Below are 72,089 nucleotides of genomic sequence, written 5' to 3'. Positions count from 1 at the left end.
GGCTCATGCAGAGTGACATTCACAGGGTAATTAGGCTTGGTGCAGGGAACTCTGCTGTGGGGGCTGGAGGAGAGGATGGAATTGCCCCCCAACCTGTAGTACTCTAGAACCTCTGTTCCAGACCCTGGACAGGAATAGTGGCGACAAGTCCTCTACTGGGATTTTGTGCCACTCGGTCCATATAAATGTGAGCCAAATGGTCCCTCCTCTGAGATATGTCCAGTGGCCTATGCTGGCCTATTTAAACACTCTTTGTGGCCTTTTGGGATGCAAGCGCCCACCCTCCACTCCTGTGCATGGGATGATGCACGGCTTATGTGGTACATGGGAGTCACCAGGAAGCCCCTCATATCTGGATACATTTCATCACCATGCACCAAGGATCCTGCTTATATGTCAACGGAAATTGCTATTGCAGTTACCTCTAAGCTATTATATCTGGGTCTACAATTCGTTACAGAGAAGTCTGGGCAGCGTTATTCATGTTTTGGGTTTCTGCTCTCTCCGCGTCAGCATTCTGCATTTTATTTTGGCTGCCACAGTTATTATTCCAAACAAGTCTTTCTATGTGTTATTTTCCTAGGGTTGTGGTATATGCTCCAGGAACATATACTCTAGCTGCACAAAAGCTACGTACCAACTTCAATACATGTATGTGATTCAGTTGGTATTTAAATAGCCTATGGCGATGGTAGTCAGCCTCCAAGAGCAGGCGTGTTTATGGGAGCGTATAGGGAGCGACAAAATAATCACTTCGTGATGTGGTGGTGGTTATGGGGTAACACTGCAATCGCATGTGATGTTGCACATTCAGGAGCTACCGTCATGTACTGAATCGATGTGATCCCACCGATTCAGGGTAAGTCTACACTGCAGCCAGAGATATGACTGCAGCATGGGTATTCTAGCTCGCTTGAATAACAATGGCCATGAAGCCGTGACAGCATGGGCTAGCTTCTTGAGGACCTACCCAGGTCTAGGGCAGGGCTGTACAGCCTGCATTGCCGGCCATGCTGCCACAGCCTCACTGCTATTTTAACTTGAGCTAGCTAGATCCAAACTAGCTGGGTATGGCTTCCAGCCCTGCAGTCATACCGCTGATTGCAGCCTAGAACATGGGGGGAGGGATAGCTCAGTGGTTTGAGCTTTGGCCTGCTAAACCCAGGGTTGTGAGTTCAATCCTTGAGGGGGCCATTTAGGGATATGGGGCAAAAATTGGGGATTGGTCCTGCTTTGAGCAGGGGGTTGAACTAGATGACCTCCTGAGGTCCCTTCCAACCCTGATATTCTATGATTCTAACATGCTTGCTTCTGTTCCCTTCCCCCCAAAATTGCAAGGTAGAGACTAGTATCAGAGGGGTTAGTCTGGATCTGTAAAAGCAGCAAAGAGTCCTGTGGCACCTTATAGACTAACAGAAGTATTGGAGCATAAGCTTTCATGGGTGAATACCCACTTCTTCAGATTTCAGAGTAGCAGCTGTGTTAGTCTGTATTTGCAAAAAGAAAAGGAGTACTTGTGGCACCTTAGTGACTAACAAATTTATTTGAGCATAAGCTTTCGTGAGCTACAGCTCACTTCATCGGATGCATCCAATACGTCTGTTAGTCTATAAGGTGCCACAGGACTCTTTGCCGCTTTTAAGTAGAGACTTTAAACCTCAAAGTCCTTAAGCACCCCCTTAAATTCTTTGCTGAGTGGGGATGGGATCACTCATGAGCTTAAAATTAATCATGTGCTTAAGCACCTTGATGAATTAGGGCCTTACCTAGCCAATGTATGTATTTAGTTATACGTTATATAAACACACAGCCAAACGTTTCAAAAGTGACTAGAGAACTGGGTGCCTCACTTTTTTGTTGCCCAACTTGAGACCTCAAAGGGGCTTGATTTTCAGAAAGTGCTGAGCATCCACCCTCTGAAAATCAGCATCATTTAAGGTATTTCAGATTGGGCATCCAGACCCACTAGTCATTTTTAAAATCTTGGCCACTGCTCGATAGATCTAAACACGTATTTCATATGTAAACTGGTTTGATCTGGGGGTAACACCACTGAATTCAGTCGAATCCCTCCTGATTTATATTGGTGTAAGTGGGGATCGGGAAAGGTTCATAATTGTTATAAATGTTCGTAACTTATTGCATTCACACAGTACAATAACTGCCTCATTAAATCAAATTAAAAAATGAAATATTTAGGGTAAGCTGTATATATATTAATATCAACAGAAATCACTCGCATGGAAACGCGCTCATCTCACATTCTGAGCAAAGTGACCGAAGGCTGTAAAGTGGGCAAGGCAGGGGTGATTAAAAAATAGATGGAAACTAAATGTACTTTATTACAAAAAGTAAAATGAGAAAGCTGTTACTTTCTGAAGTTCACTCAGCAGCTTCAACCGTCATCAATCCACAACAGCTGTGGACAGCTATTTAAGTCTAAGACCTCAACAGCTTAATTGGGGACTCATGCTAAAAGTTAACAGACCTGTGCCCAACAAGGTTAATACTGAGGTTAACAGTTTAGGATGCAAAGAAAATCACCCTGTGTTCCTTGCCCTGTGCATGAATAGCATAATTGCCTTGCTGCTACCAGAAGGTAGTCAAATCTTCTTAATCTGTGATCTATCCCCATGGAAAGTATAACCTATGGAAACTGGGCTTTCTTTATAAACATACATTTCTGCCTATCTCATTAACCAGCTAAGCAACCATGATGTTAAAGTAGGTGGTTGATAATATCACAACTGCTTCAACTCGTATTGTACTACAATAAGTATTAACATTTACTAGAACTTCAAGAAACAAAATTTGTGTGTTTTCATGCTTTGAAAAATTTTAGTTTCTGCAAATTCTTTGTTCAGAGCTTTTTTAAATCTGTCCATAAAGAAAGTGATGTTTCATAATGTCAGATTCTTTCAGTTTAAACTATTTTTAATTAATAATTCTTGTCTATTTTATTATAACAATAGCATCCAGAGGCCACAATCAAAATCAAGGCCCCATTGTGGAAGGCGATGTACAAACACATCTGAGACAGTTCTGGCTCCAGAGAACTTACAGTCTAAATAAACAAGAAAGACCAAAGGCAGGAGGAGAAAAAGAGATGCTGTGACTTGCCCAAGGTCACATAGAAAGTTGTTAGCAGTGCTGGGAATAGAATCGAAATCTTCCGATTCCCAGTCCAGTGCAGTATGCACTGGGCCATATTGCCTGCATGTAGAGTATGTTTAAGTTATTTAATGAGAATATTTGATATTCAAAATTCAAGATGTGTTAGTTAGTTCTGATTTGACAAACACATCACCTGTTATTGTTTCTGTTTTCTGAGTGGATGAGTTTAATTCCCAAAGTCATATTTCTGGTTCAGATTTACAGGTCAACTAAAATCATTCAATTTTTGCCTTAGATAAACAGATATATTTCTCCATCTGTAAAATGGGCATAATGATACCTGCTTTTGTAAAGTGGTAAAGCTTTCATAAAGTTTTTTGAGATATCCTGGTAAAAAGCCCTCAATAAGGGCTGGTTGCAAAAACTTTGACCAAACCATTTTCCACTGAAATTGGTTGAAGTAGAAATGCTTTGCAAATCTTATTGATTTCACTAGAATATAGTTTTGGAGCATTTTTTTCTGAATACACAACTTTATTTCTGTACTTTATAGGAATAAATCAGTTTCTATGTCTCCCTTTGTGTGGTTAGCAGCTGTGAAACGCTAGCAGTAGATGTTAACGTTCCCTCCAAAGAGGTTTTGGCTTGGCCTCTGGACTTGACTCCAGAGTTATACTTCTAGAGCTATGTCCTCAAAGCCACAAATAGAAAGAAACCACCCAATGAATGAAAAACAGACTTTACTGTGTTCTGTAACCATCTTCTTAGATTAAGGAAGGGAGATATTGTAATAAAACCATGTTTTTGAGACAACAGAAAATTACTAGATAAATTACAAACACACATGCACCTTGGAAATCAGGTCTAGACTTCTGGTCCTTTGCTTCAGAAAACACAGCCCCTAATCAAGCCGAAAGAGAACTCCTAGCTGATCATCTGGGTAAGTCCCTTTATCCTGTCTGTGAATCAACCTTTAGTGGGCAACATTACTCATTCTTACACACAAAGTCAGTACCCTGTAGGGCTGGTTGGGACTTTTCTGTTGAAATGACTTTTCAACAGTAAATGCAGTTTTTTACAAAATCAAAAGAGATTGGTTTGTGGAACTTAATCAAAATGTTTAGTTTCATATAAATTTGACACAAATTTGTGTTTTCCTGAGTTGCCCTAGTGCCTCATGGGAGGCATAGTTCAGATACCTGAGGCCCCTATTATTCTCCATGAGTTCAGCCTCTTTGAGTGAACTACATCTCCCTTGGGGCATAACAGTCTCCCTTGGCTGAATAATACCATGCATCGGAGGAGTCAGACTACCACTGCATCATCAGAGTTCCATGAAAAATTTTGATATTTCATCTTGATATGGGATGCAAACAAATTTCAAAATATCAGAATTTTCCAGGGGACACATATTCCAGTATCTACCAGCGTTAGCACATTACAGCGTACATATGGCAGGGCCTGATCAACCAATGTTGTGCAAAGAAGTGCATGGTGAGCAAAGATGCACCAAAATCTGAAGTGATTCAGAAGGAGCTCACAGAAATGCATCATAGAATGCAGAAAGCATCCCTGTGAGGAAAGGGCATATTCTATGTGTTTCATATACATAGATACTGTTAGATATTACGTACAAATTACATATGTGCACAGATTAATATACGAACATAGGCCATTTTCATATTATTCACTGTAAGAGCTAATATATGGGCCCAGATGTTCAGATGGTGTAAATCAATGTTGCTTCATAGGCTTGAGTCGAGATCCATTGATTTACCCCAGATGAGATTCTGGTCCATGATCTGCCATGACTCTGGTATATAAAACATATGCTACTTATATGGCATTCACATGTAAGTCGCGTATGTGAGTACCTGGCGATACTGACATGGAACCTTTCCCAAGTCCCCTGGCTTTGTTACACCTGGGATGTGTGGGTCACACATATTAGGTATGGGGACCACCCCATGTCACTGTTTACACAAATGCATGCATCATGCTCATTGGCTTCTCTGCCACAGTTCAAAGAAAACGCTCAGGATCCTTTTCCTGAACAGGCCAGGAAAGTATACCCCTGCTGGTATATTCTACATGTATGACTTGGGAATTGTACCCGTACATTCACCTCTTTGTTTTTTCTGGAATATTTTGGTGTAGCGCTACTCTCCCATCTCTATGACCTCATCTGTTCTTGCGGTCATGCTTATAGCCAGGCGTCACAGTATCTCAATGACTTCTGTCATTCCTCCATTATTTAATAAGGTCTATTATGTCAAGATTCTCTTCCTTTGCCAGGCATTGTGATTCACCGGTTCTTGCTTTCAAGCTTCTCGCAGTAGTACATAGACATTTAAGGCCTGATCCAAAGACGTCAGTGAGAGTCAGGTTTTTCCACTGACTTCAGCTGGCTCTGAGAAGGTATCTACAAACATTTGTGTATGAAATTTTGAAATTCGCTTTCTGCTGGATTTCTTGGATGTTTGTGAAAAGCAAACAGAAAAGGTGGGTGAATGAGGCTGAAGGAAACTCATTTAAATGAAAATGTGGGTAATTTTTTGTACATCATCTCTTAGGGTATGTCTTCATTGCAGAGTTAGCCTGGCCTTTCAACTGCTGTTCCCCCAGCCCTTCTCCTGTCCATGCACAAAGGCCTCTTTTCTAATTAAGTGATGCCTTCAACCTGCTACACTTGCTGGAATGGCTGGGGGTGTGGGTAAGAACCCTTGTGCCACTTTCACTCAAGCTTGTTTAGCCTGAGTCCTCACTGCAAAGTTACCACTGGAAACTCCCCCACATTACAGTGAGTACTCAGGCTAAATCACTCACGTGCTGATAGTCTTCCAGTGTTTTCCCACAATTCCCGTCCATGTACCCAAAAGGACAGAATCTCCCACAATTCACTGGGAAAGAGTCATAGAGTATCTCAGCTTATTGCAGCACAAAGAATCATGGGATGTGCCCCCAGAAGTCCTAGTGACACGTACGGAGAAGTGCAGCATTGATGAGGACACTTACTCAGGTAGGGCTTTGCAGAGTGGCTGTTCACAACTTTTAACGCTGGTGCTCAAACCCGGGTGCCAATCACCCAGGTTAACTCTGTGGTGAAGACACACCCTTTGCCTTTCTTCTGTTTCCTTGTCCAACATTTCCCCTTTCCTTTAGCGGAGCAAAGATTTAATGGGCCAAATTCTCAGTTTCACATCTGCAACCCTCTGATTTCCCAGATATAAGTGAGGGTAAAATTTGTCCCCCTTCCTTTACTGCATCAAGTGAGTCTTGCTGTCTCTTGCTTCTATTCTAAGGCCATGTCTGCACTACAAATTTTGCTGATACAAGTTACATCGGCACAAAGCCACTGCAGTTAGTATATCACTTGTGTGCATGCATTCTTGGCTCCTTGTGTCAGCACTGCATGTATTCACCAGGAGTGCTTGTGTTGATCCTCAGTGCACCACGGGAAGGTGTCCTAGTGTGAAACCCACCACTGTCTAGTGGGAAGTTTTGGCATTGCATGGAGGAGCAGAAATGAGCTGTGCAGGGCTGACTGGGAGCAAGGGGTCAACTTCCCAGCATGCAACTTTCTCCATCCCATAATGTCATCTATATCCCATAATTTTTACATCTTTTTAAAAAAATCCCATGAATCCATGTAGCCCTCTTCACTGTCCACCACCTCTGAAAGAAGTGTGGAGCCTCCACAGCTCTGTACTATTGTCATGAGTGTGACAAGCACAGGACACATAATCCTCTGATATTTTCAGAGCTGCATGATGATTTCATGGAGCTGCATGACAATTTCGTGGAGGACAGATTGCTGTGGGACACAGAGAGAACCAATTCATGGTGGTTGGTGGCATTCACGGAGCAGCTGCAGATGGTGGAGCACATTTCCGAGCCCAAGAAACGAGCACTGATTGGTAGGATCACATAGTAATGAGGCTTGGGATGACAAGCTGTGGCTGCAGAACTTTTGGATGTGCGAGGTCACATTCCTGAATCTGAGTGCTGAGCTCGCTCCAGCCCTGCAGCACAGGGACACCAGAATGACAGCTGCACTGACAGTGGAGAAGTGAGTGGCGATCGCACTGTGGAAGCTTGCAGTGCTGGAAAATCATTTTGGAGGGGGAAAAATCCACTGTGGGGGCTGTTGTTATGCAACTGTGCAGGGCCATTGCTAATCTCTTCTTGGCAATGTGCAGGACACAGTGGATGGATTTGCAGCAGCTGGGTTCCTGAACTGCTGAGGAGCAATAGACTGCAAGCATATCCCTATTTTGGCACCAGACCATCTTGCCACAGAGTACATCAACAGAAAGGGCTACTTTTCTATGGTTTTGCAAGCATTGCTGGATCACTGGGGATACTTCACCAGCATTAATATTGGCTGGTCAGGAATGTTGCATGATGCTTGCATCTTTAAGAACACCAAATTGTTCAGAAGCCTACAAGCAGGGACTTTCTTGCCTGAGCAGTAAATTACCATTAGCAATGTTGAAATACCCACAGTGATTCTGGGGGACCCAGCATACTTGTTGCCCCCCTTGCTCACGAAGCCATACACTGGCAAGCTCAATAGCAAGTAAGAGAGTTTCAACTACTGACTCAGCAGTAGCAGAATGACAGTCAAATGTCCTTTTGGTAGACTGAAGGGATGCTGGCGTTGTTTACTCACAAGATTGGATCTCAGTGAAAAAAATCCTAATTGTTATAGCAGCCTGCTGTGTCCTGCATAATATCTATGAAGCAAAGGGTGAAAAGTTGCCTCTGTGGTTGAGGTGGAGCATCTGTCTGCTGAGTTTGAACAGCCAAACACAAGGGCTATTAGAAGAGTTCTTTGCAGAGTTATACAGCTCAGGGAGGCTTTGGAAGAACACTTTAACAGAGAGCCACAGTAATGCACTGTGGTGTACTACACACTATCTGGCCCTGCTGTTTTGTTGCTCATTAGGAATTGTGGGGGCTTCATGTACATCTATGAATGTAACACTGTCAATGCACCTATTAACTTTGTGGTGCTTGCTGTACATTTTTGGTTATTACACTATGTTTGTTGTGTGAGTTGTGTCACACAGTAATAAGTAAGTGGGTGCCTTCAATACCACAAGACATGGTATTCATTCACAATATATGCTTCCAAGATGAATTGTTCCAAATAATATAATTTTATTGAGTAACAAAACCAGTGCAAAGAAAAAGCTGTCCAGTTCAAAAGCAAATATATTAAAAACTTAATAAACAAATGGAACAGAATTTATTTAGGGGAAAGAACATTCATGTCCATTGTAGCTACACATAGAGCGTCCGTGGCTCTCACAGGTCAGTGTATGTGAAGCTGTGGTTGTCCTTAATGTTCCCTGGTGTGGAGTGGTAGGGTAAGTATGCGGCCCCTGATGCCACATGGACTATTGAGGAGGGGAGTAGGAAGGTGCTACAATGGCGTTCTCTGTAGACTGCAAAGGGAGGTGAGCATGAGATTGTTGATCCTGGAGGTCCACAAGAGTTTGCAGCATCTGTGTTTGCTGGCAGAGAAGCCCCATTATGGTCCTGGTGCATCTCCCTCTCCTTTTCCTGCTGGGACTCTTGGGCCTCTCTCCTGTCCACTCTTTCCTTCTCCAGGCTGTCTGCAGTATTCACCTCCAGGCCCTGTGTTCATGGTCTGATGCAGCACTAGCTTTCAGGATCTCCCTGAACATGGCATACCAAGTCCTCTTCTTTCTCCTCTTTATTTGGCTCAGACATTCCATGGGTGTCGAGGGGGAACTCCTCAAGACTGCAATGGCAGCAGCTACAGATAAAACACACTGACAGTATAGTCACAATGGAAAGTGAAAGTTAAGATTCAGATGTCCTTTGCTCCCCTAAAGTTTTAAACAAGACATGCTCATTGATGCTTCGGCTTTGGAGTGCTTGTGCATGGCACCACTCACAGCACCAGCCATGGTGACTATGGCCTGCCAGGGGGGGAAATGAGGAGGGAATTACTTGGCTGCATGAAACTATAAGTGTAGGGCAATGGCAGTGAATACTGGCACCATTTTCAAGAGGCAGTAGATTTTAAGTGTGACAAAGGCACAGAGAGCAGAGCTGCTGCTGGCATCCCAAAGCACTTGGGCCCATATGCCACAAGACTGTTTACAGAAATGGTGCCTGCTGACATTATCACTGACTGGCATGGGAAAGTGTCCTACCACGGATGAAGAACTAAGGCTGCCATCCCTAGAAACCTTCAGGAGAGGACTGAAGTGTGCCTCCATGAAAGTTTCATCAAGATCTCTCAGGAGGATTCAAAGGACATCCCTGTGTACATAAAACAAAGAGCTCCACATGGACCCCCGCCACCTAACTGTACAGGAGAATGAACAGCAGCGATTGCCACCTCTCTTTGTTACACTTCTACCTTTTCCAGTAGAGTAAATTAATGAAAACTTGATAGCTGTGTCCTCTTAAGTTGAGGGTGCCATAACTAATGGGAAATAAATTTACATGCTTACCCAAGATTCCCTCCCCTTCCTTCGGGCTCGCCCATGCTTGACTGACTGGACTGTGGTGGAGTGTCAAACATGACCTGGCTTGCAGCATAGCTGGACCCCGGGTTGCATGTCCCCGATGCTCCAGTATGCATGCCACAGTTCCTTCTCTTTCATGCTGCACTGCTGCTGGTCCCATCCTTACCCATTCTCCTGCATCCCCCATGCAATCTACTCATCGATGCACAGTTCTATGGCTAGTCCGTAACTGTGCCTGCACAGCCTCTTCTCCTCATAGGCCCAGGAGATCCAATATCTGCTGTCTACTCCAGGCCAGAGCTCATCTGGACCATGTAGCTGGCATAGTCAGCTGAGCAGTTGCACACAACAATGGGGAGCTGCTAGATGGGCTCACCAAGATGGACAATCAGGAAAAGGCATTTCAAAAATTCATGGTGTTTTAAAGTGGGGCTGGGGTCTTTCAGTCAACATGACTCCGGGCAGTTGAGTTCACAGCTGTGAGCAGTCAATGTTGGACATTGTGGGACAGCTGCATCGCTTACATCAGTGGGAGACAAATTGAAGTGTGGACACATGCACAACTAGGTCAATGCAAGGCAGCTTATGTTGACTAGGGTGACCAGATGTCCCGATTTTATAGGGGCAGTCCCGATTTTTGGGTCTTTTTCTTATATAGGCTCCTATTACCCTCCCACCACCTGTCCCAATTTTTCACATTTGCTGTTTGGTCACCCCTAATGTTGACCTATCTTTGTACTGTAGCTTAGGCCTAAATCCAGCTCTTTTCTTTCCTTCTGTCTCATTCAGCTTCCGTTTGCTTACTAGTTTCCATTCCAGACTGACCACCATTTTTCATTTCCCACAGAAATACCGTGAGAGGCCCTTATTTGGTTATTTCCACATAAAAGAATGAAAGAAATCAAATTTAGATCAGTAGTTCCGTGGAAAATGTCACACAGGCACTTCCACTGTTTTCAAGTAGGAAAAGAGAGGGAGAAAAAAAACAACCTGATGTCAAAATCTGACCTGATTCACAATCTGCAGTAAATACCCTGTGTAATGGAAAGTCCTAAACTGAATAAGCTTGCATGAAGGGTTTTTGAGGTGTTGATTTGATCGATCCTATGGCCAGGAGCACAACTTTAAGAACCAGATTCTGCTCCCATTTGCAGTTGTGGGACTCTGAAGACAGTTGGAATTTACTCCCATGTACATGAGAGCTCAATTAGTCAAGTTATTTTCTATTCATCTGCTTATAAAATGATGGCAGCCAGAGTTCAATAAAGGATGTTGAAAGCTCATTGAATACTCTGTATGCAATGCTGAGGCTAACTGAAATGGGTGTATGACGTGTTATATCTTAAGCCATATTCCTCATGTTCCTATGATCCAATTATCACATGCAGTACTTGTTCCATAGCAGTGGGAGTTTGCTAGTGGTTAGTTTTTTAAATGAATAATTGCTTTATTGCTTAATTTAATAACTCTGAGTGTACATGCATTCAAATGATTTTGAAGAGGAACAGCAACATATGGACTGAAAACAGAGTAATGAACAGTAATGCATCAGACTGGAAGGAAGTGAGGAACCACAGGGATCTGTGTTAGGTCCAGTCCTATTTAACATCTTCATTAATGATCTGGAAAACAACAGCATGTGAATGAGAACTGCAGATGTAGATAAATGGGGAGGAGTTATGAGCAATAGGGCGTATTTGCAGATAGCGCTTTAAAACCTTGCTTAAAATAAAGCTGGGCTGGCAGCAGGGAAACTTGACTTCTCATTTGAAAACATATGGTATTTTACATCAGCCATGCAGTGCGTTGTGTTTGGTTCTGGCAGTGCTCGTGGTAGCCTGTTACTATCAGGTGAACCCTAGGGGAGATACCAGAATAGCTCTGCAACTCACAGGACCACCTACAGAAAAGCACAAATTACTGATGAACAGTTCTGCTTCAAGGATCAGTAGGTGCAGTCATTTGCTACATCTGTAGCTTCTAGCACTGGAGGGGATTTATCATCATTAGTAGCATTTAGTTATTTATACAGTGCCCAAAGTGTGCAACTTGCTTTAGAGACAAACATGGTCCCTGCCCCAAGGAGCTTACAATCTACAGAGAGACAAGACCACTGAAGACAAACCCAGGGTTGGATTTTCTGCTGTGCCCAGCCCTCTCTTGATGCAAAAGGGCCATCGGACTCTCACGTTCTCTGCCCGACTCCAGCTATAGGTGGGGCAGCCAGTGTGCTGCTGTAGCATGCACTAGCTGGTAAAGGTCATATATGGGTCATCCACCACCTGAGCAAAGCCAAAGTGCAGCGTGCTCCAGCTACACAGCTGATACACCTCCGCTGCCGAAGGCAGATGCAGGAGCCAGTTCTGCAAGCTCCTCACCCACAGGAGATTCCCCCACATCAGGGGAATTCCCAGGCAAGGGAATGTGGCCTGTTTCCATTCCTTTGACTGAACAGTGCAAAGAGAACAAGTGGAGCAGGGAATCTGCCCCATAAAGTGAGAGGGGAAAGGAGGAAAACAGGTTCCAAGTCCAAGAACATGCATTTGCATATGTTGTGCCCACGGCTTGGTGGTGCTCTCTCATCTGAATTTATCTAACGGAAATGAAAGAGTTCCAGGAAGGACTGGAAAGGCTTGGCGTTTACTGCGTTCTTGAGTCTGATTGGGAGAAAATATGGCCTTCTGCACCTCATCTTCAGTGCCTTTGCCATAAGAACCTCATCACCTCAACGCTAGCAGTGGGTGAAGCTCAAAAGGCTTGGAGGCTCTAAAAACTTCATCAAAAGCAGGGATTAGCACCCAGCTACATAGTTCAGATCTGAAAGTAGATCCTTCACCTCCACAAAGTTTGGGGATGTTTGGGTCAGGATTTTATGGTCCATCTCTAATGAGAAACCCTTGAAAAACCAGGAGGGAGATCTAATGAGAAAAGTTTGCCTGGTAAGAGTTCTGGTACTTCCTATTTCATCACTTTTGCATCTGCTCAGAACCAGGAAGTGGAGGGAAACACAGAAATGGAGAATGATACGAGGAGAATACAGCAAACCAAAAATGTCTGAATCCTCAACTCAGTATGGGTTGGGAGGTGGTTTTGCCCAGTTCTTAACATATAGGGAACTGCTTCTCATATCCACACAATCAAAACCCAAAGAAATATTATTCCCAAAATGCAGCCTATTGTTTTGCTGATGGTCAGCTGAAAATGAACCCTCCCTATGCTGGCTTCTTGAGCTAATCTCCCTAGCAAGTGGAGAGTGTCAATAGTTTGAAGCAGAATGGTAACCAGTGGTGTCATTTAAACAATTCTTTTCATCCCCCAAAGAGATTTTTTCCAGTTATGTCACAGCCAAATGAACCTTCTTTGTGTTTCTCCTGGAGCTCCACATGGCATGCCTTGTATGTATCGGAAAGGAGAAGACATTATTTTGATTACCCAGCCCTGTTACTCCTTATGTAAGCATTACAGATATTTTTGACTGTCTTTTTTGATTCCAGCTGAAGTTGCCTCCACAGGCAGCTGGCTTAGTACATTGCTTTTGCAACTTATGCAGGTCTAGAAGAGTCCAAGGATCATTTATCTTCAAAATAGGAGAGATATTAAAGAGTCATGGTAGTAAAATTTCCTGCGGAGCTAGATCTGAGCCTCAAAGGGATGGAGTGTGACATGTCACTGTTTCACTGAAACTAGAAGATGGGAAGCAGTTTTTAATGCTGCAGAATATTTTTACTAGATAATTTGTTTTGTTTTTCAAAAAAGTGTTCAAAAAAGCCAACAGAGAGTATAAATGGACATGGATGGAAATGACTGGGGTACTGTCTAAAAAAAAGACCATGTTTCAAAAGACTAAATCGGTAAAACCCCTGATATGTTTCACTGAAACTAGAAGATGGGAAGCAGTTTTTAATGCTGCAGAATATTTTTACTAGATAATTTGTTTTGTTTTTCAAAAAAGTGTTCAAAAAAGCCAACAGAGAGTATAAATGGACATGGATGGAAATGACTGGGGTACTATCTAAAAAAAAGACCATGTTTTAGAAGACTAAATCAGTAAAACCCCTGATATTGGTCATGTGTTCACAGAATTTATCATGTGATTGGATCTGTTTCCCTGTCTTTTGCTAACTGTTTCTAAAAGCTGCTAGAGTTTTCTTTCTTTCTTTGAGACTACTGGTGCATGAGCATGTATGCAAGCATGACGGTGCCTGGCGTGTGTATGCATGAACGAGCATGTGTGTGAGGGCTCATGGTGTGGGTATGTGCATGTGTGCAGTTCCACATGTTGTCTTTCATGTTTGTTGTGCTCCCTCACTCTGCAGCTAGTGGTTCACTAAGGGCCAGATTGAGAGCGGAGGGAAGTGGTGTAAGTAGGTCGGAGTATTGGTGGGTGTAATTTACAGGGAGTGGAAAGGGCAGGGTGGTGCCTAGAAAAAACACAACCAGCTGGAACCACCAGTTAGAAGGGGTAAAATGAAGCAGGCACCCACCTTCTGCCCCCTTTCCTGCATGGTTCACCCATTTACACCCAGGAGGCTTGATTGCACATCCATGGGCCAATGGGGCCCGTTGCGCCCAAAGAGGGACGCAGGTACCACCCGCAGCCTTACATTGCTCCGCTGGAGGCCCTATGGTAGAGACTGCCTGGAGAATGTGCTGAATTGGTGCATCCCTGGCCATGCCACCTGTCATTTGGGCTGCACTGACCAGTTATGGGCCCTTGTACTGCTGCAACTCCCTCTGCCCCTGGTTGCATTGAGGTAGAGACTGGCAGAACCTCTGGCTGCAGCAAATTCATCCGGGGCGGAAGTAGCAGTGGTGGAAAGTGGCTGTAACCTGAAGTACCTCCCCAAAAGGGGAGTATTGGGGGCAGGAATGGGGGTTCATACCAGGAAATGTGCCCATTCTGTTCATCCCCTCAGCAGCTTCCTCCAGCAGCGCTCCTCGGGGGGTGGGGAGGGGCCCTCAGAGCAATTATATTTAGTCTCCCTCCTTGTGAATTCCCCTCCAGCGCAAGACACTGCACTGCAGGGGCTGGGCAGTGTCACATTTGGCTCCCTATATTCGCCCTGCCCCAGATGCAGTGGCTCTAGCTCAGTGTATTGCCAAAGCTTCCCATGAAGCGTTACTGTCTCTGTAAATCTGGTGTTAGCCTGAGGACTGCTTGGCATACTCTTGATCTGTGAAAAATTAACATTAATGCTTTGAAAAAAAATTAGAGTCAGAGTCAGATTCTGGTCTCAGTTTCTCTGATATAAATCCATTAGGCTGGATTCCTCTCTCCTGCATCCACTGTAATTCTGCTGGCCCAGATCTTCATGGGTGTAAACCAGCATACTCCCTCACTGACTTCAACAGAACTCCACTGATTTACTACAGCTGAGGATCCAGTCCTGATTGAATAGGAGGAGAGATCCTTTTGTCCACTGAATTTTCCATGGAGGTTCAGTAATGTAACAGAAATCTTGGGAAATTCTATGGCATCATTCAAAAAGCTGGAAAGAAACTGAAGAGAGAAGGGGGGTGGGAAAGGCTCTGTTTACATTTGCAGCAGATGCTATCTAGAAGAGGAAAATACTTTTATTTCCCCTGTGGACTGGCAGTTCATTTTGCTGCAGCAAGTTCTAATGGAAAATAATAAAATTCATTTTAGTTGGGCTATATCTAGAACACTTACAGGTCAAGCCTATACTCAGAACAGACTGTTACACAACAGAACACATTAGTTTGCCACTTCCATCTTCTGTGGTCAGGGGAGTTTTACCATTTGAAATTGAATTTTATAGGTCAAAGCCTTTTATGGTTCTTGAAAAACATCAAATCTTTGCAGTATTAGCATGAACACAGAGCCAGTTCCTGGATGTGAAAACACAAAATCTGTATTAGTTAAAATCACAAAAGTATGGATTTAAACTGGGAACTACAATGCAGCCATAAGTCCCAGGACTTGACTCTGTTAATTATTACAGGCTCAAATAACTCAGGATCATAATCATAGAATCATAGAATCATAGAATATCAGGGTTGGAAGGGACCTCAGGAGGTCATCTAGTCCAACCCCCTGCTCAAAGCAGGACCAATCCCCAATTAAATCATCCCAGCCAGGGCTTTGTCAAGCCTGACCTTAAAAACTTCTAAGGAAGGAGATTCTACCACCTCCCTAGGTAACACATTCCAGTGTTTCACCACCCTCCTAGTGAAAAAGTTTTTCCTAATATCCAACCTAAACCTCCCCCACTGCAACTTGAGACCATTACTCCTTGTCCTGTCCTCCTCTACCACTGAGAATAGTCTAGAACCATCCTCTCTGGAACCACCTCTCAGGTAGTTGAAAGCAGCTATCAAATCCTCCCTCATTCTTCTCTTCTGCAGACTAAACAATCCCAGTTCCCTCAGCCTCTCCTCACAAGTCATGTGTTCCAGATCCCTAATCATTTTTGTTACCCAAAATGGACTCTCTCCAATTTATCCACATCCTTCTTGTAGTGTGGGGCCCAAAACTGGACACAGTACTCCAGATGAAGCCTCACCAATGTCGAATAGAGGGGAACGATCACGTCCCTCGATCTGCTCGCTATGCCCCTACTTATACATCCCAAAATGCCATTGGCCTTCTTGGCAACAAGGGCACACTGTTGACTCATATCCAGCTTCTCGTCCACTGTCACCCCTAGGTCCTTTTCCGCAGAACTGCTGCCGAGCCTTTCGGTCCCTAGTCTGTAGCTGTGCATTGGGTTCTTCCGTCCTAAGTGCAGAACCCTGCACTTATCCTTATTGAACCTCATCAGATTTCTTTTGGCCCAATCCTCCAATTTGTCTAGGTCCCTCTGTATCCTATCCCTGCCCTCCAGCGTATCTACCACTCCTCCCAGTTTAGTATCAATCAATCAATCAGTTTAGTATAATCTTGCCGCTAAATCAAATCCTTGGACTGGAGCATCTTTCTTTGAAAACTGGCATCCTTTCAGATTACATTTTTAAACCCACAGATGAATGTGGAGGAAATGGACACATGATCACAAGTCGCTTAGAAGAGAGATCAAAAAGAGTAAAATAAACATATTTTATGGTAAAATAACTTAGTTGAAAATGTAAATGACCTCGCACCCCCTACATATGCTTTTGTCCCTCACAGAGAGAATAAGGTGTGGAGCTGAGTCTGTGCCTAAGACATCAAGAAAGTAAGTTCTCAGATTAACTATTTTCTGGTGCTTGATCTGTACATTCCACCGCGAGGAAGCAGATGTAGTCATTTCCACAGAAAGCTCTCAGAAAGTTCTCTGAGGGTGCCAGAATGCATCACACTGTGACAAATGAAAAGGGTTTATTTTTTTTCCCTCAGCAGAGTCACACAGCTATGATATTCCACTTCCAACATCTGTGTCTTTTCAAGAGAGTCTGATTTCTTGGTGTAAACAAAACAGACCCAGTATAAGCAGGTGGCTTTTCTATCCTACTCCAAACACAGTATCCAGTAGACACACACAAGCTGGATCTGGTTCAAACTTCCTGCTGGTTTGTTTTGTTTGTTATCTTAAATAAGAACTAAAGAAACCTCAGTCTGAGCTTTTCCTGAGCTCGGTTGTTCCTACAGATATTGCTTGCATGATGATAATGTCGCCGTCCTCTATTTCCACCCCATCCCTAATTCCCTCTGCCTCAGAGGGGCAAGCTAAACATTTTTACTCTGGGGTTGGCGCGAATAGGATCCACCTGGTCCGGTTGCCAAGGTGAGTCAGAAGAATTAACTGCATCTCTGCAGGGTCTGGAGCCCGAAATTAGAGTGACTCAGCAGAAGAATGTGTCTCTAAACAGGCTCCTAGAATCTTGCACATCCACCAGTGTAGACACTTGTGCAGGGCTCCTACAAAGAGGCTGCAACCTCAGCTACATCAGGGTTGGGCTATAATATTCAATGTAGCCCAAAAAAAGCAGATGGTGCGGAGCAGGAAGAGAGTAGGTTACTAGGGATGAACTGATTCAGCCCGTCTCCTCAGTAGCCTCCATTGGCCATGCTGCTATGGCATCCTAGCTGTGAACTAAAGCAGCTCTGGCAGTCCTGGCAGAAGCCTTGAGGTAGGAAAGTGACAAGAATCCCTGTGGGGTGAACAGACCCTAGCTGACCCTGGAAGGAGTAGATACCATTCCCTTTCACCAGCATTAGTAAACCCAGCTTTGCCAGTGTAAACTGGAGATGGGCCCACAACATATTGCCTGATCCAAACACCTGCAGGTTTGAGAGGGCTTGAATTCAAGGCACTTAACGGCACTGTATGAAAACATCCAACTTTCTGATCCTCACTCTTGATTTGTGCAGGGCAAGAGGGCTAGTCTGTCTCCAGCATCAATCCCTGCCACAACTGGCCTGGGACTGTGCTATCCAATGGAGGCATCCTGCACCACATTATTGCTAGATAGCTGGTTGGCTCTAATCAGGGCCGGCTCCAGGCACCAGCGTTCCAAGCAGGTGCCTGGGGCAGCAGTCAGAAAGGGGCAGCAGAGTTTCCACGGTGGTGGCAATTCGGCAGCAGCTTCTCTCTCCCCTGCCGTCCGTGGCGGCAATTCGGCGGTGATAGGTTTTTTCACTACTTGGGGTGGCAAAAACAGTAGAGCCGGCCCTGGTGCTAATGGACTTATGATATCAAATACATAGGTTGGTTTTAATGTGCTGTCACTTTAGGTTTCCCAGGCCACAGTCCTAATCCTATAGCGTAGAACAGGCTCCACGGATAAGGGCAGAAGCCCCTTTGCTTGAATCATTTAAAATGAGACAGCTCTTTCCTACCACATCCTAGCAGATTCCAATTGACTCACGTATCCGGTTGACCTGAATAAGAAGTCACATGGCCCCACAATGTGAGTCCCTTCCCTTCATTGCTGAACACTTACTCACACAAGTAATCAGTGGGATTATTTGTATGAGTAAGAGCTCTACAATCTGGTCTTTTGCTCTTATATGCCATATTTCATCCACAGCCCTCAAAATGCTTGATAAAGGAGGCTACGTATCATTATCCCTGTTTTACATAAGGCCTTGGCACCACTCCACAGAAGCTCCCTACAGGCACTGTACACCGTAGCTCAATTTTGTTATTCTTTAGCCCTTATCTGCACCACACTTTGCTTTTCTCTTGATCCCAGTTATATTTGTCTTTTCTCTTCTTATACAATATAGCAACTTCCAGAAGGAGGAGGCAAGGCCGCAGCAGACTCTTGTCAGTGCAAGAGAACTGATCCCATCTTTGCTGAGTCAAACCTGCCCTGATGATCTCTTCCTCAGACTCACGTAACCCAACGCTCAAAGGAATGACCAACTCCTCTATACTTTCCACCTCTGTGACTGGAAGATGCTTAACCAGACCGTTGGTGTGCTGGGACTCTAAGAACAGCTGGCATTGACGATGCAGGCCCCTTTATTTGTAGATCAAACACGTCAGTCAGCTACGGGCAATAATTACTAAGCCGTGCTTTTATTGCATTTTTTATTTATTTAACCCTGAGCACAACACATTGCAAAACTCGTCTAAGAAGTGTGTTGCATCAATGGCAGCTGACTGTAGGTGGGAATTCCATCTGACCACTTTGTTTTGCAGTGAGATTTAGAATGTCTGGATCCCCTGTCCATTCCACAGGTTTTCCTATAATTTACTTAGGTAAAACCCCTCTCTGGGAGGAATTAACATACTGTTACTGTGCAAAATATTGACTGACATTTTCCTCTTTATGTAGCAACCTACACGGGCTAGCAGACAAAAATCTGAAAAATAATGTGTTAAATTTGCTAAAGTTCTGAAAAGAACAAATGACCTCCAGTGCCTCCTGTAGGGATTGTTGGGTTAGCTGAGCAAATTAGACTGAAGACTAAACATTGTTACTTTCCTTTGTTTCTCTTACACTTCTAGATACTGTGGAAAGAAAGAGAGAGTATCAAGGAAAATTCAGGAACGGAAAAAACAAGAGTAAAATTAAATAATGAATGGGCAGAATAAAACTGAAAATACTTATTGTTCGTAATAAGATTCATGGTCATAGGCCAGTTTGTGGTGATTTTACCCTGGTAAGTAGTTACTCATTTCAGTCTAGTCTCTGACTTTAGTGGGACTACTCACTGGAGTAAATGCTTAATGGAATAAGGGCTCTGCAAACTTGTCCTTTGAAATTTGAATGCAATCAGATAACATTGTAATGCCCTTATAGTGAATAATGTTATACTGCATGACTTCAATGGGGTATGTGCAACGTGAGGTGCTACTCAGCATGATGAAGGCTATCAGAACCTGGCCCACAGTTCTTCACACTTTAGGATAACAAAAAGTTGGAGGGAGTGAGATCCCACTGCAGGCTCATCTATCCTATTGTGTAATGGAAAATATGCTCCCTTCAGCCTCAGAGGCTCAGGAAAAAATTCCAAACAATTGTAGCCTATCAGGCTGTAGAATATTCTTCTGCAGGGGTAGGCCCATTGCTTTAGTCATTTTAAACTACTCTGGACAAAGCACTCTAGCAGAGGACCATTTTGCCTTCATAGAGAGGAAGAAGTGGATAACCTGAGGGACAGATTAGAGTGGGAGTTGGTCGTGAAGTGAGCAGTTTGGGGGGAAACATTGTATGGAATGGGGCTGCAGGAGGGAGAGTAGAAGGAATTTAGAGCAGAGGTCAGTTCAGCAGTGGGGTTTTGCGAAGTCATGAAGATAAAGACCAGAAGCTTCAATTTAATGCAAAACAAGTAAAATTCCCTCCTGGGCGGAGACAGCCCAAGGCCTAGCCACCACTTCAGTCCTATATTCCGGGTTTAAATGAGAACTGACCAGCTGTTTATAAACTGGTAGATGGCATCTGGTGCATAACAGGTAAGTGGGAACTGAGTAGGTACGGGGCCAGAAGATACAGCCCCGGGGAATTATGGAAGGACTATCGCAGTCCGAGCTCTGTAACCCAGGCTTCAGCTTCATTCACACTGCAACGTAGGTGGGTTAGAGCCTACTTTAAAGTGAAACCTGGGCTGTAAGCTATAATTCTGGCGAGGCAAGCAAGTGAATGTTCAAAGCACATATAAACCTGGGTAAAAAGTTTGTGTGTTTGGACAGCAGTGGAATTTGGGCTAAAATCTGGATCAGAGCCCTAGTGAAATCTGGAGTGGAGACATACCCTTAGTGGGGTATAAGCCATGTGCTGACTTTCTGCATGGGTGGGGGGACAGGGATTTCAGCCAAGGTAAGGAGAAGCTAGGGCAGGGATCTGACTTCCATGGAAGATTTGCCTGTGAAAAGGCATCAGGATCATTAGTCATTTTTATTTTGCACCTTATTGCTATAACCCTGTTGCATTGGAACCTGACTTCAGTGCTTGATCCTGCAAGGGGCTGAGTGCTCTATTGACCTCCTGCTGGCAATGGAGGAGTCAGCCCCTAGCAGGATCAGGCCCATAGAGTGCATGGCTGTAGATGGCGAGATGGCCAGGCTCTGAGCAGCTAGCGGACATTCACACCCTGAATTGCTTTAACTGATTTTGGCATGGCTCTAATCCTCTCCATGTTTAACTTTTTGTGTGTATGTGTAAAGACTCTAATATTGCTGATTCCACAAAGGTCTCTGAAACATAATGAGAGAACTTTTCTAATGACTCAGAGATTTCTAAATTAAATGCAAAATGTTTATTGCAGAGATGCACAGCCATACATTATGCATTACCATTTCAATACAATAACATCACTCTGGTAGAAATTATCTGGGGGAGCTACAATCAATTTTAGCTACTACTCTTGACAATCTGGTCATTTGGCTGTGGAAAAGTGCTTTTGCTTGACTACTCGCACTGTTGATAGTCATTGTGGCTTTTGGCAGCGCTGGGGCACTATTTCACAGAGACCCACACTGCAAAGGGAATGGGTGTAGCTCTTTACACGCTGCCAAACCAACATTCCTGTGGCTTTACCCGACACCAAGGAATGTACAAACTCAAGCAGAATCCTTAGGAGACTTATTTTAACTGCTTAGGCGTTTGTAGGCTGTGATTGAATCCATGCTGTAGTGCAGGGCAGACAATGTATTCCCCCATTTGGCTTTCCCCATCACTAATGATCCATTGTCATGGCTCTGATTTGGAACAATGACAGTAACCGCTTTATTGACTGCATTTCCGAAACACTTGCTCCCTTTGCAACATGGGGTCTAACATTCGCAGCACAGGCCCTGTGTTGGTTTTGTTCTCTCTAGAAACTGGCTATGCCAGTGTAGCAATATATTGGCATGGGGTGTGTGTCTGTATTGTACAGGGTAAAAAAGGGCTTGTTTTCAATGTGAGTTGGAATAATGCACTGAGGGCAACAGACACCAAATTAGCTGGGACCCATCAGGCAAAGGCAGCAACAGTGGTGTGAAGAATATAATTTGCATAATCCCAGGGGCTCCATTTAGGTAGGTTTTTTACTACATTTCTCGTTCTTGAGTTTTTCAGTCCCAGAGAATAGCACAACCTTCCCTAGACTTTGCCAGTGTGCTAACGTTTGATCCGATCCAGTCTCCCCTGCGAATGAAAGAATTACAGCACTCCACCTGGTTCATCTGGCACATCAGACACCTACAATTTTTATTTATTATTTGTATAGCATTAGCACCTAGGAGCCCAGTCATGGACCAGGGCCCAACTGGGTGAGGCACTGTAGAAACACAGAAGACCATCCCTGCCTCAAGGAGTTTACAATCTAGGGAAATACAGTCCAGAAAGTGGTCAGATTGTAAAACCCATTCTCACATTGAACCTGAACCCGACCTTACTCCAGTATTGGTCTCGCCGAAGTCAGTGGGACCATTCATGAAGTAAAGTTTGCAAGTAACACGTGTAAGGGTGTCTCAGAACCTGGCCCATAGACTAGACTAGAGCATAAGAACTCTTTAATCAAACAGAAATGAGGGATAGGACTGAGCTGCAAACATTATATCTGGTACCAAATCTCAGATCCTCATTGTTTTGTGTTTGGCAGATTTTATATTTGGATTTGTAACAGCAGCAGCTGTTTACACCTCCTAGAGCAGATTACAGGACAACTCTGACTTTCAGTAACACCCACCGCTGAGTGACACCGACAGACCCTTTCAATCATCACCATTTTGTGGGTACAACTCTAGGCCATCACAAACGAGGAAGATCTCTTTCTCCTCCCAGCCCCACTACCTCAATTGCAACATCAGGTGCCCTCTCCAGAGACAGCTGATTCTGTTGGGCCTGGGTTGGAGAGGCCTGGTACCTCTATCATGTGAAGTTCTTGTGCTCAGGTTAGCACCTGAAATACAGAATAGAGGCCTAAATAGAGAAAAAGCTGCCAGCTGTGTAGATGCCTTTTGTGATGTGGGTACCTCCCCAGTAAAGCACTGAACAGTTATCTCATATGGTAAAAGGTTTCAACCACTAGTACTCTGAGCTAAATTTGAACCAGTGACTTCAAAGTCAAAGGTTCTTTGCTTTAGCAGTTTGCTTAGCCATCTGGTCACTTGCAGTGCACTTTCATTGTAGCAAACAGCCTCCAGCTCTATTTGAAGTCAGTATAGTATGTCCAAAGAATGACTAACAATTGTTAGCATTAACTCCATTTAGTAATCTGCCCTCACACCTCGTGTACTGGTTTAAACACTATGGGACAGATCTGTGGCAGGTATTAACTGGCCTGTTGCGGTCAATGGAACTACACCAATTTACATTAGCTGAGAATCTGGCCCTATCTATTTATTTGAAAAAATATTGATACCAAAGTATACAGCCCCTTATGTTAGGAATTGGGAAATCTTAAAATCACCATCAGTAAGAAGTGGGTCAGTGCTGTAAGAAATACGGAATGGGGCCATGCTACTGATTACACACTATATACGTCTCACTCTTGTTTATCACAACAGGGTTTGAGGCTGCTGCCGGACATAAACTGCAGCCACAGTCCGCTAGTACAGTTGGGCATATATATGCTGTACCAAGTTCACAATAAGCAAGCAATGCACATCCAGAGCAGGATCATACCCACAGTGCATGCTTGCTAAATCCACGGGGCCGAGCCGTGGCAGCTGCTTGTTGTTTGACGTTCTAAGAACATGAACTTGCACGTTCCTCCTAACGCCATCATACTCAGACCATAAGGTCATTTCTATCTGGACAAATTACACTGCAGTTGGCTAACCTTGCCAAGATACAGTATGTCGTGAAAACAACCTTTTTGTTACAAACAATAGAGTTTTGCTTTTCTTAGCTTTTCACATGACCCAAGAGTGCTTTACATGGCAAAAGTCCATTAGTTGAATTTACTCGGGGCAGGGAAGGGGAAACACAGTATAATCTTTCTCTGTCTCCTACAGAGACTTCTCATTGTGCCAGGAGCTTGACTCATCCAGATACAGCTGTACTCCGCACTAATGTTGTTAGTTAACATTTCTATGTCTAGGTATTTTGCATAATTGGTTGGTTCCAGTGATTTTCCATTCCACATATCACTAGTTCTCTGAGTTATCCAGATAAACCTATAAACGCATTGCGTTGCTCAATTTGCACCCATAATCTTAGTCAGTCATTGGCCAGGCAAAGAACGCACTTCCCCTTCGGATTTAGTTATTGCGTCACTGTGCTTTGTGAAACAGCTCTTGGTGAGTCTACAGCCATGAATAAAATTGCCATCAGTAAAAAGTGGGTCAGTGTATTTCCTAAGATGTGCTTTAAGAAAGGTCAAAGCGACATGGAGACAATTGACATTCCTGAGGTATATCTACTAGTTGTTGAGCAAATGTGTTCAGATGCCACAATGATGAATAGGCTATAAAAATCTAGACAGACAGGTGGTAGCTATCTCCTGCCTTTTTATAACAACAGACAAAACGAAAGGCTGCTGTTGGTTTTTAGGTAATGTTCAAAGATGCACAGTATATCAAAGTCCTCTTGCAAGCCAAAGGAAACATAATATGTTTTTGTCGGACAAACAGCTATTGAACCAGGTTTCCACAATCACAAATAACTGTTTGACTCATTATGGTTTTGGTTAATATCACAATTAGACTCATGGGGTCAGATCCTCAGCTGGTGTAAAATGTTATAAACTACATTTAGAGATAGTGGAGCTACCAGCTGGATGGCATAAAGTATTTTGTGATATCTTCTTTGTAAGGTGTCACAGAGAGATCACGAATTTGCTTACAAGAGAGTGGTAAATAATTCTAGTAATTACTATTATTTTTATTGTTATGATTCATTTGTATAACTGTAGCACCTAGAGGCCACAACTGGGATCAGGGTCCCATTATACAAGGTTCCATATAAACACAAAGTAAGAGACAGTACCTGCCCCCAAAGAATTTACAATCCGATGAAGTGAGCTGTAGCTCACGAAAGCTTATGCTCAAATAAATTGGTTAGTCTCTAAGGTGCCACAAGTCCTCCTTTTCTTTTTGCAAATACAGACTAACACGGCTGTCACTCTGAAATCTAAATGGAGAAGACAGACAAAGGATGGAAGAAGAAATAGTTGCCTTTTGCTGGATTGCTTTTGTTTTTGGGACTGACGTGGCATAATATTTCAATCATAACCATATTTACATATTTGCCAAACTTGAGAGTGTCTTATGATTTACGTGACTTGCGCTGTAATCTGTTCAGCTGCTAACACTGCAATGAAAATTGTTGTGCACCAGAGTCCTTATTTATATTATGATTCAAGCAGAAAAGTTCACAGTCAGGCTCCCAAAATCATTCCCGCTTACGTGATGTGTCAGTGGCACAAAGCACATTTTTCACCCACCGTAGCACTTCATGTGCTGCGTTGGCGACTCTGCAGTGTTTTTTTTCAGAGTTTCTCGGACTTCAGAATTACTTTCTGGCAAAATTCCTAGTGAATGAAAAGAGGAAGCTGGGATTACTTCACTAACAGTTCTATTTCCAGTTTGTTTCAATGATGGTTTTCCACTGGGTGTTAAACCGGTTTTTGCTGTTGTTTTTAATCTTCGGTTAAAAGCATGTAAGACACGTTGCAAACACTCAGCGATCGCTAGCGACTTCTGTTTCAACTTACCATACAAAATGGCCAGCATCTTTATAAAAGCCTTATCAATTATGTTCAGCATTAGGTTTTTCTGGCTTACTTCAGGCTCCAAATTCAGCTGCTTATTCTCCTCCAACATGGTTTTCATGACAAAAGAAGCAAAACCCAAGCAATCTCATGCTTTGCAGATAGCAAAATCCACACAGTCCAATACTTCAGTGTTGCTGTCGCTATCAGCTGATAAAGAGGTTTTGCTCATTGCATTAAGAGGGGGTTTCATGTTCTAGGGCGCTAAGTACTGAAATGTGCATTTATTTATGAAAATGTTGGGCCAGATTATGTGGCTCCACCATGTGCAGCTGCACAAGAGTGAGCAAAAAGCTTTCCTTAGTTGCCTGGATTTACGAGAGCCACCCACAACAACAATCTATGCACTCCCTGTGCTCTGGGGAACTGCTTAGTTCCTCCCCAGCGGGAGTGAGGTGCCCAAAAAGGGATGAGAAGAGATGGGGCCCTAGTCCCACCCACTCTCTACTCCAGCCCAGTAAACTTTCACCCCACTTGGGCACAAGGAACAGTCCGAGAAGAGGCTGCCAGTGCTCTGCGCTAGGACATGGCTTGAAAAACACGGCATAGTTCGAAGTTAGCCCGAGAGACTCTCTCAGCAAGGCATATGGTAAATTTCATCTGGAAATTCTGTGTGACGATCATAAACAATAAGAAAAGGAATCCCACCTTATCCCCTCACTGAAATCTATACTTAACAGCCAATGAGACAGTCAACCATTTCTAAGTCACAGTCCAGACCCAAAGTGTCCTCACTGATTAAATGACCTGTTCATAAACTGAGGGTTGGTAGAAATCGGTCCGCGTGGAATGTTTTTAAAATGTAGGACAAGAGATTTTTGATGTGCTGGCTCATCTTTTTCTAAGAGAGGACTGGCTACATGATCTTGGAAGGGGTTGGTTTCATATTTAACGTACCTGACAATTGTACGAGATCAATGAGGCAGTCTCACTCTGTTTCAGAAGCTAGTGTGCTGGAGGAGTAAATCTGTGTCACGCACAGCAGGCATGTTTCATGGGGCAGTGTATAAGTAGCTGATATGGTCAACTTTTGGATCACTCTCTTTGGACGCTGCATTCATTTATTAAAAATATTTTCAAAAATGCCTGAGTGCCCACCTGCTTCTTTAAGCACCTAAATACCACTTAAAATGTGGCTCCTGGCCAGTGGACCTTCATATCCTGTGTACAGTACATTTAGCCCAGAACAACAAAAGAAAACATTCAGGGCCAGATCCTCAGCTGGTGTAAATTGACATAGCTCCATCGAAATCTGTGCCGCTACTCTAATTTACATCAGCTAAGGAGCTGGCTCACAGTATCTAGAATTCTAGCTAAGATGTACAGCTGAAGAGGAAAGAATATAAGTATTCTAGGGTAGTGTAACAAGCCATACAGATATTTAGACTTAAGATACAGTTTAATTCTAGTTATTATGGGACCGATCCTGAGCTGATTTCCACCAGCGGAAGACTTAGCCAATAAGATCCAGGTCTACTATCCTATATGCATGCTGACCTCAAGGAAAGCAGAATTAGGCCCACCCTCCATATGTGCTTACAGCTGACTTGTGTGATTTTACTTCTTTGGACCATATTCTGCCATTTTTCTACCTGTAAAACTCCCACTGAAATAAGTAGGAGGGCTATTGGATTTTGGAGCAAACATTGATGGCAAGATAGAAGTCTATGCTAAGAGAGTTCCACCATGATGAGACACCCCGTTGATGTCTCTGGTAGATTACATACCTGGTAGATTACATAAAATCCTCCTAACCTAGCAACCTTTGCCTGTCACTGTTCATTACCCAGCTCATTCACACATCTCACCAATGGCAAAGGACCTCGTGATTTCCTCTGGTGTTTGTACTGTGATGGAACATAGATCATCAATCTCACGCTCTTCAGTCATTTCCCCTCTCCCTCATTCTGCAAGGTAGCTTCAAAATGATTTAAGAGCAATATCAGAGCAGCATTGGCTGCTGAAGTTTGGTAATTAATATCCTGCCGTTAACTATGTCAAAAGCTTTCTTAAGATCAAGCTAAATGGCTCTTCACATTTTCCTTTGATCAAAGGCAGGGAAGATTTTCGTCTGTGAATTCTGATAGTACAGTTGTGGTGAAATGTACAGGAATGGCCTGCAGCCTCAGCGCTTCTCATTCAGGAGTTTATTCACGCACAGGCTGGATTGCAAACTGTTCCATAATTGCATATGAATTATGGGACAATAACTAATAATATTCTGCTGTCATTAGTATCATCAGGTATTATAGGATAAAGAGACTAAGATGATTTCAATTACAGCAACTGCTAATTATTTAGGAAAGTTGAAGATTTTTGTTCTTCCCAGTGAGTAATGAGGTGAGTTAAAGAAAGAAGAAATATCCAAAATTTTGCACGGAGATGATCCAGTCTAGTGGACTTCAGTCTCCTGAAAACAAAGTCCTTTGTCATTTCAGTAAGAGAAAGAGTTCTAAAGACGGTTTAAAGAAGTTCCTGGATGTGACAGGGTGCTGAGTATGGAGGGCTTAATCAGCCTCTTGCCACTGCAGCCCAAATCAAGAGGAATGGATTGAGGCTGGTTGAACAGTCCTGTGCCTGCCTGGCAAGGAGAAACAGCTGCCAGCCTAATTAGCCAGGGGCTATAAAGGCTGGGGGGAAGGAAGCCAAATGAGCGGGGAGGGAGAGAAGAGAAAGGCCCGTCCCATCCCATCCCATCCCAACAACAACCCAATCACCCCCAAATCTATTCATAAGTAAAAATATCTATGCCGGGGGATTTTTGAGTAGTGATGCATCTCAGTTTAGTTGAATGAATTTTAGTGCTAAAATCAGCCACAACCGTTACTCGTCCTGGATCTCTGCTCTTTCTACCCAAGATGTCTAACAAATTCAACTCCTAAAGGCAATCTGTAAAAATCGGAGACTAAACTGTCAGAGAGTCTCACTGGTTTCCTCTGTAGGCCTTGTCACTAATGAGGGATCTGGTTGTGCTGAAAGAGACTAGCTAGCCAGGAAAGATGGAGAAAGAAAGTTGTAGCGATAAACTCTTCAATTTAAAGGGACATTTTCTATGTTTTGCTGCTCGCACTCTGGGAAGTTTTGCATATCAGAGTTGAAAGAGACACAGGGAAAAAAATAACCCCCAATTTTCAGAAGCCCGGTCTATCCCATTTATTTTTAATACTATTGTGACATAGTTTAATGTTCTGTCGATTAAATTAAACTGCCAGAGTAATGTAGACAGATCTTCAATTGAATCTCCAGATGAAAAATGATCTGCTTGTCACAGAATTTTTCCTGGTAACCATCTAGCATTCTGACAGACACAGGGCAACTGTAATTTACAAGGCTTGGAAGGAATCATCATTACCATCAGGAATGGAATGTAATCTTATTCTGGGCTGTGGGCTCCCAACTATGCTGCAGGAAAGAAGCAAAAAACAACTCTGGACCTCAAAGAAGTGTGACAGGAAGCACTGCTTAGTTGATAGGAGGCTTATAGTTCTTTCCCATGTCGTGGAGATGTCATGTTCCCCCTGCATGAAATAAGCAGGGTATGCTGCACATTATGCTTAGGGAGGGAACGCTGCACGTGACCCCCTTCCACATGAATTAAAATGGCTAAGCTTGTAAGTCAGCATCTCTAATGTACCATAAATGCTGTAATATATATAGATTTGATATGCTCTGGGCAGGGAGGTATCTACCAGTCATGTAATGCAGATGCCAGGTCTCTTAGCCAAAGTGGTAGCAGCTCAGCAATCTCTAGGTGGCCTAGTCACCACCAGAGGGGGGTTCAGAGTGCCACACCGTGTGGGCATGGCTTACAGCCATCATCTCATCGGTATATTTATAATGATTTAAAGTTAGCTGTAATCTGACTTAGAATCATAGAAGATTAGGTTTGGAAGAGGCCTCAGGAGGTCGTGTAGTCCAACCGCCTGCTCAAAGCAGGACCAACACCAACTAAATCATCCTAGCCAGGGCTTTGTCAAGACTTTCACCCTGCATCTCCACTGGCTAGAGCATAGGTATCGATAGTAACCCTCGTGGGTAGCCCTGGAAAGATACTCATATTCTATTAATGAGAAATCCTATAAGTATCAGGACTGATTCTGGGCTCACTCACACCAGGGTGAATGATCCTGCTCCCATGGAAGTGAGTAGCAAAACTCTTCATGGGCTTCAGTGGGGGCAGGCTTATGTGCTTACTTTGGTCAGAACCTGGCCTATTATCCATAAAGCTGCTCCTAGATTTTAATAACATGTTTAGTTGAAAGAGATACACAAGAATAGACATATATTCTTGGGAGCAGAATGACACTGGCAAACATATGTAACATTACATTTATCAAAGGCACCCGCATATTAGTTCTGAGTGCATAGGTGATGCCATGTTCAGATAAATACACATCTTGTTGATCGTGATATTCAAAGACTCTCATCAACTTTCAACTAAAGCTGAGTTCAGCCCAGGCTGATCCCTTTGTAAATCCTGCTCTTGATTTTTATGATCTGATCTTTACCTCCAAATTCACAACTAGTTCTAGAAACTTCAGTTCCTCGCACTTTCTTGTTGTAAATCTTTCAGATTTAAATGTCACAAAGTGCATGATCATTGGCACAGAATTGTACATATGTTGTAACCAACCCCACCACATCATGGCACTGAGGTATGCTAGTCCCTTTTAGATAATTGGGAGCGTGTTTTATGAACCATGATCTCAGAGGGAAATTCTACTTGTGTTCCAAGCACTGGGCCTTTGCGAAGGTGTAAGACATGCTATCCCTCTGGGCTCAGGGGCCTGCAGCTGGCTGGGTGACTGATTAGCCCCACCAGCTGCACCTGAGAAAAGAGCTAGACCCTAATTAGCTGCTCCTTATAAAAGAGTGTAGCAGGAAACAGAGGGGAGACTGTAACATCCTCTGGAAAGCTGAGGGGTCAGGGGAAGTGCTCCCAATGTACTGCTCCTGCAGAGAGGAATTGCTTCAGAAGCCAAATGGACAGAAGGGAGACTGGGTGAGGTCCTCCATTACCAAGGCTCTAAGATAAGAGCCAGGAAATTTTGGGCTGCTGAAGTTACTGGTATGAGGGACCGAGTTGGGGAAGGGGACTACTTGGCCTGTACAGACTTTTGAGGGAAGAGTCTGAGATTGTGATTTGTGGTGTTAAGAAGGCTTAAAATGAAACAGCTAACCTTGCTGGAAACTACTTCCCTGGATTCTATGAGAGCGCTCAGACAGAATTACCTCAGGCAGTGACCTGGCTCAGCAAGAGCAAAACCTGCTCTGGTAGACGGAGGGTGCTATAAGATACGCTCTGTAATGCTGTAAAGAATTGGGGCCTATCCCTTACTGGGTCCCCAGTAAACAACCCCCCTCTTTATGAGGGCTGGCAGGAAGGAAAGGATCCAAATACGCTAGGCACAATGGCTTTCCTGAAGGGGAGCCTCAGCGGACGTCTGGGTTCTTCCCCCTTCCCAGACTGACCTTTGGCTCACTCCCCTTTCCTGCAGCTCATGCTAGGGATGTGGGGTATCTAGCAATAAGGCAGCAAGTTCTTTACATTATGAAACGATACTGTAATTCATAGAGACATTTCTTGTGCCCAGGAGCACTCTCTGGAGTTAAAAAAAAATCTCAATTTAAATTTTCAGGGTTAGTTAATTAACCAGGCAAGATGCCTTAGAGCCTGAAGAAGAACACGAGTGGCTGAGAATGTAAAAGTTGCATTTGTTGTTTTGACATCCTGGTTTTCTTGGGAGGAAGAGATGGGAAAGAATGTAACATGATGAGAGGAGAACATCTGGAGTATGCTGAGTGTAAGACTGCATACAGCAGGAATTTAGTAAATATTTCAAGTATTAGTAGAGGCAGATGGTTGGGAAAATAGTTATCAAAAGGTAGCTATTGTACAGATTCATAGATCCATAGGATAAATCTGAACCTCACTGAAGTCAATGGCAACATTGCCATTGACTTCAATAAGGTCAGGATTTCCCCCATAGATTTTGGGCCAGAAGGGACATTATGATCATATAGGCTAACCTCCTGCATAATATAGGCCATAGAATTGTTGCATGAAGCCTGCGTCTTGTGGTTGAGGGAGAGCATATTATTTAGAAAGAGACATCCAGTCTTGATTTAAAGATTTCAAATGATGGAAAATCTACCACTTGTGTCAGGTACATGCAAAAGGAAAACGACGACTTGATTAAACTCCCTAGCAGTTGGTTAGGAATGCTTTGGCATAATGCCGGGCAAGCAACAGAATGAATGGATCTCAGGAAAAACATTAGATTACAGGAAAACTTCATGTACTGAGAACTTAATTCACCTCCACTTGTGTAGTGGGTGTGTGTGTTGTGTATGAAATTTACACCTTGGCTGGAGTGGATTCACCTATTGTGGGAGAAAACAACCCATGTAGTCCTAGTTAATGTGAGCCTATTTTCAGTGTCTAACAAATAATAACTCACCATGGTTAGCTGCAAGGCAACCTGACCCCTCCCCCACGTCCTGTGCTGATACTGCTTCTCATGGGGGGATGACTTTCTACACTATTACCATAGCAAAGGGATAGACCTTCACCTGGTTTCAACTGCCAAAGCCTCAGTCACATTTCCCACGTCCTCCTCTCCACATTCTTTCTGCCTCCGCAAGCATTTATTTGCTGATATTCTCTGGGCCTGCTGCCTCCACCGTCTACTTTCCACTCCCACCATATTCTTCCTTCCCTCTGTGTGCCAGACAAACAACCTGCTCCAACAGTCCTGTAGCTACCCACATGGGGGCTCAGATGGCAGTTTCTATTTGCCCACGCTTTTGAAAAGGGTGGGCATATTGGGTAGATGCTGCCCCTTTGGTGCTGCATGTCCGACTTCTGCAGCCTTTGAGCACGGTCTCGGAAAAGACATTTTAACTAGAGCTGGTTGGAAATTTTCTGGCAAAATGTTTTTTGGTCAGAAAATGTTGACTTGTTGCACATGAAATATGTTGTGGAAATGCGTTTATTTTTGACCCACTTTCATTTTGAAAGAAAAATTGAACAATAAAAAACATTTCACTAAGGTTAGAGCATTCTGCTTCAACCTTTCCAGAATGCAGCCTTTTGATTTTCCATTTAGAAATGCCTTCTCATTTCAATTTTTAAAACTTTTTCTTATACAATATAAATTTGAAAGCCAAAATCAGAACAAAATATTCCACTTTTATTGAAACACAATATTTTAATAGATAAAAATTATCCCCTCTCCCCCAAATTTCATTGCATGGGAAATTTCTAAATTTTTGTTTTCATTCTGTTTCAGAACAGAAAAAAAAACCCTGAAATAGCAGAATGCCCCATGAAACAAAAAAATCTGCATCCCAACCAATTCTAATGTTAAAGTCACTTTGGAAAAAAAGAGTGACCAGTTCTTCCATAGTCTGGGGTATGCTCCAGCAGAGCAGGCCACAAAAGTCTCATGATTGGTTTGCTGAAGTGTCTTGAGTGACCGAGCTGTGGGAAAGTGCTTTAAATCTGGCCCCTAGTGGTCTAGTGTCCACATCTTATAAACCACCATCTGATAGGCAGCCTTATTAGAGAGACCAAGAACTGACTGGCATGGAGACTGACCTATCTTCTTGCTATTACAGTGGCGATCCCACTACATGTGGACATAAATGTAGGATGTGCTCTCCCTATTCTTTGGCTACTGAGAATTTTAGTCTCTAGAGCTGTCAAAACAGCCTCTTTTACAAGCACTACATTCACACACATGAATAAAGTTAATAAATAGCAGGAGTGGATGATTCCTATGAAGATTTTGTAATGCTGCCTTTTCTTCTGGGAACGGATATAGTATAATCATCCAACTCGCAAAGTAATCTGACGAATAGAGTTTTTAAAAATCGAGCACACTGCACAAAAATGATGGATATACAAATAGATAACATTAAAATATAAAAAATTGGGAGGGGGAATTCATTAAGTGCCTGTTAAAAGCATTGGATTCAACTTTGTAGATCTAGCATCACAAGTAAACTCAAATGATAATTATCTGAAAGGCAAGTACCATGATAACTCTGCAAACACATTACATGTCTATCCTTTTCTTTCTTTCTTTCTTTTTTTTTTTCAGAAACCCTTAAAAGTTAGGGAGGGACTTGTGCTTTTTAAAAATGTTCACCATCAATATTTTTTTCTCCGCTATATCTCAAGAAGAAAACGAATGCTGCATAATCTGAACACTACAACATGTGTGTTTATAGAACACAGCATGGGGGGACATCAGTCACATTAGCTAATAAACTCTTTCTTCTATTAAATCATCCTTCATTACCACCCATCCCCCAATTATAGCTATTATTTGTTTAAAATTAACCAATTTATTTGAGCATAAGCTTTCATGAGCTGTAGCTCACGAAAGCTTATGCTCAAATAAATTGGTTAGTCTCTAAGGTGCCACAAGTACTCCTTTTCTTTTTGCGAATACAGACTAACACGACTGTTACTCTGAAACTTGTTTAAAATTGAAGCTGGCATGTGAAAGATTTCCTTTTATAACAGATTCAGCTAATGGTCTGTTTTCTTGTAATTTATACTAATAATGATTGCGGTTAATATATTTCAAAGACTTCAACAACTTTACGCGGTAAGATTGCTATTATATAATCAAGTGACTGGTTTTATGGAAGAACCACAGCTTTCTAATAGTTAGCTTAAATGCTGAAAGAAAGGGAAATAAAATATAACACCAGTTCTCACAGATGGTATTGCTAGCAAACAAATGAAAAGGACAGAAAGGACAAAAGATATATAAAACATTCATACTACAAGCCACTGTCTTTGGACAGTATTATTTTCCAACAGAAATGGTGGAAGCTCCATTGCTTGGGTCATTTATTACTGGAGTGGATAAAATCTTAGAGAATCCACTGTATAGAACAATCCTGGGTTGATTCCTAGGGGATGGAATAGTCGATCCCTTACTTATCTTTTCCATCCCTAATTTCTAGGAGGCCACAGTACATTTAACTCCTTCACTGCAGAAAACAAATGCAACCCCAAGATGTTCAGCAACTGCATATGGCAGCATCTTCTAGGGCCCAATACTGCCAGATGCTTCAGGCTCAATCATAAGCTCCATGCAACATAATATGAATAGCGCCTGAATGGGATGCTACTCCCCATCCCACGGAGATGGATAGAAAGTGGGGGTGACAGGTGAGGCAGGAAGTAGGTGGACCTCACTGACATATCTCCAAAGTACAAGAGCTGGCACGGATCGGGTAGGAGGAATCTGAGTCAGCAAAAGGATTTGCATAGGTTACTTTTCCCCAGAGGAAGGGGGAAGCGGAGCTGAGAGTCACAATCTAGTTCCTGACCTCCTCCTGGAAAGTTTTAACTGAAAAACCGGAACATTAACAACAGGAAAAAATGATTTTTTCCCAATTATTTTTGTTTTGAAAAAAGGCCAATTTTTTGTTGAGAAAAAATTTCAACTGGTTTTAGTGGTTGGTGTGTCTATGGGAGTAAGGTATCACTCCTCCTCAGCAGGGCAACAGAATCTGAACCACTGAATACTGGTACCATTCAAACGGATTCAAATCTGTGTAAATGGACGTCAATGGGAGCTTTAGCTGAGTGGAGGCTGTATGAGGACAGCAGGATGTGGCTCCGGAACGTGGATTTGGCATGAGGCGGCATCTCTCCCTTTCACACACAAATATCAATCCATAACATGGGCTGGATACAGCCTTAGAGTCTCCTCACAGAAACACACTGCAAAGGGGAGTGACAATGCATGCACAGTAGTGGATATTCACAAACCCATATTAATAATCCTGGCTTCATTTGCTATTTAATACAACAAGGCTTTGTTCGTGTTATTAGTGAACGACCTGCAAGACGTTGGAGGAAACACAGGTGGATTTGAGCTCCATGAACAGCTGGAGAAAGGGATTTTGTAAGACAAATGTTGTTAATACCAATGCCACCTTCTGTACCAAACCCACAAAAATCATACTGTATGGAAAGAGTTAGGGGTCTGATCCAAAGACCATTGAAATCCAGGGCCTCAATGACAGGAAATATATTTTAAAAACAGAACCCTATTTTCAACATTCAGGCCTAAAGCTGGAGACCTTTAAAAATATAATTTTATCACATTTGTTAGTTTACAACATGCGTAACCAGATGCCACTATATTATGAAATAATCTATAAACTACTGGCATGTATGTACATGCTTAACTTTACGTACCATAAATCCATTTAAGCCACTTGAGGTACTCCTGGGATATGCCTACACAGGGATGAAAAACCCACAACTGGCCTGGGTCCGTTGACTTGCTTCTGGGGCTGAAAAATTGCTGTGTAGACGTTCAGGCTTGGGCTGAAGCCCAAAGTCTGGGACCCTATGAGAGTTGAGGGTCCCAGAGCTTGGGATCCAGCTTCAGCCTGAATATCTACATAGCAATTCTTAGCCCTGCGAGCTCCAGTCAGCTGACCCAGGCCAGCCGCAGCCATGCTGCAGGTCTTTTATCCCTGTGTAGACATACCCACAATGTGTACAGTTAAGCATACTTAAGTTGGGAGGATCAGGGCCTAAGGTTTTAACCAGATACAATTTAAAATCAAGGGGTCCTGGCTTGCATACTTGAAAAAGCCTCTGAAGTTGAAATTCCAAAGAAACAGGATTCAGCCCAGGTTCAATCGCAGAAACTAGAGATGAGCGAGTAAATTATCTGACGAGTTTAACCTATTTGAAGAATATCTGTAAGCCAACCATGATTCTTTCACATTTATTTGGTATTTGAAATCATTCAACTTTTTATTGCATTTAAAAAAAATCTTCTGGAGTGACTCTCAACAATTCATGGCAAGTATTTGCTATTTCAGTTATTTGTGTTTGGACAGAAGTCACATGGTAGCTTTCTCCTTCCTGCTTAGATGAGTGGGCAAGCACTTATTGCATGCTAAAGAGCTGGAAGAAACTTTTGAATTTTAAAATGTTGACGTTTCAAAATTTGAAACATATATGGGGGAAAAAACTGGACATTTTTTTTTGTAGAATTTCATCTTGTTTGTTTGTTTTTTAAAACCAGCTACAGAGCTAATTGAAATTCTTCACATTTTAAAATGTCAACATTTGGGATAAAATTCAATAGCTACCTCTGCTAAGTAAAAAGTCGCTTTCCCTGAATATTTGTGCCAGTGCAACTCAGTTGCACAAACTTTTGTGTAAAGCAAGCAAAAGGGATGCAAACATGGCTGAAACAAATTTATTTAAAAATTGAGCCAATATTCACAGAACATTGATGGCAACATTTTCTGTGTTGTAATGGAAATACTGGTGGATCCTCAGTTGGAGCAACCCTTTCTGGGTGCTGGATCCTTTCTGAGTACTGCTACAGTTAACACAGAGGGACTGGGGGGAGCCATGATAACATTTCATTTAGTTTTACATCATGTTATTTTTTTAGACACTTCCAAAAATTCCTTTTTCGGTTTTATTTTTGTTTTCTGTTTTCCGAAGTACTAAATCAAATATGAGATGACAACGATTTCAGATTCACAGGTAATCCTGTCATTTTTGCTTGAGAAATTGTAAGATTTGTGCCTTTGGCACACAGTTAATATTCTTATATTAACCATACATTTTACATTTTTTTTAACGACAAGTTTAACATCTTACTTTGAAATTAAGCACTGGACTAAAGTCTTTATAGTAGCTGTGACAATAAAAGAAAATGATTAACAAGTGGTGAAAAGTCTTCCAACACAAAGTTCAGGTCAACACTGACATGCACCAGTTTGAAAAAGGTGCCATTTTAATATTTCTTGGGTACACTACATATCAACTTATCTTATATATGATAAAAAAATCATACTTTTAACTTATAAAGTGAATCCCCATCCTGAAAACACTTAGGCATGTAAGTTTCATGCACTTGAATACTCAGTGCCTCTATTAATATTCGTAATTTCACTCCTGTGTGTAAGGCTTTGCAAGGTTGAGTCTCAAGGTCCCAGTTCTGCATACCTTGACTCACATGAGTAACCCCTTCCCATGTGACTGCTTCCATGATTTTGGCAGAATTAGCTATTGGCGTATGGGTTTGTAGGACAGCACCATGTTTAAATCATCTACTCCCATAATCATTCAAATTTGAGATGAAAACTGACTTACTAGGGTGTTTTATCCATGTCTCTGCAAATGCAGGATTTTTCCCTATAGTATATTCTGAAGCTCTCGGGCCAGATCCAGTTGTAAATAATTCACGCAATAGGGCTTCCACTACTTCTCTAGAGAGACTATTTCAAAATCCAATAAACTTCAGTTAGGAATTGTCCCTTGCTCAATTACATCCACCTTGTTATACCCCTTTGACCACCCTAAATACAGTTTCCCTCCTTGGTGTTTACACCCTTTAAATAGTTACCCATGGTCTTCATGTACCTTCCCCATCTCAGTTATCATTGGGTCAAGCACAAACTTTCCTCATAATTAATCAGTCCTTCTAGTCACTTAATTTTTCTTCCTCTTCTCTAACTTCTCTCCAGTGTGTAAGAACCTTTCCGGTAGAGAGCTGGCCAGAGTTGTATGCATGTGGCTGACATTTGGAAAGCTGCATATGGGATTTGGATGCCTAGTTTGTCGTTAATTTTAATTTAGGTGTTAAAATCTCTTAGGCAGCTTTGAAAATCTCAGCATGCAGGATTTAAGGAATTGAAACCTTAGAGAACAAATGAGACACCATATAAGGAAAAAAGCATAGTTCAGGATTCTTCATAGCTGTATGTGCATGTGAAGAATAGCTGAAAATGAGGCACGGGAAATATTAATCCCCATTAACACTCAGGTTCTTGCACTCTTTTGTAATTAATGCTAGAGAAATAGTGGCTCAATATATTGTAGTTAACTTCTGTAACTGGATTACTGTGAAAGCTACTGTGGAAGCTTGCAGTTAATTTGACCTCTTTCTATCAATAGGTGGCACCACAGAGCAGTTGTGCTCTTAGGTTAATGAAAATGTAATTTATTAAACAATCATCACTCCTGCTCCTACCCTAAAAGCTGCAGTTCTGGCTGAGGGAGAATTCCCTAGGTACAGGCAGTGAGCATGACAGCCATAAAGACTGACTCCTGAGGACACCCTCACAAGACTGATGTGCAGGGTGTGCCAAAGGGCAGGGCTGGGGGTGAGAAGGAGCAAAAATGGACTGTGATGAGTCCACATTTGGTTTCAGGGAATGAAAAACTGATTCTTTCTTGAGGCAGAGAGACTGGAATTGTTGGGACTGCATGTGTATCCACCAGGGGAGTATATGCTCTGGGTAGAAAAGCTGGCCCATTCCAAGGTAAAATACTTTTAATCCATTTCTGAATTTTAACTGGTTGTCTTAACATTCAAACTCTTCCCATTATTAAAGTACATATTTAAGGTGCAGCATTCATTGTGCCCATTTGCTTGAATTAACTAAGGGTCTTCGTGCATTATTAGAAAATCTTAAAACAAAAAGATATAGATTACACAAATTGGTAATGCAGATTACATTTTTTTCATCTAAATACATAGAGAGCCAAAGTCAACCCTGGTGTAAACCGACTGAAGTCAGAAGTTATACAAGGGATGGAACTGACCTGTAACTGGAAATGACCAGAGGACGACAATTTTGTTTTGCAACAATTTTTGAGGTTTCAACATTTTGAAGCCTTTTGAAGATTTTTGCAAACAGAATTGTGTTAAGACATCTTTTCAAATTGAAAAGGTCCGGTTTTGGATTCGGGTCTCTCTCTGATACCTGGACCTCAGAAACTTTCCTGTTGAAAATTTGTCAGAATCAATATGTGACTGCAAAACTTTTTGGCTTGAACAAAAGAGCATGTTTTGAGAAAAAATGTTCCAACCAGCTCTAGCTGTAATGGGCCTTTTAGACTTTCTACAAGGTTTGAATTATGTAGACCCCTTAGGACAACAGGCCTGACTCCCGTAGATTAAGTCAGGACTTCCTCCTTCCTAAGTAAATAAAGTTATCTGCTGTTTAAGACATGTAATGCGTCTTTCATCTGAGAGTTTAAAAACTGATGTCCTTTCTGCTTTGCAGGGACAACAACATTGCCAAGACACATTTGATAACAGTGAGGATTTGCCTTGGCTAACATTACTTCTCCTGTCCCTCTGCAGTGTGTTTCCGACCGTCTCCATGGCTGCTACTCTCCACTGCAGAGCGGGTACATTTCAGTGACACTTTAGTTCATAACATCCTTCGGAATCCTTTGGCTGACAGGGACTATATATAGTTGGATACTTGAGTCCCTAGGAACATAACTGTAGAGATGAAGAGAGATTCTTTTACACTAATAGAAGAACTTGAACTCCCAGGTACTGGCAGTCCTTGACCTCAGAGCAGTTTGAGGAATAATGTATTCCTGCTGTTACATTTGAGGGAAACAGTTTGTGGGGCTAAGTGTAGAAAAGGGAGTTGCTGAAGAATTATAGATTAAAGAGCTGATATCTGCATTAATAATCTGTGCTGATTCCGTGCTCTGCAGGAGAGAATGCCAACACAAGTTTGCCAATTTAACAAGTTCAGATAAGATTTGAAAAAACCTTTGATTCTTTGGGTGCTTATCTGAACCAAGCTGCTACACCATTGGAGGTTTGCCCGGGAGTATTGAATTTGCACCTGCACGTTGAAATCACAGCTGGACATTTATGGGAATGCCTCTGCCTTTCACATCTGGATGTCAGCTGTTCCAACCTCTATCTTATTGCCAGGTCTTCTGAACTCTAGAAAACTTCCATTCTGGCAGTTAATAGCATGAAGCGTTGCTCCTGAAAGATAAGGTTCTTAAAATGGACTTCAGCTTTTGCCTGCCATGCCCTTGTTTGTGCCTTACTATTGCTGATGATTAGTGAGGAACTCTAAAAGGGTGACGATCTAATCTAGAAAAAAGAACAGGAGGACTTGTGGCACCTTAGAGACTAACAGATTTATTTTGAGCATAAGCTTTCGTGAGCTACAGCTCACTTCATCGGATGCTGTAGCTGTAGCTCACGAAAGCTTATGCTCAAATAAATTGGTTAGTCTCTAAGGTGCCACAAGTCCTCCTTTTCTTTTTGCGAATACAGACTAACACGGCTGCTACTCTGAAACAGATCTAATCTAGTTGATATCCCACATCTTAAACTGCTATAACTAAGCAAAATACACTGGGAGCTGCAGTTAGAGATGGAATTTCCTGGGTTTGGAGTTTGAAGACAGGCTCTTAAGCTAATACTAGTATATGGAGGGGAGGTGTGTGTGTGTGTGTGAGATATAATACTGTTGAAATCTAGTATGTGCCCCAAGAATCAACTTCTATTCTGGATGCTTTAGGAAACTCCTTGTGAAGTAGTGGAAAGGTCAGGAACTTTACAATAAAGAATAGAAACAGTTATCCTCTGCCAGGCTTGCCATGATCACATGCTGAACCTCTTTGGCATGCAAAAGGAAATTCAAGAGCTGCCTTTCCCATGCGAGAACACTTGTGTTCATTAATAGAGTCCAAAGTACACAGGAAACAGTGAAGTAGTTGTGCAATTAGGTTTAAATGCTGCTTCCAAATTTTCAGACATCAACTGCTGCAACAGGCAAGGCTGGAGTCTGCCTCAGAACTCTAACCACAGCTTCCTTTCAAGCTACACTAATTTCATACTCGGCAAAAAACAAAATCTAAGCAAAAAGAACAGGAGGACTTGTGGCACCTTAGAGACTAACAAATTTATTTGAGCATAAGCTTTGGTGGGCTACAGCTCACTTCATCAGATGCATAGAATGGAACATATAGTAAGAAGATCTATATATACACACAGAGAACATGAAAAAGTGGAGTAAGAGGCTAATTAATTAAGTTGAGCTATTATCAGCAGGATAAAAAAAAACTGGAGGAAAAAAACTTCTGTAGTGATAATCAAGATGGCCCATTTAGACAGTTGACAAGAAGGTGCGAGGATACTTAACATGAGGAAATAGATTCAATATGTGTAATGACCCAGTCTCTGTTCAAGTTAATGGTACCTAGTTAGCTGACCCAAAAAGTAGCTTCGTCTTCCCCCATCCCAGTGCATACTGCAGGTCTACCCCAGTTTAAGACCATGGCAAAATGATTAAGACCATTACAAATGATTTGACCGAGAGGAGGACTGGGCCCTGTCTGAAGGCTCTCTTCTTACACAGACTATGCTTTAGAAGTGTGTGTAATAACAATGATAATTAATAGGCTTACTCCTGAAGTTCTTTCTCAGGTCTAAATCATGAAGGTGAAATTTTCAAAAGTGCTTTTGAAAATCCCATCTGAAAGTCTCTCAGGGAAAAAAAGCACCTATTCCACAGATTCAAGAAATACCATACACAGCCTATGAAAATTTTCCAAAACAAAAGCAACATTTGGCAACTAGAATCTATTACAGCTGCGATTTTCAAAGTAGTCCAAAGGACTTGGAAGCCCCATTCCATTGGTGACTCTGGGCCAAGCTACTGCTCTTCTACATCTGTGCATGTCTCCCTTCAAAAGGATGTGGTCCAATGTCCAGTAGAAACAATGGAAAGGTTTCCAGGGACTATGATGGGCTTCAGATCAGGCTCAGAATCAGCAGGGGTCCAGCACACACAGCAGGAGGCAGCATTAATTTATTTTTGGCCCTTTGGGTGAGGGATTTTTCCCCCAAAGTTTTTATTTTCGAAGAAAAATGAAACCCAGCGATGGAAGCAAGTAGCAGAGAATTCTCTCTTAGCTGTAAAAAGAGGTGACCCTTAAACCTGGGTATAGCCATGGTTGGGTGACCAGACAGCAAATATGAAAAATTCGGGACAGCGGGTGGGGGGTAATAGGAGGCTATGTAAGAAAAAGACCGAAAAATTGGGACTGTCCCTATAAAATCAGGACATCTGGTCACCCTAAGCCATGGACTCATTGTATCTGTTTATTACAGTACAAAACAAATTTGCAAATGTAAATAAATGCACCCAAAAGCAATTGGCATCATCACACTGTATTTAGAGTAGGAGTTTCAAAAGAGCCTGAGTGAATTAGACACTTATGTGGCTGAATCACTTAGGCTCAACTGAACATTCCATCCTTACTTAATGGGATCCATCCACTGAATCTCCCTTCCACTGAAGTAAAAGGCAAAAATCCCATTAACTTTAGTGGGAGTTTGCCTAAGCTCTGTAGGTATGTCCTAGGACCATTAGACTTACTAACAGAAGCACCCCTGTGTAGAGAATTTTAAAAAGCAGGTTAAAGGTGACTAAAGGAAAGGACTCCTCTCCTTCTCTCTTTTTTGTTCCTGGATGAGCACTTGGTCAGCATTAAACAACAAATGATAGGACAGTTTATGATACCCCTACTCCCACTGAATGATACCCCTACTCCCACAAATAGTCCCACTGAAATCAATGGAGCTACTTTTGGAGTAAGGTATTATTCAGCATGCATAAAGGAATCAGAACCTGGTTCCAAAATGCTACCACATTGGCCATTACAGCAGTGTTCCTGCAACATTTTAGGCCCATTAAGAGAAAATAATTCAGTAGTGTTAGTGAGGAGGGCTGGATTTCTAGCAGACTGAATGCAGTTCTTAGCCCACGCCATATTTAAACAACCTTTTTTTGAATAGCTTTAACACTAGCTACATTTCAAGCAGAAAATAACCTCAGAAGAGAGGAGAAAGAGAGAGGGCATAGGTTTACTGTATGTGTGTGTGTATTGTGACAAAGTTCCTACTCTACCTTGGTGGGTCTTGCGCTTATTGGCGGATTTGCTCGCCTTGGAGCTTCACGGCAGCCCTCAGCTTGGCCGTTTTTCTGAATTCACAGTCCAGGTTGACTCCTCCTGTGTCTGACCAGGAGTTGGGAGGTTTGGGGGGAACCCGGGCCCGCCCTCTACCCCGGGTTCCAGCCCAGGGCCCTGTAGAATGCAGCTGTCTAGAGTGCCTTCTGGTACAGCTGTGCGACAGCTACAACTCCCTGGGCTACTTCCCCGTGGCCTCCTCCCAACACCTTCTTTGCCCTCACCATAGGGCCTTCCTCCTGGTGTTTGATAATGCTTGTACACCTCAGTCCTCCAACAGTCCACGTTCTCACTCTCAGCTCCTAGTGTCTCTTGCTTTCAGCTCCTCACACGCACACCACAAACTGAAGTGAGCTCCTTTTTAAAACCCAGGTGCCCTGATTAGCCTGCCTTAATTGATTCTAGCAGCTTCTTGATTGGCTGTAGGTGTTCTACTCCGCCGTTCTTAATTGTCTCCAGAAGGTTCCTGATTGTTCTGGAACCTTCCCTGTTACCTTACCCAGGGAAAAGGGACCTACTTAGCCTGGGGCTAATATATCTGCCTTCTATTACTCTCCTATAGCACTCCTTGTCCGTGGCCCCACTAAGTCGCCGGCCCTCCTGGTCAGCCTCCTCCTGGCCCTGGCTAAAGTGGCCATCTATAAAACCAGAGAGAGGAGGTTGGCCATGGAGTTTCCTGTGACTGTGGGGCCATTTTCTGATCCTCGGTCCATTCACGTATCTGGGCGGAGTTCCTCTGGGCGGCATCCACCGACTCCCTTGACACCTTCGAGGAGCGGTGGGCGCTGTCCGGGGTTCTCTGCTCGGTGACCCCGTCCGGTTCCCTCCGTCTGACCCTCTGATTGAGGGAAAGAGCGAGAGCCGCCAGTCACAGCCGTTAGTTGCTGTGAATACCATCATTACTGTCTTCTAGGAGGGGTCCTATAATACATGGGTGTACCCCCCTCCCTCCCAACCACCCACCCCGCAGCCGTGCCCATCTTGTCGGGCACTCTCAGGAGAGGGAGGGTCGGTGACCCTGGGCGCGGCACTAGGTAACTCGAGAGGGTGGAAGACCACGAGTGTCGAGGAAGCCCCCCCGCTCTAGGCCACCAGGTAACTCAGGAGGGTGGAAGACCACGAGTGTCGAGGAAGCCCCCCCGCTCTGGGCCTGGGCTAACCTGAACACCTCTCCCTCCTGAAAGCTGTTGTGTTATACCTTTTGATTGCGTTGTTTTGTTGCTAAGTTTTTTTTTATCCCTTTGTATTCTTTGTAACTGTTACAAATAAATTTCCTTTCTGTTTCAAAAAAAAAAACAAAAAAAAAAAAAAACCTTCCCTGTTACCTTACCCAGGGAAAAGGGACCTACTTAGCCTGGGGCTAATATATCTGCCTTCTATTACTCTCCTATAGCACTCCTTGTCCGTGGCCCCACTAAGTCGCCGGCCCTCCTGGTCAGCCTCCTCCTGGCCCTGGCTAAAGTGGCCATCTATAAAACCAGAGAGAGGAGGTTGGCCATGGAGTTTCCTGTGACTGTGGGGCCATTTTCTGATCCTCGGTCCATTCACGTATCTGGGCGGAGTTCCTCTGGGCGGCATCCACCGACTCCCTTGATGCTTTTGAGGAGCGCTGGGCGCTGTCCGAGGTTCTCTGCATGGTGTCCCCGTCTGGGTCCTTTTGTTTGACCCTTTGATTGGAGGAGAGAGTAAGGGACCCCAGCCCCAGCCATTGCTGCTGCGGACACCACCACCTTAGAGGGGTCCTTTCACACGTGGGTGCACGTGCCCCTCCCCCGGATTGTCCACCCACAGCCTGACCCTCTTGTTGGGTGCTTTCAGAGGAGGGAATTGTTGGTGACACTCGGGCGTGGCACCAGGTAACTCGAGGGGGTGGAAGACCACGAGAGTCGATGAAGCCCCCTTGTTCTGGGCCACCAGGTAACTCAGAAGGGTGGAAGACCACGAGAGTAGAGGAAGCCCCCCGCTCTGGGCCCAGGCAAGCTTGAACACTTCCCTCCCCTGAAGCTAATGAGAAAACAATTGTGATTGGTTGCTGTGTTACACATTGCATATGCTGCTGATTTTACTTTGTAAGTGTGTTATGCAAATAAAAAAACATCTTTTGCTTAAAAAAAAAATTAATCTCCTATAGCACCCCCTGTCCGTGGCCCCACTAAGTCGCGGGCCCTCCTGGTCAACCTCCTCCTGGCCCTGTCTAAAGTGGCCATCTATAAAACCAGGGTGAGGAGGTTGGCCGATGGAGTCTCCTGTGACTGTGGGGCCTATTTCTGATCCTCCATCCGTTCACGCCTCTGGGCAGAGTTCCTCTGGGCGGTGTCCACTGACTCCCTTGACGCCTTCGAGGAGCAGTGGGCGCTGTCTGGGGTTCTCTGCTCGGTGTCCCTGTCCGGTTCCCTTCGTTTGACCCTTTGACTGCACTCCTGTCCCTGTTGTTCATTAGTTGTCCCCCGTAATTATTTGGTTTTCCAGGTCCTGTGGACCGCCCTCTTAGGCTGGGGGGCGGGGATCCTTTAGCAGTGCCCACTTCCTGGATCCCAATAAGATTACTCTCCTATAGCCATCTGGCCTGACCCTGTCACAGTATCCTATTGAGTTTGGCATGCCAAATCTTCTTCTCAGCTGCCAGACTGGGCAGGGCATTGTGAAGAGCAGGCATTCTGCCAAACTGGAGAAACAAATTAAAGCAGCTGCTGGTTCAGACAACCCAACACCTCACCGCCTGGGTTCCTTGCCCTGTTTCAGACCATTACTATTTAGGACCAGTATGACTTGATAGAGATGGGAGAGAACCTTTGGCACAGCCTGACACTACCAAGTGTCAGATCTCACTGAGAAGGGTACTTGAGCACAACCTACCCCTTCTTTTCAAGGTCTCACAACAAATGGGACCAGCACAAAGGGCCAAAAAATTGCTGGTGCATTTAAGACATGAGTACAGCCCAGAGCAGTTACAGGAAAAGGATACTGTTGGGAATGACAATACTAAACTGAACTGAATTTTTAAAAGTACCTGTTTGTGAATTGCTTGAAATTCTTTAAAGCATTTGATAGGAAACAAACAAAACATGTAATTATGTATTTTTCTTTAAAAAAAATCCCTTGAAAACAACCAGTGCCTGCAACGCAGTACCCATAAGCAACCCTACAATAATAGATCTGCTCATGCAACAGAATATTCCTGAACAGCTCTACAATAACAAATACATATGTGCTACTTTGTACCCACCCTGAGCAATCCTACCATAATAAACTCTGTGTGCAGCCCAGAATTTGAGCAACCCTACCATAACAAATAAGCACATTCAACCTAGCACTCCTGGGCAACATTACAATAACAAATCAATGTGTTCACAGGAAGGATATGTAAACAGATTTCAGAAGGATATGTCTTCCGTCTCTAACCATCTGAAGGGACATTCTGTGACCTTCAAGCTGTGGTACCTGTTGGAATTGTGGGTAAGTCAACCAGAAACTTCACATTCATTTTGCCTGGTAGCATTTGGTCCATTTATTTTAATTGCAGATAAATGCAAAACAGAAAGAAGAGATCGCTGCTATTGTTGGTGTATCCGAAACAGTTTATGCTAAGTTTGGGCTTGTCTAAAACAGCCTAAATAAAAAACATTCCCTAAGAGATAAAGCTTAAAAGATTGCTAAATTGTTCATGCTGCCGATGCGATTCTCCAGTTTTATCCCACTGGGAATGAAGCTGGATCTTAATAACTGAGCAATGTTTGCTGTCTAATTTATTGGAAGGATCAGCCTCTCAGGGTGTGTCTGCACTGCAATAAAACATCTGTGGCTGGCCTTAGTCAGCTGATTTGGGCTGCAGGGTTTTAAAATTATACTGTGGACATTTGGGCTTGGGCTAAAGCCTGGGGTCATGGTCCCTGTGAGCCCAAATGTCCACGCTGCCATTTTATATCCCTGAGCCTAAGCCCCGTGAACCAGAGTCAGCTGACACAGGCCAGCCACGGAGGTTTTATTTCAGTTTAGACGTATTATCAGAGTGAAGGGAAAATATCAGAACAGTAGCAGCAGCAGCAGCGAGAGGATTTAACATGTTGCACTATTCGTAAATCCTGGTGCAGGTGACATATGGATAATCTAATAGGACACAACACTGATGTAACTGGTCTACGGTCACTAGCAGAAATAGCCCTGAGTCTCCGGGGTTCTCAGTACCCAGCAAGAACTATCTGTCAGCCAGGCACACCTCGGATGGGGGAACAGAACACTTTTCCCTTTACAGTTTGATTCCCAGCCGAGCACGCACTGAGCCCCTTGGGAAGAGTCTGTTTGTCACCCCTCCGTGCGCCAAACAGCTGAACCAAATTTTACAACCTCAAGCTGGTCTGGGGACTGACATGCCTCGTTGGCATGCAGATATTCAAGCTGGTGCCTATTATGTCGCTGATATTAAAATGCTATGAACACAGGCATTCACCACTGAGAGGCTGAGCAAACCTTATTATGCAGTAATTATGCAATCAGTCTATAATCTAATTTTGGTGGCAGCGCTTGGGACAGGATTGGCTTCTAGATGCAAGTCTGGCGGTACAGAGCTGTTAAGCTTTGTAGTACCAGTTTGGTAGTAAATATAATTAATGATAAATATACAGAGCTTAAGCTATGCAGAGAGTGACTTCCACCATAGAAAAGATCAGCACTGCTGGTTAAACTAGGGGAGACTCCCTTACTGTTCAGTTGTTGGATCCTCTGCCTCTGAACTGTACCGTAAAATCCAGACCAGGATGTAGGAAGACACTGCATGATAGCCCTAAACTGCATTGAGTTAGTTTGGTGTTAGAGCCAGAGAGAACGCCATGTTCCTGTCTGAATAAAGAAACCCTGGGGCCAAATTCTGTGGTGGTGTAAATGAGTGAAACTCTATTAAATACAATGAGGTGGTGTCTATTTACACCAGCAGAAGATTTAATCCTTGGTCACATCCTGCTTTTTTCTTTTTTTTCTTAATCGCAAGGGACACAATATAAACCACTGGATGCCAGGTTTGAATCTCAGCTGTGATAACTTCCTGGGCACAGGCAGCTGTTTCAGCCAGCAAACTGGGGGTCCTGCTAGCTGCTTAAGTCTGCTCTGGGGTCTCACTGTCAGTTGGAAAACAGAGCCCGGAATATATTGATAAGCATCAGATTCAGAGAACGATGTTCTTAACGTTTTAATGGCCAGGACCAGCTCCCTGTCTATTTTGATCAAACGGAGAAACTCGCTCTTAATAGTGGGCAAGTGTCAGCATGTCTGGAGACTTGGACAAACACTAAAAAGTTTGAGGGCAGATTTGTCCCTGAGATATGGAATGCAATGGAAGCAACCCCATCGCCTCTGTCTACAGCAGGCCTGAATTTGGCATTAAATATTGAGCAGGAGTTTATCTGAACTTTCTAGAGGGCCAACTTCTGCCATCCCAGCACCCTCTCTGACTGGCTCCGGGTGACGCTTCCTTCTGCACCATCTGCTCAAGCTCCCACTATCTTCCATCTCCCCATGTCTCCAGCTCCTAGAATCCTGTAGTGTCGTCTCTTGTGCATGGACACAAACTGCCAACACACAATAGCTCTCCATCCCTTTCACCTCTCTGGCTCAGCCACTAAAATGTAGCAACCCCACAAAGGGTAGCGGAGGAACTTCTGGGTCCCGGTAGCAGCGGCAGTTCTTTGACTGGACCCCGAAGATTTCTGTAGCTCTGGGGACTCCATGAAAGGCCTCTGCAAAGTCCTCGGGGAAGATAGGGGTGTCATCACAGATGTAGCTGCCTGTGTGGAAGGGACATCCGTGCCTGGAAGGTTCCCCTTAGGGTGCAGATGCTTAACATCTGCTCTGAGCTGGAGTAAAAGCCTCAGGATTTGGCCCTATGTCATACATTTTGGAGAATGCGGTGAAGGCTGGGCATTTTTGTGACTAATGCAAATGCCCTTTGAAAGCAAATAGATTTACACATGTTTTTACAGAGCATTTTAAAATGGCAACTACTGACCCTAAAAAATGAGAGATCATTCAATAAATCATTAAAGCACTGCATCCACAAGCCCAGCCATGACTAATCCTTCAGCTTTCGCATTAGTGGATACATTAAAGACATGGGTTGCCATTGCCAACCATCTAAACATTGCAAACTGTGGCTGCCTTAGGCGAAATGTTGCCCCTTTCAACCAATGCTACAAGGGCTTTCTTTTAACTTCCAGTGTTTTGAAAATATTTTTTTTTGTTTTTTTCATTCACAGACACATAAGAATGTGCTCACCAGCATAGCGGGCCTCTCTTACTGAAGAGAAACATCTGTAGGTGAACTGAGAGGACATTCCAGTTATGCTTCACTGGAAGTGGCAAATGGGGATGTTTTTTAACCACCTACATGGCTTCTGTGGAAGTCTCATGTGGCCCGATTTTGAACATTTCGGTCTAAATATACCTAGCCCCTCCATCCTTCTCATCTCCCCTCAGTATCTGAAGCCTGACAGAAGGAGAAAGGAAGAGATCCTTTTTCATTCCTCTCCTTCTGTCTCCTGAGGTGCAGTGAGTTAATGAATCCCCCGTCCCCCTCAACATCTTAATTGTTATTGTGGAACATCTGCCCTGAATAAATGGATTTAAAATTAGGCCTTCAGATCTGGGGGTTGTTCTTCATTCCTGTTTCAGCGCAATAGTCCTTCAATCGGACAGACCCTGGGTGGAATCCTGACTCCACTGAGATCAATGGGAGTCATATAATTATGTGGCTTCCCATGTCCTCATCTTCATGCATGCAAAGCAACTTTGAAAAAAAATCCCTAAGGCTAAGAAATAACTTAAAAACCTAATACAAATTAAATGGAAAGGAAATAATGTAAATGACACAATTCATCCACAAAGGTCATAACACTATCTGGTGGTTTAATGCATCAGAGTGGATCCTTTGTGTTCTCAGAGGTGGAATCCTGCAGCCTTCAAACTTGTTACATTGAGGGCAAAGCTCTGCTTTCCTCTGTGCACTGAAGCTCTCTATCACAGAGCCCACATTTGAACCTCTGTAAAACTCTGGCTGACATCTCAAGGGGCTATGCCTAGGGACTTAGTACAGAGTGTGCAAATAGCCCTGGGCATCCCAGAGCTCAGTTTCAATTGCAGAGCTCCATCATGCTCTCTGAGGCAGAAGGCAGGTCATCTTGTGAAATTAACTACTAATTTAGTCAAATGTGCACTTGCTGCAAATCCTACTCCTTCCCCCGCAACCCCAGCTATAGGGTTTCCCTAGGTGCAGGATTAGTGAGGTGAGTGGTGGAGGGAAGGGAGGGGAGTTTGGGAGTGGGTGTATAAAGGGTGTGCATCTGCTGCATGGTACACAGTTCAACCCATTGATGGTTTTTTTGTGTGCCTGGGAATAGTGTTGGGGTGGGGCTGGAGGATCTGGCTCTGTGCAGACCACCCCCAACCCATGGAGAACTCTTATTCAAGTCATGGGGACTATAGTAGGATGGCTCATAGCTACTCCATGATTAGGAGAGGCAGGATTCCTTTTCTGTTTCCTTTTGCCCACCTCTCTAGTGCCATCTCTTGCTATTCAGGCAGGGCACTAGGCTTACGATTTGCCCTGTGGACACTAGGTGGAGCTGATTTGTAGGGCAGAAAGAGGGGAGAAACGATGGGTAGTCATTCTTGACCTCTCCATTTCATAGCAGCAAGCTAATTAAGGACCTGCTCATGACAGATGTTGAACATCTTCACCGCCCATTGAAGACAGCTCCTCACAGGATTGATCCCTAACTTCCTCAGCCTCCTTTTGGGTCTGGGTTCCGAATAATGAACAGCCTGGAAGCTAAAGACTGACATTCTCTCTTTATGGAAACAGATGCTGTACTCAAGTGAATGTATTTGGTTCCAATGTTCTCTCAATTTTAACGGCACACAACTCCCAGTCCTATGTTCCTGGACGAGGCCCATTGAAGTAGCTGCTCAGATGCTGTTAAAGTTGAAATAGATATTCCTGGCTTTTTCTCTGTTTTCTGTGGCTGTTTTATGCCTCTTCTGTGCATGCGAAGGCCCACGTGTAGGAGTTGGTGTCAGCATGGGGCTCGCAGAAAGGTTGTTGAGTCAACATTCTGTCTGGATGACTCTCTTTAGTGGGTAATGTCACTTGCCCTTATTAGGTCACAAGCTTTTCAAAGGAAGAGGTTTTTATCCTCTGCTGTTTTTTCCCTCCTGTGAAGCTACCTTTATGAGAACTGATTAAAAGAAAAGCTCAATAACAATTAGAGAAGGACCTCTACACAGTAATCAAATGAAGGAGTGGGCTGGGAGGATATTTGCAAAATTTCAGGGATGCAAGTTAAAGGCGCGGTTACAACTAGCAACTTTCCTTGTTTTACAAGAGTTTGTTTTTTTAAAAATCAAAGTGGGCCAAATTCATCCCAGGTGTAAATCAGGATGGTTTAGACAGCCTAAACTAAATCAGAGGTCTTGGGGACAGATTCTGATCTCAGTTACACCAGCATAAACCTTGAGTATCTCATTGACTTGTCACTGAAATCAGAATCTGAACCTTTGAACCCAGTGCTGACATCAGACGCATGGATGCAACTCCCATGGCATTTAATGTGAGGGCAGATACCGAGTACATACAGTAGTTTCTTATCTAAACAGAGACGATGAGCCTTATTCTCAGGGTCTGTCTACACTGAAGCTGGAAGGTGTAATTTCCAGTTGGAGTAGACCTCCTCGCACTGTCTCTAACCGAGCTAGTGTGCTAAAAACAGAAGTGTAACTGTGGTGGTATGAGCTGCAGGAGGGGCTAGCTGGACGATCCCACCTGAGACCCAAGGCACGTACCCAGGTGGCTAGCTTATCCTACCACTCTTGCTACCATGGCTATACTACCTTGATTGACGCTAGCATGGGTAGTCTTCACAAGCCGGACACCTTCCAGTTCCAGTGCAGACACCCTCAGTTTCACTCAGGCTCCTTTACATCACCCCGGCATCTGTGCTGCAGTGGTGTTTGGAACCAGTTTATTGAAGTAGCAATGAAATGTTGGGTTGTGCCTGAGATGCTACATTTTTGATCTTTTCTGATTCTTTATGGTTAACCTCGCTCTGATGGCTCATGACACAGTCTATTTCTTTCTTCAGTCGGAATCCACCAGTCCGACTTTGGATCAATAAACGATCTAAAGAAAGACCCAGACCCTGTCACTAACAAGCAGCCAGATTACGGTAACACACTCAGAACAGGTTGTCATAAATATAAAGGGAAGGGTAAACCCCTTTGAAATCCCTCCTGGCCAGGGGAAAGCTCCTCTCACCTGTAAAGGGTTAAGAAGCTAAAGGTAACCTCGCTGGCACCTGACCAAAATGACCAATGAGGAGACAAGATACTTTCAAAAGCTGGGAGGAGGGAGAGAAACAAAGGGTCTGTGTCTGTCTGTATGCTGCTCTTGCCAGAGACAGAACAGGAATGGAGTCTTAGAACTTTTAGTAAGTAATCTAGTTAGGTATGTGTTAGATTATGATTTCTTTAAATGGCTGAGAAAAGAATTGTGCTGAATAGAATAACTATTTCTGTCTGTGTATCTTTTTTGTAACTTAAGGTTTTGCCTAGAGGGGTTCTCTATGTTTTTGAATCTAATTACCCTGTAAGATATCTACCATCCTGATTTTACGGGGGGATTTCTTTATTTCTATTTACTTCTATTTTTTATTAAAAGTCTTCTTGTAAAACACTGAATGCTTTTTCATTGTTCTCAGATCCAAGGGTTTGGGTCTGTGGTCACCTATGCAAATTGGTGAGGCTTTTTATCCAACATTTCCCAGGAAAGGGGGGGTGCAAGTGTTGGGAGGATTGTTCATTGTTCTTAAGATCCAAGGGTCTGGGTCTGTGGTCACCTAGGCAAATTGGTGAGGCTTTTTACCAAACCTTGTCCAGGAAGTGGGGTGCAAGGTTTTGGGAAGTATTTTGGGGGGAAGGACGCGTCCAAACAGCTCTTCCCCAGTAACCAGTATTAGTTTGGTGGTGGTAGCGGCCAGTCCAAGGATAACGGGTGTAATATTTTGTACCTTGGGGAAGTTTTGACCTAAGCTGGTAAAGATAAGCTTAGGAGGTTTTTCATGCAGGTCCCCACATCTGTACCCTAGAGTTCAGAGTGGGGGAGGAACCTTGACACAGGTAAAAACCTTTAAAATTCTCGCTATATATACAAAAAAGGATAGTTAACAAAATCATGGAAATCAGAGGTCAGCTGGAGCATCAGCTTAGATTAGCTAGACCAGGGGTCTCAAACACGCAGCCCGTGGGGTTATTTTCTGCGGCCGGCCAGCTCCCCCCACCCCCCGAGCATTTACTTAGAGCGGCTCTGGCCCAGCCCGGCATAAACTTTGCCGGTTTTGGACGTAATGAACCCTGGGGGGTTCCCCTGCCCTGAGCCCCCTGCCGCACCCCACACCCCTCCTGCACCCTAACCCCCTGCCCTGAGCCCCCTGCCACACCCTGCACCCCTCCTGCCCCCCCCAAGGGCAGGGAGGGGGCAGAGTTGGGGTGGGGATTTCGGGGAAGGGGTTGGAATGGGGGCAGGGAAGAGGTGGGGCAGGGGCAGGGCCTCATGGAAGGGGTGGAGTGGGGGCAGGGCCGGGGCAGCGGGGGCGGGGTCAGTGATGCGGCTCTTGGGCCAGTGCACTAGTCCTCATGTGGCCCTCGTGGTCATTTGAGTTTAAGACCCCTGAGCTAGACCAACATCTTTCCATTTAAGATTGTATTTTATAGTATATTTTCTACTCTACTATCCACTACTCAGACCAGTCAGTGTAACAATCCTACCCTTGAGCAGGCATGCGAAAACACTGGACACTTGCATTTCTGGTCTGGTATTTCCATAAGTACAGCAGAGGTAGAAAATACTGCTCTTACCCATAGTACAGGTCATCCATTACTCCACTGTGGGTAGGAAACTCAGAACAGGAGAAGAGCTACATAGAATATCCTTATTTGCTTTTTGATTAGGACTGGAAAAACCTCGTTTTCATGCAAATCCCTACTGTCTATCAGACAGCATCGTTGTCAGAGAGGTCATTAGAAGCCTACTGTGTAAAATGAAGACTACTAATTAGAGCTGAAGAAATAATTGATAACAAATAATGTATTCAACGAATTTACTGTCTTTTTCTCATTGTGAAATCTCCACAAGCAGATTAGCGATTCCTTAGATTTAGTCATTATTTGAACGATTAAAGACCCCTCCCACCCCGCACTCTTTTGGTTGACCGTGAACAATTGTAATTTTTCACCCATTGCTCTTTGAGCTGGGTAGATTAGTTGTGGTTAGTTGTTGTGGCAGAGGGATGGGTTGGAGAGAGTTAAAGGGCTAATTAATGCAGTAGCCTAGAGGGTTAAAAAGGCACAGGAAGGAAGTGTGGATGGAGAAAGAGAGTGAATGGGAGAGGAAGGCAGGCTTGCAGAGTCAGAGCTTTGAGAGATCTCTCTCCTCCTTGCCACAGAAGCTGAAGTCTCCATGTTACTCTTGGGATGAGTAACAAGCCTGTAAAGAAAAGGAGTACTTGTGGCACCTAAGAGACTAACCAATTTATTTGAGCATAAGCTTTCGTGAGCTACAGCTCACTTCATCGGATGCATACTGTGGAAAATACAGAAGATGTTTTTTGCACACAGACCATGAAAAAATGGGTGTTTATCACTACAAAAGGTTTTCTCTCCCCTCACCCCACTCTCCTGCTGGTAATAGCTTATCTAATTTGAAGGTAATATCTTACCTTCAAATCAGCGGCACTGCTATGGGTACCCGCGTGGCCCCACAGTATGACAACATTTTTATGTCTGACTTAGAACAATGCTTCCTCAGCTCTCATCCCCTAACACCCCTACTCTACTTGCGCTATATTGATGACATCTTCATCATCTGGACCCATGGAAAAGAAGCCCTTGAGGAATTCCACCATGATTTCAACAATTTCCATTCCACCATCAACCTCAGCCTGGTCCAGTCCACACAAGAGATCCACTTCCTGGACACTACAGTGCTAATAAACAATGGTCACATAAACACCACCCTATACCGGAAACCTACTGACCGCTATTCCTACCTACATGCCTCCAGCTTTCACCCTGACCACACCACACGATCCATCGTCTACAGCCAACCTCTGCGATAGAACTGCATTTGCTCCAATCCCTCAGACAGAGACAAACACCTACAAGATCTCTATCAAGCATTCTTATAACTACAATACCCACCTGCAGAAGTGAAGAAGCAGATTGATAGAGCCAGAAGAGTTCCCAGAAGTCACCTACTACAGGACAGGCCTAACAAAGAAAACAACAGAACGCCACTAGCCATCACCTTCAGCCCCCAACGAAAACCCCTCCAACGCATTATCAAGGATCTACAACCTATCCTGAAGGATGACCCAACACTCTCAAAAATCTTGGGAGACAGGCCAGTCCTTGCCTACAGACAGCCCCCCAACCTGAAGCGAATACTCACCAGGAACCACATACCACACAACAGAACCACTAAACCAGGAACCTATCCTTGCAACAAAGCCCGTTGCCAACTCTGTCCACATATCTATTCAGGGGACACCATCACAGGGCCTAATAACATCAGCCACACTATCAGAGGCTCGTTCACCTGCACATCTACCAATGTGATATATGCCATCATGTGCCAGCAATGCCCCTCTGCCATGTACATTGGCCAAACTGGACAGTCTCTACGTAAAAGAATAAATGGACACAAATCAAATGTCAAGAATTATAACATTCGTAAACCAGTTGGAGAACACTTCAATCTCTCTGTTCACTTGATTTCTGATCTCAAAATGACTATCCTTCAACAAAAAAACTTCGAAAACAGACTCCAACGAGAGACTGCTGAATTGGAATTAATTTGCAAATTGGATACAATTAACTTAGGCTTGAATAGAGACTGGGAATGGTTGATTCATCATAAAAAGTAACCTATTTCCCCTTGTTTATTCCTTTCTCCCCCCCCCCCCCACACACTGTTCCTCAGACGTTCTTGTTAAACCCTGGATTTGTGCTGGAAATGGCCCACCTTGATTATCATACACATTGTAAAGAGAGCGATCACTTTAGATAAGCTATTACCAATAGGAGAGTGGGGTGTGGGGGCGGGGGAAGAAAACCTGGATTTGTGCTGGAAATGGCCCACCTTGATTATCATACACATTGTAAGGAGAGTGATCACTTTACATAAGCTATTACCAGCAGGAGAGTGGGGTAGGGGGAGAGAAAACCTTTTGTAGTGATAAACACCCATTTTTTCATGGTCTGTGTGTATAAAAACATCTTCTGTATTTTCCACAGTATGCATCCGATGAAGTGAGCTGTAGCTCACGAAAGCTTATGCTCAAATAAATTGGTTAGTCTCTAAGGTGCCACAAGTACTCCTTTTCTTTTTGTGAATACAGACTAACACAGCTGTTACTCTGAAGCTTGTAAAGGTGGTGGGGAAGAACTCTAAATAAAAATGCACCAGGTCTTGTTCCAGAAGAAGGTCTCTGAGCCATTTGTGAGCTAGGAAATAGGTAGGAGCAAGTCTGCCCTGACCCAGTCGTATAAATCACATAATGTTGGTTTTATCTCCTGATTGGAGTGTGTCTGGAATGAATAAACACATGTACAAACTAAAAATTTGGTTTCCAAGAATACTCCCTCGTGTAACTTTGAAAGTCAGTACAGCTGGTCAGGAATTTTCTGTCAGTGTTTTTTTTTTTTTGACAAAATGCAGTTTCTGCACAACTGAATTTTTCCATACCAGAATACATCTCCCAGGATGCACTGTGGTCTCCATTCTGACCAAGCCATGTGTGGCCTCATTGGAGACATGACTGTAGGTGCTTCATGGAAAATGTAGTCTAGCCAAGGAGCCCACTCCAGAGAAGAGAATGGGGACACGAGGCACCCGAACTACAACTCCTGTGAAACACTTTAGCCCCATCGGCAGATATCATTTAATATTCAGAGTGACTCAAAACAAAACTTGATTCGATTCAACAAACAAATGAAATGTTTTGATTCAGAATATCTAAATGCTTCATTTGGATCAAAAGTATCAAAACAAGGGTTTGGAAATATCTGAAGTGGCATTTTTTGGAACTCCTTGTTCAATGAAAACATTTGTTATTTTGACTTTTTGTACAAATTTGAGATGAAAACCAATTTCTAAGTATTGATATATCCCACAGGCTGGAAATTCTGATTCCCCACATCAACCCCTCTAGAAGTCACCTTCCACAAAGCTTGGTGCCAGTTCAGTACAACTGTATGACTTCTCAAAGAAACGGAGCATAGGAGGGAAGTGAGTATGGTCAAAGTGAATTATTTTCCAAATTCAAGCCAATATTAATGGCAAATCATTTGCAGTATTCAGCCAACTCAATGATATTTTAGGGTAAAGTGAGGCCCTTCCACGTTGCGCTGGAAACACAGAGCATTAGAATGCAAAGGATCACTTTCATTTTCCATGAATTGAAACCCAATTAACTATGTGGACAGCAATCATGTGGGTTTTTAAGAGAATTTCCTTGAAAACTGGAAGGAAAAAAAAGGCTAAATGCACCATATTCTTTTGAATTCCATCTGTTTCATATTTACAGAACTGTGTGTTCCATATGCTACGTGTGCAATTGACTCATTCTCTATTGTGCTTGTGAGGCAGGGAAAGATATCATTTCCAATTTAAAAAAAGAAGACGAGAGCATATGAAAGAAAATCGGCAGAAAAAAAGAAGAAGCTAATGTTGAATGCATACATTCTTAGCTAAACAACTGCTCAGGGTAAGACTGACAAGGTAGACAAAAATGCTGTGTTTGCTGGTATTTTCTATGGGAAATTAGTTGCGCTAGTCACTAAATATGGACATCAAGGGAAGCGAGTTCTGTATCATGGACTATTCACCCATGAGTGAACACACAAACACTGATGTAATTACCACATTATATCTCCCTTGAATGTATTGTTGCCCTTTTCTGACGTGAGTGATGAGTCAAATTTCGGAGCCCTGGGGATGCTCCAGTTGGGAGTAGAAATTTGTGTTAGTCAGCTATTTTCTTTGATACAATCTTGTTTCTTTACAAGGAACTTACAAAGTCCTGCTTCTCTGAATGCAAGAATAACCAGGAACAAAAGGAGCAGTCATAGCTTGTAGTCCTTTTCAGCCAACACCAGACCCCAAAGTTCTCTCTCTGTAGGGTTTTCTAGGGTCACACTGTGCTCTCAGGTTTCTGCTTGACTTTCTCGTCTCTGCCTCTCTCTTTGTTCCTGTTTATTCTCAGTCTGTGCCCACCCCACCCCCCCACACACACTTACTTCAAACTCCTGGGCAGGTTTACATACTACTTTTATCCTCGGTGGGGCTCATCCTTACGGATGAATCAGTTGAAGGGTACATTCATCAATCTCAAAGGTTTCACCCAGCTCAGAACAGTATATATTCACAGAGGTCATATTTTTAGGCCAACTTTCTTGGGACACTCTTGGAAGCTTGTTTGCTATGGGAGGGAGAGAGGACCCCTTACTTCTTGCAGCCCTTATGAGCCTTGCTCTGGTGGAGCTGCATGACTGTACATAGTCATGCACTTGTGGATTTTAATATTCCTCGGGTTACAAGCTCTGCATTTGCAGGGCCTGATTCTCTATTGCTCTGCTCTTTGTACCATCATTTACACCAGTGCAAAGTGGGTGTAAGACGCTACCAGATCAGAATGGTAGCATTCCATACCCACTGGGCACTCACTCTACATGATAGCACCAGGCACATGGCTATGGAGAATCAGAATCACAGATTTTATAAGTTCAACAAATGTGTTCTTACTGCGTAGGAGCAGCTATATATACTCATGTATAAGCCAACTCTGTAATTTATGAGTCAATACTTTTAAAAATGAATCTTAACATCAAAATTGGGGGTGGAGGGGGTATTTAATATGCAAGTTACATTTTTAGTCATCATCAATCATCAACACTACCACCACAATGGCAAATCCCAAAGGAATGGGGCCTCCTTGGAGACGGAACGCCATCTGGCTCAGTCTCTAGCTAGGTCCTTGCTATCCTACTTTTTTCACTGGATATCTTTCTCTCTGCCTCTTTCCGCCTTCAGCCACTGGTAAGTGGAACACAAACACAGAAATTCTTGAATCCATGTCAGACATTTGAATCCACAATATTTGTGTGGTTTTGTAGCTCATCTCTAGTCTACCCTATGTGGGAAACAATACTTTTAAATCTTTCATCAGGGTGCATTGCATGTGATAAGGCAATAACAGAGAGGGATGCAAATGCACCAATTTTGTTTTAAATACATTTTCTCCTCAGAACAAGCATGTTTTTTTTTATTTACACCTAAGAGCAAAGAACATGCTCCCCAGTCTACTGAAGTCAGTGGAAAGACTCCCATTAAATTTCAATGGGCTTTGGTGGGGTTAGATTATTCAAGGATGTTGGGCAGATTTTCAAGAGCCAACCCACGACTGGGGCGAGATTTTCAACAAAGCGCATCACTAAATGTGCTGGCTGCAGTTGTTTGTGCTCAACCCTTCTGGCCGGACAGCTCAAGGATGGTTTGGCATTTACATCTATCCAGCCCTTTCCTGCAATCAGGAGAGTTTCACTTTAGCCTAGCTATACAGATTTTAAAGAAAATTGTCTACTTTTCTACTGGAGGCAGAAGAGACATCACCCCACTTAGATCAAACGGGCACCGCTAGCTGAGGCATGCCATCACATCACCAGAGCAGAGCAGAATAGCAGGTTTCTCGCTCCCGTAGACTTGTGATTTCTTGTTAAGGGCTCTCTGTTACTGTGATGAAAAGTATTATTACACCTCAGCCAGCACACTCTGCTGGCAAGCTTCAGCTGAGAAAAGACCTGCCTAAGACTGCAGGAATGTAGGTAAACTCATTTCCACCACAACCACTCCCAGTCACAGGGGAATTCAGCTGTCATCTAGGGGAAAACATCCTGTCTGATCAGATCCCCTGTCTGGATGGGAGGATGTAGCAGCAGTGGTTCCTTTAACTAGTTATTGGTTAAATGGGTTGGGGTTTATCATTTTGTCCCGGTTTCAAAGACCAGAAAAAAGTTAACAAACAAACCAAAATCAAATCATGTCATCATTAATTGTATAGCCTGGTAATGGATATGCCTGGGTGAAGAGTTACATTAGCTGGCAAACATTCACTCACTTGAGTAGTCTCACTGGAGTCATGGGTTGAAATCCTGGCACCACTGAAGTAAATGGGAATTTTGTCCTTGATTTCAATGGGGCCAGATTTCACACACTGTGAGTTCTTTCCAATGTGTGTAGGGGTTACCCAATCTAGCCCTAAACTCACAAGGGTGCATCCGCAGATGCAGATAGGGAGTATTTCAGTATCATACACATCTACCAGCTTTTCTTACCAGAAGTGTGGAGCTCTTCACCCTTCCCTAAGTCATCAGGATCCCCTCTTTTCTCCATATTATACCTGCATTCTCAAAGTCCTGTGTTATGGTTTCTAGTTGCCCTCTCCTTTCGCACATTGTTTTTTTCTGTCTTTCCTGCCCCTCTTGTCCTATCACCTTTGCTTCTTCCTCCACATCTTCTCTTTCTTCTTCATCTCCCATCATGTTTATTTCCATCTATTGTTGCTTTCCCGCCTTTCTCATCTATTTCCCCTTCCAGGCTGGGTATAGAATGAAATTAGAATAGTGAGCAGTGGACAAGTCCTTGGAAGATTCTAAGCACAAGCTGATTGTGAATGAGACCACACCTGTTAGCATAACTCAACTAACTTCAATGGAGTTACTCCTGGTTATACATTAGGATAGTTAAATCAGATCAAGCTTAGTTATACCAGATTCTGAATTGTCCAGGAGTTAAGGTTTCTAAAGGACGAGGGTGCAGATTCTGATCTCAGTTAGAATTCTGTAAATCTGGAATAATTTCAGCAATCTCAATGGAGAATTGGATTTGAATCCCAGGATCTGAACCTGTTTCTCCATGCTTGTTTGGGTTCTGATGCAGCTGGTTTCTCCTGTTTAACCCATCTCTGTTTCTATCTCCATTTTAAATTTCTCAGAGGACTCATGAATCCCTAGCGATTTTCTCCTAATGGGATTATCGGAATAACCCTGTAATGAAATGAGAGATTGCTGAAAAGGTAACATGGTGATGTCATGCACTGTTGTAATTCACAGAATTTGGTTCTGCAACTCAGAATGGCCTGAACAAATCCATTTTTGCATGGATGATTTCAGTTTTATTTTTTTTAATGCTGAACCATATGTTTTGGAATGCACAGCTGTCTTTGTTCAGAATAGACCAAAAATAGCTAGATCTTCTTCTGCCTAGCTTGGTGTTAAATTATTTACATTTCATAACCCATAAGTAGAAACAATGACTACATTTCCACAGCTTGCTCCTGCTGTCAGATATCCTTTTCTCTTCAGCAAGCTAATTTAGACTTACTTTTCTATGTTCTAGTTTAGCTCCCTTTTCAATTATATTATAAAGGCACTCAGCTTTCAGGTCATTATCTCATGGTTTCCATGAGCAGTGACAAAAAATGTCCCCAGTGAAGGCTTTCACAGTGCCCGTTTTTATCTTTGTACAAGGGTAGCATCATGCAGAAAGGGGAAACCCAAGCAATCATTAATGAGCAAGCAAAGATTTAACAGATGAGAGCAGGTGCCTTTTCCAGCCTGGTCTCAACCACACTGAACCCAGCCTAGTCTACACACTATACTGTGCCCAAATTCACCCCCTTTCTGGTGTCTGACTTTGTTACCACGGGAATTAATAATAAGGTGTTTAATATTTCAGCTCAAACCTTCTCCCCAAGCTTGGCAGCTCCTAGGATTCCTCTCTCCAAACCCTATATCCTCTAACTCTACAGAGACACTCCCACTTCCCTTATATCCCACTGCAATAAGTCACCAACCTCAAAGAGTCAGCAAAACCTTCTTAATATTCATTCCCCACCAGCATCCACCCCTGTTAACGGGGTCGAGTGTTTCAGACAAATACTGTCAGCCTATTACAGCAGCACATGTGTGTTATCATTATTGCTTATATCATGGTCAGTGTGCTAAATGCTTTCTGCACATATAAGACAACACAGCACTCCCCTTTAAAGCTTAAAATCTAGGACAAATTTGAGGGCAGGGGTTTAAGGGATATGACATACAAGTTAAACACACAAAGGGACTATTGGCACAAGTTGGGCTAGTTCCGTGAGCTTCTTTTCCTTTGGGTAAACTAATTGCCCATCTGCCCAGCCATTGGTATCACCTGCAGTTCTGGTAGCTACCTCCATCTTTTCTCCCACGGTCTGACTCCACCCCTCAGATCTGGCAAGAACAGAATTTATGCCCTAGGTGGTCTCAGCTGGTTCTCGATGGCTTAGAATCCTCAGGATCTTCTCAACATTGCTGTCTGGATTGGTGAGTAGGGAAGGGTCCCCCCACAGAGCTCCTGGTTCAATCAAACAGCAATTTCAGCCTCTGCCATCTCCAAGGCAGTGATTAGAGTATGTTGAAACAAGGGGGCAGATCTCTCTGCATTAGCCAACGTGGAAGGGGAGCTGTAAAGGAGCACTGATTACCCAAGCCAGGACCACTCTTCCACACATAGGACAAAGCTCCTGCTGTTCTAGTGATTCCCGGTGGGATTGATATCTTCCTTTCTCTCTCTCAAGAGGATGGAATAGCTCATATGGATGTAGAGAGTCGGGATAGCTTGTATCCTGGTGCTCCCATAACTGGGAAACCAAGAATCTGGCTCACAGAGACCCTGTGAGGCTACCTTCCGTGAGGCTACCTCCGTGCCATTAGAGTTCTTAAATGGACTGGATGGAAGGTGATGATAGAGAAGTTGTATCCTGCTAAGAAGAAGTGATTGGGTGTGTCAGAGGGGGCCAATGTTGGAATGAATGACCAGGTTTCCTGGAACTTTAAGATAGACAGTGCTGGTGTTAAGCTTAGGTATCATGTACATTTAAAGGGAGGATATAGGTATAAATATACTAGCCATAGGCATTAAGGCACAACAGAGTTCTCTGGATCCTTGGGATGGATTTTAGCTTGCTGTATTCAGACCAGGCCTTCAATACAGACTGTGATGCTAAACTTAATAAACTGGAAATTATGTCACATCAACCAGCTTGGTTTACTACAAAGGGAAGTTGGGGCCTAAACAAGAAAAGGTGTCAATTAAAGATCAGTGCTTACCAGCCCATTTCTAGCTCATTTTGGCCATGCCACAGCATTCTTTCCACAGGGGTGGCACCCGCCCTTCTTCCTTCTTTCATTTGCCAAGTGTCTTACTCTGGAAAATGGTGAAGAACCTGCATAAACGTCAGCCATATTTTGTCCTTTCCCAATTTGCTTCTTGTGTGTATTACTGCTGACACAGTTATTGTGTAACTGAAAGGCAATGCAATCTAGGAGACAATATGAACACCTTAACCAGGGAACATTTACTGTCAATCTTTCACTACTACAGTTCACAGAAATCCATTTTATTCCTCAACCCCAAGCTGCTACACAGCAGCACTCTCTTCTTGGATACTCTCAAGAAGAATATTCCATGTCAGTGGACAAGACTCCATGTTATCAACTCTCATAATTTTACCACGAGTCTCACAAAATTTGGTATTTTTCATAAAGCCCCTGCTCCAGGACTCCAATAATTAAGTGAGAATCTCAGCTTTCATTGAACAATAAAAGGAAGTTTCTAGCCCATGTGGTTCTTGAGAAAAGCTGGAAAAGGTGAATCCTAAAGGCACAAACACCAAGAGGCAACTTAAAAAGAACTAAAGTGTATTATGATTCCAAGGCATCCTCATGATTTTAGGGGTCCTGACTCATTATTTCTGAATGCTTGGGATTGGCAATACTTTGTCCTGTAATGAAGAATCCAGTCTTTTTTTTTTTTTTTTTTGGCTGTTTAGCCCTGTTTAAACATAAGATGCATTCCACTATGGGCACCATGAAAGAGCTTAGTGTAGGCCATCTCAAGTACCAGTGCTAACTATGGGAATCTTCCTATACTTAGGGTAGAAGAGAAGATATCATGATATCGTAGATAACGCAGAGTGGCAAAGTCAACATTTTTAAATGGCATCCATTGTATTAGAAAAAAGAAAAGGAGGACTTGTGGAACCTTAGAGACTAACAAATTTATTTGAGCATAAGCTTTCGTGAGCTATAGCTCACTTCGTCGGATGCATGCATTCATTCCACTGGTGCATGCATCTGATGAAGTGAGCTGTAGCTCACAAAAGCTTATGCTCAAATAAATTTGTCGGTCTCTAAGGTGGGTATGGATATACCTATCCCTAGAGTCATTCTGGTACTATTATTTTCTCTGAGTAGCACTGCAAAAATTCAGAAACCTCAGTGGAGTGAATATAGCCATATCTCCCTGATATGCACAGTAAGATGGGTGTTTTGTTAGCCAAGCCATGTTTTCCCCTACAGCAATGACTCCATACTCCTTACAGGAGTGCTTGGAAATACTACTTCCAATAAGTGGAACTGCATGTGAAGTGGTCTTTTCTGAAGGTGATTGTTGCAGGAGTGATCAGAGAATGCAACAGGCTCTGGGAACCAAACAACAAATTTAACCAGAAGTTCCATGTGTGGGCTGCACAGATCATTTCAAAAATATACTTAAAGAGAGTTAGGGGGGTTGTCTCTCTTTCTTAAACTTAGTAAGAATGGATAGCAACGCTTATAATTTCTTAACCTCTCTCTACCCCTTTTCCTCATCAAACCACAAAAAGCAACACACATCATGCCATATCTTTCCTCTACAGCATGTTTCCAGCAGGCCACATATTTGCTATGTACACTCTTTGCCTGTTTCAAAGCCTATTGATGTTAATGGAAAGACTCCCGTTGAGTTCAGTGTGCTTTGGATCAGGCTGTGTGTACAACTTTCCACCCAAGCCATTATAGCTTATGAGATGTGAATGAGCATTAACAATTTTATTGGCTCACAATACCAAATGCACAGTAAATATCCTAATAAAAAGTAATTACTCTATTTGTGCAGCAGCGGCTTTTTAACCTTAATGTCATAGCCGTTTTACATTTTGTGCGTGCTTATGTTTGCTTTTTAAAAGAAATGCACAAGCTGCTTTCTCCACTTTATGGTCTAAAATACTGTGCAATTTTATTATACAAAGCCAATTCTGAGTTATAGGAGCACAAATAGGTGTCAGAACCAATAAATATTTGTGCACTATAAACATCCTCATCAAGGATGTATTAGGAATAACTTTCTATAATAAATGAACATATTTGAAAAGTACTCTTATAGTGTGAGCACCTAACTCCTTTAGGTACTTTTGAAAATCTCACATGCATAAGCTGATTTCTGCCCTGAGTCATAAAGCCCTGTTATAAGTGTTTACAGTGAAACGCAAAATTCTACTCTGGGCACCCTTGGCTAGAGTTTCTCCTGGAGCAGTAGCTCAGCTACCCTTTGAAAGGGGCAGTGTGATCCTCATTCTGCTTTGCTGGCCAGTGGACAAGGGAGTAGAGCTCTACAGCCACTCATCCCATCCCATCCCTGCTCCCTTTCCCATAGTGCCTATGACTTCACTATCTGACTATGTTTTACAATGAGATTCCGGCCAGTTTCAGCCTAGAGGCCCAAGAGAGAAAACATCCCTTGAATTCTCTCCCCTTTGGGTACCTGTGAAAGTGCTAGCCTGAATTTGGTCCTAAATTAATGATAGGCTTGAACCAAAACCCAGGGAAGTCTTGGATCTAGCGTAAATCTAGACAAGGCCAGGTGAGCTGGTGTAACTGCTATGAGACACTGCAATATGTTGTCCCACACTGGCTGCATTTTTGATCCACTGAAGTTCTGCAGGAGAGAATGAAAAGGGGGGAAATGGGTGGGAAACAGGACCAACAGGTAGGAGTCAGGAAGTTTTGCCTGCAGGAAGGTGAGATGGAATGGTGGTGGGTACAAGTCACTGTGGCCCAGGATGTACGGAATCCACCTATCCCATAACCAGAGCCAACCAATAACATGAAAGGGCCCGTCATTTTATTGCAGGAGTGAATAGGAAGCAGCCATTAGAAGGACCGGGCAACTCGCCATTAAGAACTTACTGCATATGACAGTGTGGGCAAGGAAAGGGCAGGAACAGGTTTATTTGGGGAGGTGGGCAGGTCTGTCCCTAGGGAGGTGCAGGGCCTGGGACATACGCGTCGAGTTTCTAATCTGCTAGGGGGTGCTCCCCCTGGCTCCGCTCAGGCCCTGCCCTCATTCCACCCCTTCCCCCAAGGCCGCATCCTGCCCTGCTTCTTCCCATCCCCACTCTTTCCCCGCCCTGCCTCTTCCCTGCTCAGTTCTGCCCTCCCCGAAGTGCACTGCACCCTCGCTCCTCTCCCCTCCCCCCACAGCACCTCCTGATGCTGCGAAACATCTGATCTGTGGCAGGCCATAGGCACTGAGAGGGAGGCGCTGATTGTTGGGGCCCGTCCACAGGGAGGAGAAACTGGGGGAAGGGGGAAGTTCTGATGGGGGGGCTCCTCCTCGCCCCCCCCACCTGCCTGCTCACCTGCCGTTCACCTCCCCATTCGCCTCCTCATCCTGCTTGCCCGCCTCCCACCACACCACCCTGCCCGCCTCCTCACAATTTTATCCAAGTGTGGGACCCCCTCCCAAAGCGTGGGGCCCGGGGCGATCGCCCCAATTCGCCTTACCCAAGCGACAGCTCTGGAGGTGGGGAGCGAGCAAGGTGATTTGGGAGGAGGGATTGAAAACAGCTGAGAGATTTTGGAGGAGTAGACAAAAACAGGGCCTGGTCTGTATCCACAGCCAGGTTCACACCTTCTGCTTTTAGGCCCCACAGAGACTCCTTTATTGTGCACAGTCTGGCATGGAGCATGCTGGTGCATGCCTTCCTTCATTGCCTCTGAGGGCTCTGGTACACCTTGCAGCTCTTTTATCTCCACCTGAGTGGTCTCCCTTGAGACCCCTCTAAGCTGCCAGTCTTTTCCCAGGACCTCCTCAGGACCTGGAAGCTAGTTTTGGCAACCAGGTCTGTAGTGGGTGCCCAGGGGGAAGATCTCCTAGCAGAACCCTGGGCTATACAACTCACACCTGTGTGTGCAGGTGGTGGAGTCTCCCTTGGCACACGTCAGGATGGAACTGGATTGTGTCACCAGACTCAGAAACCTCCTGGAATATGGTCTGAGGGACTGGGTGGACCTGGTGGTGCTTGGCCAGCTCATGGCTCTGTCATGTGCTCCAGGAGGTGAGGGCACCCTCACTTCTCTTGCTTATCTCAAGTGAGTCCTGCAGGAATGTGTTCCTTGTCCACCCCTCACATCTGGCTCTCTGGAGTTCATCAGCCACCCTGGCCACCTTTGGCACACAACTTGAGTAAGTTGAATGCTACGCAGCTGGTCCATCTCCAAACTGTGCCCAGAGAATATCTGTACATGCTCATGCTTCATGCCATCCACTTCCTTGGCAAGACGTGCTGCCACCAGCAGAGGGTGGGGAGCCCTGGTTGGCCAGTCTATACTCCATTCTGGTTCCATGGCCTGCTGGGGACATTCATTAGCAACTACTCTATGGAGCCATGAGCACAGGCCTGTGTTTAGTGTGGTTCATGGAATCCCATGACATTTACCTGTTACACATCTCTGTAGCATCTATCAGGTTGTAGCCTATTTTTCTGGCTCCTCCAGACCCTCTTACGGAGGTTTTGGCTGCACTTTTGCCTGAACCTCTTCATGTATGCACACCTCACCCTTGACCCCACAAAGTCACAAGACCCCCCTTGTCAACCTCCTCCTGGCCATGATGGCCATCCATCGTATCAGGAGGAGGAAGCTGGATGGGGGGGTTGCTCTGTGACTGTGGTGCCTATTTCCAGTCCCTCATTGAATGATGCCTCAGAGCAGAGGTCCTCTGGGAGGTGTCCATTGACTCCTTAGATGCCGTTTTGAGGACCAGTGCGTGTTGTCGGGGTTCTTTGCTTGGTCCCCACCTCTGCTTCCCTGATTTTTAAATTTTGACCTCACTCCCGTTCCTGTTTTTCTATTTGTTGCCCCAAGAATTCATTAGTGGCCAGGGTTCAGTGGTTCCTGCCCCTCGGTTGAAGGGGGGTGGGCCCATTAAGTTCAGCTCTGCAAGTGAGCAAGATTTTGAAAACTAAGACCCTGATTATCCTTTCATACTTCTGCTGTGTAAATCAGGAATAAGCATTAAACTGGTGTTAAGCAGAACCCTATATTTTTTACGGTCAGTGCTAGAGAATCAAATGAAGCTCGCCAACAAAATGTAAACAACTCCACCTTAAGATAGTAAAGAGCACCTTAAGCTTTCTTCTGGCTTCCTGCCAGTGAAAATGCTTCAGGCTGAGCCTTAATCAAAAGGAAGTGTACTCTTTAGACCAAGCGGGGGGAAGGGCAGATTAGAAGGACATTTCTTCATTGATTTTTACATTTTAAAAGTTTAGTTTCCTGGAGTTTTGTTACCTTGACATAATAAATTCCAAATTTAATTTAAAATTCCCCTTCCCCCCACAAAGATGTTATTCCGAAAGATTCATCAGGTTTATTCTTTTTCCATTTTTCTGGTTATCTCCATCCTTCTGGAATCTCCTGAGTGAAATGTGGGCCTCCAGGCATCACCCATGGGCCTAAGAGCTGGAGGGGAGACTATGATATCAGCATGCCATTTTGAGAATTAGCAGACAGGGAGTGTTGTTCAGGGAGCAGCTGCCACTCATCCTGGAAATAATGCAAAGTGCCTCAGGGGGAAATAATGGGGGCACAAACCCAGGATTATCTCCCAAATCTGGATTATTCCCTCTCCAGCAAAACCACCAGATGAGATTTTTATTTTCCTACTGGCATCTCCTGCTAATCAGACCATTAGTATTCTTGCTGATTAACCAGCTAGTTCCCAATCTAATTAAAACTAGGCTTTTTTGAAGAGCCAGAGGTTTCAATTACATTTTATTCTTATTACTTTAGCCATAAATACCACTGGGAGACCAAAGCAATTAACCCTTTCCCTTGCTAAGATAGGCTTCAAATATATCATTGTCTAGTTTTCCTGATATTTTGGCAGTTCCTGTAATAATGCTTTGCGCCTCACGTCCAAAGATCTCAAAGCATTTTTCAGTATGTCTAGGGTGGCTTTGTTCAATTGAAAACACAATTCAAATAGAAGCAAAAATGGGCAAGTGTGTAGGAACCCCATTAATATGGAAAAGAAGCCTGTAACACAGAGCAAGTGATATAAGGCAAGACCCCAAGCTGAGAGTGACTCAGAGGATGGAAGGCAGCTGGTCTCCCTGGCTGGAGATTCCCTTGGCATGGGGGAAGCCTCCCGTTGCATATAGCCAAACCTATGTCTGTGTTACCTTCCTGGCCCAAGTACAGGGCATCATAGTGTGGGAGGAATATGGCCAGAATGCTTCTGTACTCCAACAATCCCCAGCTGGTGGACAGCCTCTTAGGGGCCATTACCAGCCACTGTATTTTAGAGCAGCCCTCTGGCTGCTCTAAAGTATGTTGGTGCTCAGGCTATTGCAGAACTGCCCGCAGATCACAGAGCTACCACATGCTCCTTTGTGTCTCCTGGTCCTTATTATTTTTCTGTGCGCGCGTCAACAGCCAGTGGTAATAATATAAGCATACAAAGTCTATGGGTTAGATTCTGCTCTCAGTTAAATGACTTTATGTATTGTTATAATTCCATTTACTTCAATGGAGTTACTCCAGATTTACACCAGTGTAAGAGAGAGAAAGATTATGTCTGTGTGTGTGTGTGTGTGTATAGAGAGCAGTGGGAGATGGATGGCTTTGAGGGTGTTTCTCTGAGGAGTTGAAAGCTGAGAGATCCTTTCAGGTCAAAGCTGATTTTAGAGTCATGGAGGATGCGATATTTTCATAGCCAAACAGGAATTTAGGGTGTTGCAAATAGAAGTCTCTTGCAATGAAGCCTTGTGTTATGGATGTGATAAAAGAGAAGTTTTTACATGACTGTGCTTTATTGCAAATGAATGAGGAGCTTGCTCAGCTTTTGTCAGCTGGCTACTCAGTTGTGTTTATCAGAACTTGGAGAAAATTACCTAATATGCACTGATTCTCGCATGCATAGAGAAGTGATGTAGTTATAACTGACAAAACACTATTCTGTTGGGGTAAGTGAATCTTGGTTGCAACTTTGACTTACATACCACAAAAGAATTTGGGACAGGATATTTTTTTTTTTTTAAGTAATGGTCTGGTATCTCCTTACCAGTCTCAAAAAATTTGGCTAAAAATGGCTTCTGAGGTTTGGGTTGATTCCAGAGAATCTAGCAAGAAACATTTGAAATCAAAACAAATGAGTTCATGTTCAAACTTCTCCAAATCTGAGCTGCAGGGTGTTTCCCTTTCCCTGCCCCCATTCAAAAGCACTGTGTACTCTGTGAGCACTTCTGCAAAGCAACACCACAACAGAGAAGGGATTGGAAAGGACTTTGCAGAGCTTCCAAATGGCCAATATTTCATCTAGCAAAGCACAAGCCAATAATTTGCTACTCTGTGTTTCCTAATGATAACAACCTTTGCCTCTTGGGATTTATTTTCTATCCTACCAACCTGATCTTCTTCCATTTCTTGTTTGGGGGCTTAGGCTGTTCCATGCTCACATGCATTTGTTTCTCTCACTTGGCTGTAGGAACCAAGTGTTTTGTTCAACATGTTTTGCTTCATCTCTGCTTTACGCTTCCTGTTTGAGAGCCTAGTGTTTTGTTTTGTTTTCTCATCAATAGACTTGTAGCCCCTTCAATTGTGTCTTATCAGCAAGTCAAAGAGAATGTGCAGAAAGGGCAGAGGAGCTGAGAGGCGTCTTGCACACACCTAATGCGGATACAAGGTGGCGAGGATGAGCGCTATAATCTCAGTAACCTCCATAAATCCTGAAGATGGACTTCTGTAAATCCCCAGACAAACCTCTTTTGTGAACTGAAAGCAGCCAGGAACTTTGCTCACACACCGACCCACCGGCACATGAACATACACACATGCTATGAGAGCGCCGTCTCTGGGGGATTGCTGTTGGAAGCAAAGCTGTTGCACCTGTTTTAGTGAGATCTGTATTAGAGAGGAGGTGTCTTAAAGTGGATCCAGTGGAGCTTAGGGGATTGCACAGTCTACTGGTTTTATATTAGATATTGCTTTCATCTAGAGTTGTTTTCTATCCCTCTTCAGATACACCTGTGCAGCTGCACGTAAAAACAGGCGCGCACACACACATGCTTTATAGTCACTGTGTTATAAAAAGACCTCCCAGCAATATCTGGGGTGCTATTGTTTTTCTTCAAAATGAGAACAGGTGGCTGTACCACTGGGAAACATAGCAACCCCGTGACCTTGTTTGGGGAATTACTTTGGAGTCTATGTTTTCTGGGGTCCAAATTGTCATTTAAGTCAGTAGTACAACTGACTTCAGGAGGACTAGGCAGGCCCGGACCAGTAGAGGTCAGATAAAGTCGTCTGCCTGATGTAGGTCAAATCTACTTTTTCCATGTTACAT

The 72,089-nt window shown here is 43.6% G+C and overlaps 1 long non-coding RNA gene across 1 annotated transcript; it reads left to right on the top strand.

The window, feature by feature from the left end:
• The first annotated feature begins 38,818 nt into the window (after nt 1–38,818).
• LOC311526492 lies at nt 38,819–49,834 on the top strand. Its single transcript, XR_014713034.1, has 4 exons — nt 38,819–39,039; nt 39,787–39,913; nt 46,871–46,972; nt 49,762–49,834. It is a non-coding gene; the product is annotated as an uncharacterized lncRNA (long non-coding RNA).
• Nucleotides 49,835–72,089: the final 22,255 nt, after the last annotated feature.

This window comes from Lepidochelys olivacea (assembly GCF_965140295.1).
Source record: "Lepidochelys olivacea isolate rLepOli2 genome assembly, chromosome: 9".
Lineage (NCBI taxonomy): Eukaryota > Metazoa > Chordata > Testudines > Cheloniidae > Lepidochelys > Lepidochelys olivacea.
Note: the sequence above shows the minus strand (reverse complement) of the source record. Positions and strands in the feature narration are given on the sequence as shown.